Source organism: Eulemur rufifrons, chromosome 19 (assembly GCF_041146395.1).
Source record: "Eulemur rufifrons isolate Redbay chromosome 19, OSU_ERuf_1, whole genome shotgun sequence".
NCBI classification, from domain to species: domain Eukaryota; kingdom Metazoa; phylum Chordata; class Mammalia; order Primates; family Lemuridae; genus Eulemur; species Eulemur rufifrons.
In genome coordinates, this window is record NC_091001.1 from 60,009,767 (window position 1) to 60,081,092 (window position 71,326).

At 47.4% G+C, this 71,326-nt stretch overlaps 1 protein-coding gene and 1 pseudogene across 1 annotated transcript; both read right to left on the reverse strand.

The window, feature by feature from the left end:
- Positions 1 to 255: 255 nt before the first annotated feature.
- VAX2 (ventral anterior homeobox 2) lies at positions 256 to 30,342 on the reverse strand. The gene is made up of 3 exons (XM_069495201.1): positions 30,050 to 30,342; positions 11,462 to 11,649; positions 256 to 930 (listed from the first exon to the last, which is right to left on the reverse strand). The coding sequence occupies exons 1-3, from the start codon at positions 30,294 to 30,296 to the stop codon at positions 493 to 495; spliced, it is 873 nt and encodes a 290-aa protein (XP_069351302.1). The 5' UTR covers positions 30,297 to 30,342; the 3' UTR covers positions 256 to 492.
- Positions 30,343 to 57,794: 27,452 nt separating this feature from the next.
- On the reverse strand, positions 57,795 to 61,035 carry LOC138399471 (elongation factor 1-delta-like; annotated as a pseudogene).
- Positions 61,036 to 71,326: the final 10,291 nt, after the last annotated feature.

Here is a 71,326-nt window from a genome sequence, read left to right on the forward strand (position 1 = left end):
TTAGAAAGAGGAGCTTGCAAAGGGCGACACTTAACCGAAGCATGCATGTTGGTGCTGCGGGCCTTGGGCTGCCTCAGCGGGAAGCGGAAGCGGAAGCCCAGCGCCTGCTGACCCACACCTGTGCATGCCCCAACGTCCAGAACCCGGTTTCTGCCCCCTCCCATTTGAGGTCCCCTGACTCCTGGCCCATTTTCCCTCCCAGTGACAAGAGGGTAGAAGGGATTGAGGGGCCCGTAGAGGTGCTGAGGGACTCTGTTTCCCTTCTTGTCATTGTTTTCCTTTTATTCAGTGAGACGCACACACACACACTGCACTCACACACACTACTGCAGGACCAAGGCCATCTGGTCGCGAGTCTCTGAACTGGGGGCAGTGGGGAGGGCGTGTGGCTGTCCCCGCTCCTCTCCGGGGCCTGCTCAGCGCAGTCCGCTGGGGCACAGGAGGCTGGGAAGGTGCTGTGCTTGGGACTCAGTGTTACGCGGGGCGGGAGTCTTAAGCGTTGGCCTTCTTGCCGCTGCCGGCGCCGCCTACTTTCCGCTCTAGCCAGCCGTAGGGCTCGAAGGCCGAGGAGCCCAGTTCGTAACCGGCAGGCAGGTCCAGGAGCGGGGCTGAGGAAAAGCAGATGGCTGGCAGCGGGGGCGGCAGCGGGGAGGACGTTGAGGCCGAGGGCAGCGGGTGGAGGCGCGGGGAGGAGTCTCTGGGGTCACCCAAGGAGCTGCCCCTGTGGCCAGCAGGTAGGCCCGGCAGGCCGGGGGTCAGCGCCAGCAGGCTGGGGGCCCTGGGCACGGAGAGCAGCCGGCCCTGCTCCAGCAGCCGCAGAATGTTGGAGGTGGCGAAGGCCTCGGAGGCCGAGGAGGACGCCCGCTTCTCCAGGTCTCTGCTCTGGTCTTTCTTCTGCTTGGTGCGGCGGTTCTGGAACCAGACCTTCACCTTGGGGCAGAGGGTGGGGACGGGGTGTCGAGAAGGAAGAGGGGACAGGCAAAGCAAAGTGGGGGCGGGGAGAGGAGGAAAGGAGAGGAAGGGTGTGGCACCGGGCAGGGTGGTGGACGGAGGGGGGGGGGAGTGGGGTGCAGGGTGCAGTGAGAGGGAAAGAAGAGCAGAGAGTCGTTAAGGTCTCCCCACAACCAGCCTGCTCTAGGCGAGCTGATTAGGGACCCTGGTCCCCCAAATTATGGCTGCCCCTCTGCTGCTAACACTGACTCTGGCCTGGGGTGGAGGCATGGATTGAGGGACAGACGATGGAGTTTGGGGCATATTTGAAGTCCCCTCTTGGCCCACACACCGTCTGTTCTCAGCCAAGTTCATGGCGTCAGCTACCACGGGTGTGCTGGAAACTCCCAACTGTACCTTGGCCCAGGGCTCTGGACTGAGATCCAGGCCACATATTCCATGGACGTCTCAAAAACACCCCAAACCCCACATGTACAGACCCAGCTCTACTTCCTTAAACAGGGACCTCTCTTCCATGATGGCCACCTCCATTCACCCACACAGAAACCTGGGGGACCCCCAAGAGCCCCCTGCCCCAGTCCCCAGTGCAGACCCTCCTCTCTTCCCTTGTCCCCTGACTGGGGCCATGGCAGCTGTCTCTACAGCAGTGCCTCTCAACCCTGGTGCCCACAAGAACCACCGGGGGAGCTTTAAACCCCTAACTCACCCCTAACCTCAGGCCAATCAACTCAAAATGGGGTTGACTGGGACTCAGACTCTAGTTTTTAAAGCTCACCAGGTAATTCCAAGGTGAGGAAACCAGTGCTCTAAAGATCTCTCTGCCTCTGGTTCAAACTCTAACATCTGCAGGGCTGGGGCAAGAGGAAAAATGGAAGCCTCCAGCTCACGGCCCACCCTGGCTCTGACTGACACCTGTGTGGCCACCCCAGCCTGCTCATACTCTGCAAATAGCCCCTAATGGCTGCTTCTTGAGCCTAGAGTTCTGGGTAATATCTGTGGTCTGCCCTTGGGAGGACGGACTCGAGAGAGGCCCAGGCAGGTGCTGGAAGTGGGTGCAGGGCCATTTGGTAGGGAATTCTGGAACCCTGGGGAGCCTGAGAGGTGGTCTAGAAGGCTGGCACAGGCTCCTGGCAGGCACAACCCCTTGGCTTTGCAGAGTCCTTATCCCATAAAGAGGAGCATGGCCAGAGGAGGGCCAAAGTGGGCCCCTCCGAAGCATGGGGCCTGTAGGGACCGTCCCTAGGGCAGGGCCAGGTGCCCAGTCATTTAAATAGGTCTCTGGCCTCCGACGCCACCTTGCCCTCCAATCCTGAGGTGGGGGTGAGGGGGAGCAGGAGCCTGAGACAGAGCACACTCCCCTCCAGAGGCTGCCCTGGGAGGTGGTGAAGAGTGGGCAGGGTCTTTCCCCTGCAGGGCCCTCCAGCAGGGAGTCAAGGCTTCTCTGAGCGGGGACGGCAGGGCTGGGCTGGGGAGAAGATGAGATTTAAACTAGATGTGAGTTTGGTGTTTTAAAGGGGATTGGATTGAGTTTTGATAACGAAAAGGGACCAGAGAGTCATGGGATCTACTTGAGGATGATTGCTTCATTCATTCACTCACTCAACAAATATGCATCAAGTGCTTCCTACATGCAGGGTGCTGCTCCAGGCTCGGGGGAATCAGCAGTGAACAAGGCAGAGCAAACCCTCACCCTGTGGGGCAGGCAGAGGGGTGGGGAGGTGGGGCTGGGCAACAAATAAAAACCAATGCGTATGTCTGTCCATTGATAATAAGGGCTTTGAGCAGTGTTTCTCAAATGATTTGAGCACACTTTTTTTTTTTTTTTTTTTTTTTTTTTTTGAGACAGAGTCTCACTCTATTGCCCAAGCTAGAGTGCAGTGGTGTCATCATAGCTCACAGCAACCTCAAACTCCTGGGCTCAAGCAATCCTCCTGCCTCAGCCTCCCGAGTAGCTGGGACTACAGGTGCATGACACCACATCTGGCTAATTTTTTATTTTTTGTAGAGACGGGGTCTCACTCTTGCTCAGGCTGGTCCCAAACTCCTGAGCTCAAGCCATCCTCCCGCCTCGGCCTCCCAGAGTGCCAGGATTACAGGTGTGAGCCATTGCGCCCAGCCTGGGCCCACTTTTAAAGTTTCCAATTTCATCGTGGACCAATACTTTTGTAAAATACAATTAAAATGACTTACTAGAAACATTGCTATATACATTTCTAAGTACCTCTTCTCGATTTCTGTACTTAACTTGTCATGCACTTAACAGTTTGTGGGCTGGAACCTGCCTAAGGACCACACTTTGGGGGGCACTGCTTTAGAGAAAGGCAGCAGGATGGGGGGAGAGGCAGGAGGGGGTGACTATTTGATTAATGGGGTGGCAGATATAGCCTCTCTGAAGAGGGGGCATTTGAAGAAGACACCAGTAAGGGATGGTTAAGGGAGATTCAGCCCAGTCTGGCTGAAGGCGGTGACCGGGAAGAAGAAAACCCTTTCCTGTCTGTCACCCCTGGAACCCTAATGCTCAATGAGGTGGTCCCACCAGCTCCTTGGGGACTGTGGCTCTGCATGCTGCTGCATTCCATTCCCCTGCTGGGAAGCCTCCTGACCTCTCTGCCAGGCTAGCATCTGCCCCTCCTAGGATGACAGGCCAGGGACCACCTCCAGGCACCCCTGAGCCTCAGTTTCTCATCTTTAAAATGGGGACATGGCACACACCTGTAATCCTAGTTTCTAGGGAGGCTGAAGTGGGAGGATCACTGCTTGAACCTAGGAGTTCAAATCCAACCTGGGCAACATAAAAAGACTCCATCTCTAAAACATAAAGAAATAAAATGGGAAAATAAAACCTGGCCATTATGGAGATTAAGAAAATCCATGTACAGGGCTTGGCATCATACCTGGCCCACACGAAATGTGAGTTATTACTATTTATTACTCACTTTCTCTGTGTTTAGCTCTGAACCAGAGGGAGAGGAGACACAGATGTCATGGTTCCTGCCCTCAGGAAGCTGAGGGTCTAGTAGGGAGTGCACTAACCCACTCCCAGAACACAGGGGGCACTTAGGTACACAGGGAGTGGCAGTAACAAGGGGTGTGACTGATGAGGAGTGACAAAGCATTTATGAGGTGTTCTCCCATTCATCCCATTTTCGTGTAGCTCTGGGAGAGGTGGGTGTGGGCTGCCACTGGGTTTGGGAGTACTCTGAGAAGGTGGGCCCTGGAAGAGGGTGGGAGGGGAGGGGAGGAGAAGTCCGAGGCAGACGGAGCAGGGGCTGGGGACTGGGGTGCTGGTTTTCGGCCATGTACGGGCTGGGCCAGGGATTCTCAACCCTGGCTGCACATTGGACTTACTGGGGCTGATGCCCAGGCCCATCCCACACCCATTAAATCAGAATCTCTAGGGGAAGGGCTGAGGCATGAGGATTTTTGTATAGCTCTGTAGGTGATTGCAGAGTGCTGTTAGCGTTGCAAACATCAGGTGGGGAGTAAGGCCTGTCTCTCTGCTTCCCACCATCAGTCCCATGGTCCCTAGGGGGCTGCTTCATAAGGCCCAGCACATGGGACAGCCTGAAGGAGAGACAGGCTCAGAGCCCTCTGAACTTGTTCCTCCTCCTCTAGGAAGCCTCGGTTCCACCTCAGGGTTAAATCCAAAGTGACTGGTCCTTTTCCTCTTTTAGGAAACCATTCCTAGCTGACCTCACCAGGTGGTGGGGCCAGTGCACATCCTGGGGCGGGTCCCTGCCCTTGTCTCCTTGGTGCTCTGTGTGGCCTCCCTGCAGGCTGCCATCTTTACACCCTGGAACTCAGTGGATACTTCACCCCGAGCCCTGTGCTCCAATCTCTTGCTGGGCCACACTGTAGCCCACGGCTGCACACCAGGGCAGGGCATGGTTTCCACAGGGCTGCCAGGCCTAGAAAGGCATCTTAAAGGCTGCTTCCTGTGAGTATAGGCACATACTTAATCTGAGATGAGGGGGACCTGTGTATCTAGGATAGCTCTGGCTTTTGTAACCTGCACTAGGAAGGTACCGTCTATTTTGTTGTTCCAGAAGAAGCCATCTGGGGCAGAGGTGGGCATGAGGCTGAGGACAATTGCTGAATGGTTGGAGTGGCTCTTATCCAAGCTAAGTGTCACCCTGTTAGTACTGGGACATGGCAGTTTGTCCTCAGCTTGAGAACATCTCACAGGCCAGCCACGGAAGCGGATCTCACCTTCCCTTCCTCTGCAGCCACAGCTCTTTCTTATGTCCTGCTCTGTCCCTGGTACTCTAGTCATTCGTTCAGGCAACACACAAATATCAAGCATTTGATACATGCCAGGCATTGCCAGGTGCTGAAAAAACAAAAATAAACAAAACCCCATCTTGCAGCACGTGGCTCTCAGACACCAGCAGTGGGCATGGACCCATTAGCAAGTGTTACGATATGGGAAGTATTTTTAGACGAAGCAAACAAGATCGTGGAGAAAATCTGAGATCAGACAACCCTGGATTTGGTTCTGGTTCCTCTAACTAGCCAGATGACTTTGGGCAAGTTACTTAACTTATCAGTGCCTCAGTTTCCCCATCAGTATAATGGGGATCATACTAATGCCTCCTCCTAGGTTTGTTGTGATGGCTCCGTGGGCTAACAATCATGGACTTAGTAAAGTGCCTGGCCGATACTGAAGTCTTTTAAGCAGCATGGTGATCACATCAGCTGGTCAGATTTGGTCATTTTTCCATAATCCAGCGATTCTCAGACATTGTGGTGCATTAGCATCACCTGGAAGGAAAAATATATAGGTTGTGGGGTCTTCTCTAGAAATCTGACTTGGAAGTTCTGGGTTGTGGGTGGCGCAGGCATCTGTATTGTACCGAGAACCCCAGGGGAGTTCTACGTACAGGCGGTCTACAGACCATACCTTGGGAAACACTGCTTTAACCAAACATCAACCTTTCTTTTTTTTTTTTTAAAAAAAAAAAAAAGCATGGTGGCAAGGTATATTAGGAGAGTTCTAAAACTAAGGCGACCTAAACCAAGTGGAGCTATCCCTGTTCTCCGACATCAAGAGGAGCCTTCAGTGTGTGCCACATGGGGGAATGGGAGCATGTGGAGGATTCTTCTGAGAGTTCCGACAGAGCTCCCTCTGGGCTCCCTCCTGCTCTCGGGGCAGCATGCACAGCCTCCGCTGCACAGCCATGGGTCTGGGCAAGGCCGGGGGGCAGAAGTCCGCTGCACTCTGTCTTGTTCGCTGTTCCTACATCTGGTGGCCCCTTCATCCTGCAGAGCCCTGCCAGTGCTGGGCAGTGGAGGAAAGGGCTTCGCCGTTCTGCCCACCCAGTCCAGTGAGTGGGCTTCTGATTTAAATGTTCAGACAGCTCAACTGAATTGGGCTCATAGAGATTAAGGAAGAAACTAGGAATGAGAACGGGCCCTAAGGAAGCTCCATGTTTTCTCTGCCTGAGTTAGGACCACGCCTTGTTCCTCCTGGTGTCCAGGGAAGAGGGTACAGATATGGGTTGGCAGCAGGAGGAGAGGAGAGGAGAGGAAAGGAGAGGAGAGGAGAGGAGAGGAGAGGAGAGGAGAGGAGAGGAGAGGAGAGGAGAGGGAAGGAGAGGCGAGGCCTTGCAGAGAGAGTAGCAGACACTCAGAGAGCGGTTAGGCCGTGTACTAAGTGGAGCACGGGAGCAAAGGTCTGTGAGCAACTGGTCCAAGGGAGCCAAGGGAGCCCTTGGGTCCAAGGGAGCCTTCAGCTTCCAGTTTCTACCAATCCTGGCTCACCATGGTTCCTGTTATTGAATTTCCACAAGATTGTGGCTCCTTTTTTTAATCTCTTAGGAGTCCATCCATTATCTGAGGGCACCTGATGGAATCTCTTATCCTTTCCCCCAAGAGAGCCCTGACAAGGACCCTGAGATAACTCAAATCAGAGAAAACCCAGTGCCCTCCCCAATATGCTTCCTGACACCTCCACTTGATCTCACACTGATCCAAGACAAAACTCTGGACTATGCATTCTTGTCCCCTGTGAGCTCTTCTCCAGACGGCAGCCAGAGTGACCTCTGTAAAATGCCAGTCGTCTCACATCACTCTCCCTTCAAGGCAGTATCATGCTCTCTAAGCACTCCATGATCTGCCTCCACTGACTTACCCTACTAGCTTATAGTTTCAGCCACACTGGACTTCTGATGCTTCTAGAACATTCTATGTCAGGTCCCCCCTAACCCCCAGGTCTTCACAGTTACCCTCTGCCTTGACTTCTCAACTTCTGGCTCCTCTTCTGCCTGTCTCTTCCCTGTCATTCAGGCCTAAGATCAATGTCATCTCCTCAAAGAGGCCTCTCCTGAATATCCTAATAAAAGAATTCCTCCTGGAATCTATCATACTACTCCATTTCATCTCCTTCTTAACACTTATCACTTTTTTTTTTTTTTTAATGGAGACAAGGTCTTGCTCTGTCACCCAAGCTGGAACTCCTGGGCTCAAGCAATCCTCCCATCTCAGCCTCCTGAGTAGCTGCACTCGACTAATTATTTAAATTTTTTGTGGCGATGAGGTCTCACTATGTAGCCCTGGCTGGTCTTGAACTCCCGTGCTCAAGGGATCCGCCTGTTTTGGCCTCCCAAAGTGCTGGGATTACAGGTGTGAGCCATCACTTATCACTCTTTGAAACACTATTTTATAGACGTGAGCTGCACGAGGGCAGGTGCCTGACCTGGTCTGTCCTATGCTCTATCCCCAGTGACTAGAGCAGTACCTGGTACACAGTAGGCATTCAATAATATTTTTGAGCAAAGGTGTAGGTGAATATACAAGGATTCCACAGAATTCTAGCCATATACTCTTGGGCAAGTTAATTAACCTCTCTGAGGCTCAGTTTACTGAAATGGGGATAACATTACCCATAAAGCCATCTTCTTCCAAAGATTAAACCAGCTAATGAATGTGCCTGCTTTAAAACTTGAGCAAACTATTTGATTTTTCTGTTCCTTGGTTTCCTTTTCTTTAAAGTGGAAATAATAAAGACCTATTGTATAATAGCATAATATAAAATATGTTTGTAATGTGTAAACTAGTTGATAAAAAAATTTTATAGGAAAACAAAAAATATGTTTTGCCTTTGTGGATTTCTGGCACACAGCTCCTAAAACCCTTGGAATGTCCTGAGTGATAAGAGTGTTTTTGGTCACTTATAACAAGGCCTTTTGGATTACACCTGAATTTATGCTAATGAGGTGACTCAGGGTGGATCTCTAGATAGTTTCAGGCAGGGGCTGGTTCCAGAAAGGCCAAACATGTGACTGGATGCTGGAAACGTTCGGCCTCCCCCCAGGGAGAAGAGGGGCGGGGGCTGGAGATTGGATTATAAAAACTCCTGAAGGACGAGACCCAGAGATGTTCTGGCTTGGTGACCGCGTGGGAGTGCTGGGGCAGAGTGGGGCACAGGAGAGGACAGGGCAGCTCCACAGCCTCCCTCTGACCTTGCCGTATCTGCCTCTCTTCCATTTGACTGTTTCTGACTTGACTCCTTTACAATAAACCAGCAAATGTAAGGAAGTGACCAGGCGAGGTGGCTCATGCCTGTAATCCTGGCACTTTGGGAGGCCAAGGCGGGAGGATTGCTTAAGACCAGGAGTTCGAGACCAGCCTGAGCAAGAGCGAGACCCCGTCCGTCCCTATGAAAAAAAAAAAAAAAAAAAATCAGAAAAATTAGCCAGGGTGTGATGGCGCATGCCTGTAGTCCCAGCTACTCTGGAGGCCGAGGCAGAAGGATTGCTTGAGTCCAGGAGTTTGAGGTTGCTGTGAGCTATGATGATGCCACTGCACTCTACCCAGCTGACAGAGCGAGACTCTGTTTCAAAAAAAAAAAAAAGTAAGTGAAGCATTTTCCTGAGTTCTGTGGATCGTTCTAGCGAATTATCAAACCTGACGAGGGTGATGTGGGAACCCCCAAATTTAGGGACATTCATTGAGAAGCACAGGTGGTTCCTGGGACTTGCGACTGGCCTTTGCCATGGCACTGTCCTTTGGGACTAAGCCCTTAACTTTCGGGGTCTGTGCTGACTTTGGGAATTAGTGTCAGAATTGAATTGCTGGACACTCAGTTGATGTCGGCGACTTGGAACATTGGCTGTTGGTGGTGTCGGAGCAAACACAACACACATTTGGTGTCAGAAGGAAAACCTCACACCCATCCCACAAGGCTGTGGCAAGGACTAAACTAGGTGGAATATGTTGAGCCCTTAGAACAGGACCTGGTGCTTAGGAAGCTCTCAGTAAATGTTGGCTGCACGTTACTTATGCAATCTGCACACCCCAGGCTTGAGGACAGAGAAAGGAGGGTGGTGAGCAATAATGAGTGCCCTGAGGACTGGCTGAGGGCTCACTGTGTGCCCAGCTGTGGGCTGGGCTCCCAGGCAGGCCTGAAGAGGAGGCGTGGCCTTCAAACACATTCTTGTCCTTGGGAAGTGCATACTGGTTGGAGCCCACCACAACACACAGATGTGCGCGCGCACACACACACACACACACACACACAGTTTACAGGGCAAGCCATGTGGAAAAGGTCTCTTGGGAAGAGGTCAAGAAGCCTTAGGAAGACTTCCTGGAGGAGGAGGGGCTTGGGCTTGACCTCCAGGGGCAGCTAAATGTAGGGCGTATAGGTGGGGATGGGCTTTACTCAGGGCAAGAGAAAGATGAGGACCCAGAAGGAGCTGCAGGTTTGGGCACCTGAAGTACACAGACAGCATAGTCTCAGGGGAGAGTTTAGGGCAAAACTAGGTGAGGAGAGTGTGGTTAGGACAAAGAGAAGGGGCGGGTATTGACTCGGCCCAGTCCTGGGGCTTGAGGGTGTCTCCCTGACTTCCCCAGGAGCTCTGGCCTGGCCCAGCCACTAGAGCCTCTGCTCCAGTACAGGCCTAGCTTCCCAGCCCCCTGTGGAGCCCAGCTGGAGGGAGGGCAGGGTCGTTAGGGAGCTCTCCAGTGGCAGCTGGAGGAAAACAAGTGCAGGTGGAGATGACCAGCCCGGCAGGACAGCTCAGCAGCTGCTCACCAGCAGGCCTTGCTCCCTGCCTGCCCCTCCTCCTCCTCTTGCCCCTTCTCACCTCTCCCTTGGCCCCAATCTTAATTTCCCCAGAAGGGACCTGCTCAGCCCTCAAGGGGACCGGGACGTCAGGCGCATCTGACTGCCCCCTCCCAAGGGTTGGTCGGCACAGCACTCTGCTGGTGGGACTTGAAGAGCTGGAATTCTGCTGCTGGAAGCAGCAGGGGACAAAGATGCCCAGGGAGGGACAGCAGCGGCACCAGAGGAGGGAAAGCCCTGTCCTCACAGCGTCTGGCTCTCCAGAAGGAGACCGGCACATTGCTGCAGACCGGTGCCTCCTCATTCCCCTCCCTCTCCTCTTCACTCATGAACCCTGTCTGGGCAGTTGCTTGCAGACCATGTATGGACTGACCACCCTCATATGTGAGATTAAGCTACTAGAGCTGCAGCTAAACTGAGGGTCTCTCAGTTTATTCTTTGACAAGCCCAAGGAAAGTCACCCAGTTTATAGGCAGCATAAAGATTCGAGACTGCTTATCCAAAGCCCAGCTCTGGAACTTACTACTTGTATGACCTTGGGCATAACCTCTGCTCATCCGTAAAATGGGATAATACGGGTAGCTACATCATATGGTTGTTGGGAGGGATTAGTTAATTAACATATGTAAAGCACTTAGTGTCTGGCATATGTAAGTACTAAGTATTGTTTTTATTCTTATCTTTGAAATAGGGTCTCACTCTGTTGCCCAGGCAGGAGTGCGGTGGTGTCAGCCTAGCTCACAGCAACCTCAAACTCCTGGCCTCAAGCAATCCTCTTGCCTCAGCCTCCCAAAATGCTGGGATTACAGGTATGAGCCACCTTGCCCAGCCCATTATTATTACTATTTTATAGCTCTAGTACCAGCTGGAAGTGTCTCCATTCACGCAGGGTAGCTGCTTGGTTTATAAAAGTTTTTTTCTTTTGAGTTAAGCATACTATTGTTAAAATGCCTGCCCTTCCCGGGTGAAGCGGGTGTGAGGAAGACCACCCCCCACCCCGCTCCAACAAGAGAGACCGAGGCATACTGAGATGAAGGAAAGGTGATGGAGGGTGGGGAAGGGTCTGGATGGGGAAGTGAGAGGTCCTCAGCCCAATTCTGTTATGTCTGATCTCTCCCCAGCAAGCCAACGCCACATCACTCCATCTTACAAGCCAACGTCCCCTAAGCCACTCCCTGCATCTTGAATATCCTCCCCCAGTTTCTCTGGCCTTTTCTCATTTTCTACCCAAAATACCTGATATATCCAGAAGTGCCCCCATTGGCAGGTACTGACCCTGTCTTGTTAGCACTGTATTTATTTACACAGGTTTACCTGTAGCTTTAACTCTTTCCCTCATGCATGTCTCAACTTCTCCAAAGCTGGGTCTCCTTGTAGGAGACCAGGAAGCCTCTATCCCAAGGAGTCCCCAGGCTGCCAGGATGCAGTGGCCTGGCTCTGGCCTCTTACCTGGGTCTCGGAGAGGTTCAGCTGGCGGGCCAGCTCAGTGCGCTCTCGGCCCACCACGTACTGGCAGCGCTGGAACTCCATCTCCAGGCGGTACAGCTGCTCGGCAGTGAATGACGTGCGGGTCCGCTTGGGCCGGTCCAGGTCCAGGCCCTTGGGCAGGACAATTTCCCGAATGGTCCCCTTAGCGTCTGCAGGGGCCATGAAAGGAGCCAGGTTAGTTCGTTAGCTAAGGAGTTAGGTTACCAACTAGCATCTTAATAGGAGGCAGTGTGATCTAACAGGGAGCTCCTCTGGCGTGGGCCTGGCTGTGTGACCTCTGATGAGTTGCTTACACTCTCTGGGCCCAGATTTCTCAACCTCACTCAATGCAGGATATTGTGTCTAATGATATATGTATGTGAATGGGCCTCAGCCACGATTCTGTTCCCCCAGCAGAGTAAGGAACAAATGGAAAAAAATATGCAGAGGCCTCAAGTACAGAGGGAAAGATGGGTTAGAATTGGGTGTGATCAATCAAGTAAGGCTCACTGGAGGAGATGACCTGAACCAGGTCCCAAGCTGTGTGTGTGTGTGTATGTGCATGGGTGAGCACTCTGCTGGGGTCCATGAGAAGGCTATCGGGAGCAGGGTCCCCAGGAAGAGCCCTACTGCCAGCGCATCAGGCTGTTAGGGAGCCTCCTGGTGGGGACTGGGCCACTCCCCATGTGCCTAGTCTTGAACAGCAGGGCCATCTCCTGGGCTCTGGACCAATGCCCTGTATGCACAGGGTCTCCAATACTTTGGAGCCCCCATAAGAGAGGTTGAAAACCCTGCAGCCCGTGTTTACCACACATTCCCACTTAAAGAACTTAGTAACAACACAAAGTGTTCAGCAAAAGTCAAATATTTGAGGGTAGTAGTGACTATAATATACATCAGCTTTAACTATGGGGTAGGGGTGATCCATGTTTGAACCACACACACGGCTGGCTTGAAATCTTGTTATTAGAACATTTTATGTTAAAAATTAAATTCTGGAAATATGTAGCATCATATCCTGTAGGATTATGAAGCCACGCCCAACAAATGATGTTGATAATAATGAAGCTAAACTAACAGTAATTTCCCACTGTGTGGGAAGCGCCTTGGCAATGGGAAGCTTACTAACTCCAGGCAGCTGGAGGAAGCAGAAGTCAGAAAGCACCTTCCGCAGTTGCAGTGATTCCCGCCCCCTCCAGGGGGTGCCCACAGCTGGAGTTTGCAATGCAGCGGGAAGCTCAGTGGCAGTGGCTGCTCACATTCTAGCCATAGTAACAGTTGACACTTCCACAATACTTGCTCTGTGCCACGCACTGTAGATTTTTTTCTTGCTTTTTTGTTTTATAAAAATTTTTAAAGACAGGGTCTGGCACTGTCATCAGTGGTGTGATTATAGCTCACTACAGCCTTGAATTCCTGGGCTCAAGTGATCCTCCTGCCTCAGCCTCCTCAGTGGCTGGAACTACAGATGTCTGCCACTGAGCCCAGCTAATTTAAAAAAATTTTTTTAGAGATGGGATCTGACTGTGTTGCCCAGGCTGGTCTCAAACTCCTGGCCTCAAGCGATTCTCCCTCCTCATCTCCCTAAGTGCTGGGATTACAGGCGTGAGTCACCAGCACCCAGCCAGGCATCATTTGAAGCACTTTAACCTTTTCAGTGTCCCCATGAATTTGGAACTATCATTTTCCGCATTTTACAGATGAGGAAATGGAGGAACGAATTTTAAGTAATTTATTCAAGGTAATACTGACAGTGATAAATTCTTGAAACATTCTCATTTTACCTTAGGAATACTCTGTTGGCAATAATTAACAATTCAATTGATAGATTATAATGAAGAGGACTTTGGTTATGAGTAAACAAATGGAATCTTCTGGATGGGTTCATCATTCCTCCAGAGAACACAATGAAAGGAGCTGCATTTGGGACGTGCTGTCTGCCTGGAGGTTCCTCGCGATAGGCAGGGACTGTCAGTCTTCATTGGATCCTTGGAGAATCCCGGAGCTAGAGGGTTAGCTTGAGCCCCTCCCTCCAAAGCCCCACCCCAGGAGACTGACTCGTCCTGACCCCTGCCAGTGCCAGTTCACATTCCCCCTCCAGGGAATGCTCTGGCTCCTCTTGGGTTCCCGGCTTGGCGTCCTAGCCCTGGTCTCAGAGGTTCCCAAGCATGTTCATGTTCACAGTCAACCTCAGGGAGAAGGTGGATCTAAATGAGAGCTGCAGTCACTGCTCAGAGGTGGCCCTCCTTCCCATCCCAGGCCAGGTCCTGCCAGGGCACTGGGCAGAGCACATGGGACAGATATGGGCCCTGCTCTTGAAGTGTTGTAGGAACACAGGCCTCCTGGGACATCTCCAGCTCTCAGCTCCAATTCTTTCCCCATTCCAAAAAGGTAGGGTAATATTTGTGACCCCTCTTGACTGGGTCAGTCCTCTTTGCTTGGCCTCCACCATTTCCAAATGTGAGATCACAATACCCCAGATGAACCCACCTCCAAAGGCTTTGGTTTTATTAAACATGTCTTAGGGGGTATGGCTAGGAGGAAGGGTGCTGTCACATCTGGGGCTGGAAGCTTCATACCCTCTCCCTGAGTCAGCCTTCAGGAGCCCACCCTGAGCTCCTGAGCCTGAGCCCCTGACTGTGAGGTCACACCATACACAGGCCCACCCTTTCTTCTTTGCATAAGCGCTCAAATGAGCATTGGCACCTCAGGGAGCAGCCAAGGTCAGCCGTCTCTCTCAGGGTCAGGGGAGGCAAGAACTATACGAGAAAGGCAACCTCAGACTTGCCACCCCAGAGCAAAACATGCCATACAAACAAGCACCAGAAAAGATGTTCAACAACACTGCCCACTAGGGAAAGGCAAATTAGAGCCGCAATGAGAAACACCTATTAGAATAACTAAACTAAAAAGTACCGAGAGCACCAAAGTTTGGTGAGGATGCAGAGAAACTGGATCTCTCATACATTGATAGTGGGAATGGAAAATGGTACAGCCACTGTGAGAACCAGCCTGGAGATGTCTTGAACAGTTAGATAGATACTTACCATACAACCCAGTGACTGAACTCCTGGGCACTCATGCTAGAGAAATGAATCTTACGTTTACACAAAAACCTGTACACAAATGTTCGTAGCAGGTTTATTTGTAAAGGCCCCCAAATGGAAACAAATCAGATGTCCTTCAATAGAAGAATGGTTAAACAAACTGTGGTACAACCATACCCTGGACTACAACTCAGCAACAAAAAGGAATAACTATTGATACACATAATAATTGTCTTAGGGAATTATGCTGAGTGGAAAAAAGCCAGTCCCCAAAAGGTATGTATTATATGATTCCTTGTATATACCATCAACATGATAAAACTACAGAGGTGGAGAAACAGATCAGTTGTTGCCATGGTTTGGGGACGGAGGAAGGACCTGACTACAAAGGGGTAGCATGAGGAAATTCCTTTGTCGTGACACAATTCTGTATCTTGATTATGGTGGTGGTTGAATGGATCTATGTATGTGATTAAATGTCATACTGCAGGCCGGGCGCTGTGGCTCACGCCTGTAATCCTAGCACTTTGGGAGGCCGAGGCGGGTGGATCGCTCCAGGTCAGGAGTTTGAGGCCAGCCTGAGCAAGAGCGAGACCCCCGTCTCTACTAAAAATAGAAAGAAATTATCTGGCCAACTAAAATATATATATAGAAAAAATTAGCCGGGCATGGTGGCACATGCCTGTAGTCCCAGCTACTCGGGAGGGTGAGGCAGTAGGATCGCTTGAGCCCAGGAGTTTGAGGTTGCTGTGAGCTAGGCTGATGCCACGACACTCACTCTAGCCTGGGCAACAAAGCGAGACTCTGTCTCAAAAAAAAAAAAAAAAAATGTCACAGTGCTATATACAGAGACCAAAAAATGAGTGCAAGAAAAAATGGGTGTTGGATTTCCATAATAGCTGTAACATGAAAAAAAAAAAAAAAAGAAAAGAAAAAAATGGGTGAAATATGAATAAGATCCGTAGTCAAGTTAATTATATTGTGTCAATGTCAATTTCCTGGTTTTGGCCAGGCACAGTGGCTCACGCCTGTAATCCTAGCACTCTGGGAGGCTGAGGCAGGAGGATTGCTTGAGGTAGGGAGTTCAAGACCAGCCTGAGCAAAAGCAAGACCCCTGTCTCTACAAAAAAATAGAAAAATTAGGCGGGCATGGCGGCACGTGCCTGTAATCCCAGCTACTCAGGAGGCTGAGGCAGGAGAATCGCTTGAGCCCAGGAATTTGAGATTGCTGTGAGCCATGCTGATGCCACAGCACTTTAGCCCAGATGACAAAGCGAGACTCCATCTCAAAAAAAAAAAAAAAAAATTCTGGTTTTGAGAATGTGCTATAGATAGGTAAGATGCCACCACTGGAAGAAGCTAGGTGATGGATACATGGGAACTCTGTGCTATTTTTATAACTTCTTGTGAGTCTATAAATGTTTCAAAATAAAAAGTTGACAACAACAAGGAAAACATACCATAAGTTGGAGTAATGTGTTGTCACAGAAATTGACAAATCCATTAGTCGAAAAAAATACAATAGTGTTTCCCCAAAGTGCTCCTGAATTCCACTTGTAGTTTATAAGATGATTTTAAATGGTACATAAATAAACATTTGTCATTTCAAAAGTTATGTACTTATTTTAATGTTTACTAGAAAAAAATTTAAACCCATGATTTTACATGCTTAGGATGAGGCTAAAGTGGGTATTTAATTTTAAAATGCATTATGCTAAAATATTTTTTTATTTTTATTTATTTTTTTTTTGAGACAGAGTCTCACTCTGTTGCCCAGGCTAGAGTGGAGTGCCGTGGCGTTAGCCTAGCTCACAGCAACCTCAAACTCCTGGGCTCAAACGATCCTACTGCCTCAGCCTCCCCAGTAGCTGGGATTACAGGCATGTGCCACCATGCCCGGCTAATTTTTTCTATATATATTTAGCTGTCTATATAATTTCTTTCTATTTTTAGTAGAGATGGGGTCTCGCTCTTGCTCAGGCTGGTCTCGAACTCCTGAGCTCAAACGATTCGCCCACCTCGGCCTCCCAGAGTGCTAGGATTACAGGCGTGAGCCACTGCGCCCGGCCCCATTATGCTAAAATATTAAGTAAAATGAAATATAATATAACAGAAATGAAGATGGTATGCAAATGACTGAATATTGAGACACAATGGAATGAGGAGTACACTACTAGACACATGTATGTATAGTGATAGGGCTTATGATAAAGGGGCATTCTAGATTGGAAAAGATTGGTCTAGGTAAGGAGATTAGTGACCATAAATTATCTGTTTGGAATAAAGTTAAATTTCTTTCTCACACCATAAATAACTTTCAAATGGATTAAAGAGCAAATCCTAGATGGTAAAAGGAGAAAGGCATTACAAGAAAACATAGAAGAATATTTTTAGAATCCTAGGCTTGGGGGGAACTTTCTAAGCAAGATACTAAATTGGAGGCTGTGAAAGAAACACAAAGGATGTATTTGACTATATTAAAGCTAAAAACGTGTATGTCAAAGGCACCAAAATCAAGGTAAAGTACAAGAAAGGTTTGAAGAAAATACTTTTAAAGGAGGCAAAGGATAATATTCAGAATATATAAAATGTAATTATAAGTAAATAATTTTTTAAAAAGGGAAATAGCCTAATAAAAAATGGTGAAGTATTTGATCTGGGTCATTCACAGAAAAAGACATCCAAATGGCCAATAAACATATAAAAAGATGAGCACAGCTTCACAGTAATCAGGATAAGGCAAGTTCAAGAAACAGTGGAAAGCCCATTATCTCCCATAAGATTGGAAAGGCATTATTAGGTGATTGGAAAGCAATGACACAGATGGGGAAATCCATACTTCCATACATTGATAGTAGAACCATAAATGAATACAACCTTTTAGATCTGCTTACAGATGCACATAACTTTTGCTCCAGTGATATTATTTTAGTAAGTATTTGTGATAGAGAAACACAGACTCACGTGCTCCAAAGTATATATAACAACAATGTTTGTTGCAGCACTGCTCAAAGTATTGAAAATTTGAAAGCATCTTCAATGTTCCCCACAAAACAAATGGCTGAAGAAATTATGGTACATTTATACTATAAAATGCCATGTAGCAATTAAAAAGAAATGAGGCAATATCTATATGAACTGACATTAAGTTCATGAAAGTAAGTTATAGAATAACAGGTGTAGTATTATCCCATTTATGTAAGTAAAAGCAATCACGTATATTCAACCATCCAACATATGTTTAATATGAACCTATGTGCCAAATACTATTCTAGGGTCTAGAAATACAGAAATGAGCAAAATAGAAAAGGTGCTGTTCCTATAGACCTTGTACTGGGGAGGGAGATAAATAACTTAAAAAGATGTAAGGTAATGATGAGTGCTGGGAAGACCATAAAACAAGAAGAGGTGATATTACTGTCCCTCCCCTAAATAAACAAAACCCAATAACCACTGTGTGCATGTGTGTGTGTTGCTACACCCCTTTCTCTCTGCTGTGATGATCCTGGACATAGGACTTCAGGGATGTGTTGGGAGAGGCATGTCACTTGGTTTCTGATCTAGCACCAGATAGTCCCTCTGCACAACAATCTGTTAAGGTACAGACTTTTAAGTGTGCAAAATCCTTCCTGCCCCAATCTACAAATATAATGTGATTACTATAAAATTTCCTTATGAAAAATTTGTTCCCCAGTTAATTGGAAGAATTGAAAATGAAAGAATAGCTAAGAAAAAATGTTAAAGAATGAGGAGTGAATACTTGTATTACAGACAGGTTATTAAAGACATGGCTTTTGGCCGGGCGCGGTGGCTCACGCCTGTAATCCTAGCACTCTGGGAGGCCGAGGTGGGTGGATCGTTTGAGCTCAGGAGTTCGAGACCAGCCTGAGCAAGAGCGAGACCCCACCTCTACTAAAAATAGAAAGAAATTATATGGACAGCTAAAAATATATATAGAAAAAATTAGCTGGGCATGGTGGAGCATGCCTGTAGTTCCAGCTACTCGGGAGGCTGAGACAGGAGGATCGCTTGAGCTTAGGAGTTTGAGGTTGCTGTGAGCTAGGCTGATGCCACGGCACTCACTCTAGCCTGGGCAACAGAGTGAGACTCTGTCTCAAAAAAAAAAAAAAATAAAATAAATAAAAAAAAATAAAATAAAAAAAATAAAGACATGGCTTTTGGACAATTAGTTCATTATTTGGAATAAAGTAATTTATCTCACATTGCATGCAAAAATAAACAGAAGATAGATTAAAAATTTTAATGTAAAAAAGAAAGCTCTAAAAATTGAAGAAAAACAGAATAATTTTTTAAAATAAAATAAATGAGAGATTTGAGTACCTAAAAATCAAAGCTTCTGCAGGGTGAAAGAAGTCAGTTAAAAGACAAATGAAAGACTGGGAGAAAATATTCATAATGTGTAATAGCATCCTACTCTCTGGTGTACACATAGCCTCTGTAGACCAGTGAGTAAAGCAGTCCAGTGGGAAACTGAACAAATTATTCAGACAAGAAGAAATACAAGTGGCTAATAAACTGAAGCTCAGAGGGAATCAGGGAAATGAAAGTTAGAATAGCAATGAGATAACTTTTTGGGGGGAGATGCCATATTTTATCTGTCTATCTATCAAAATTGTGCTGGCAAAATTGTGCTGGCAAAGGTGAGTGGAGTTAGAGTCTCTCAAGCTGTGTTATTAAGAATATAAACTGATACAATATAAATTTTTTGCAGGGCAATTTCATAATGCCTAGCTAAATTAAAAATACACAGTACCTTTGCCCCAGAATTTTTATGGAGATTTCTATCCCAGAGAAATATTGGCACACTTGATATAGAGAGACCCACTGTTTATAGGATAGTCTTTAAAGGGTGGGGGGGCGGGGAGAAGAGGCTGGATGTTTAACAGGAAAATGGTTGATGAAATCACAGTATAGTCATGCCTTTTGGCTACTATGTAGACTAACAAAAATGAGGTTCCATCTCCATGTACCAACCTAGATGAATGTTCATTATATACTGATAAGTGAAAACAGCAAGTGTGTATAAACCCATTTTTATAAAAAACCAAAAAGTAACACTAAACTCTGGGTGTGTGTGTGTTTGTACCCATATTAGGAACAAGTCTGGCAGGATAAGCACCTCATTCTCCTGTTGCCTCTGGGAGTAGAAACTGTGAAGAAAGATTTCTCCCATCTTTGTGCACTTCTTTATTATTTGTTTTGCTGTAAAGATGAAGTAATAAATTTTTTTTCATAACAAAAATGTTTAATACATACATACATATATATATATAACATTTCAAACATTGGATGGAGATTTCTCTAATCAGGTGCTAAAATCTAGAAGCCCAAAAGAAAACAACCATTAGATGTAATTACAGTTTAAATTTCAGTTCAGAAAACAAAAATCTCACAAGCAAAATTTAAAGAAAAGAAAACAAACTGAGGGAAGTTTGCAACACATGTCACAGAAAAAGGGCTCATTTCCTTAGTATATAAATAGCACTTACAACTGTAAGAAAACAATAAGCCATCCAATAGAGAAATTGCTAAATATATGAATAAGTAATTCACAGAGGAGAAAATTAAAATGAAGAATAAATATATGAAAACATGCTTAATCTCACCAGCAATTAAAAATGCTAATAAAAGTAAGTTTTTCTCAATTGAAAAAATTTTGCTCTAAAATATTGAATATATCCTTGTTTGGGAGGTTGTGGAGAAATTGCACATTTATGTATGATTTCTGGGAGTATTAATTAGTATAACATTTTGGCATAAAATTTGGAAATACTAATCATAACTTTAAGTGTATCTACTTGGATTTTAAAAGTTCACTTCTAAGGAGTTCAAGACCAGCCTGAGCAAAAGCGAGAGCCTGTCTCTACTAAAAATAGAAAGAAGTTATCTGGCCAACTAAAATATATATAGAAAAAAAATTAGCCGGGCATGGTGGCACATGCCTGTAGTCCCAGCTACTCGGGAGGCTGAGGCAGTAGGATTGCTTGAGCCCAGGAGTTTGAGATTGCTGTGAGCTAGGCTGATGCCACGGCACTCACTCTAGCCCGGGCAACAAAGTAAGATCCTGTCTCAAAAAAATAAATAAATAAATAAAATAAATAAATAAAAGTTCACTTCTAGGAATTTATCCTGTAACTGTACTTATACCATGTACATGTAAAATAATCCTTATTTTAAACATATACAAAATTAGAGAGAATAATATAATGAGCTAGATATAACTATCCCTCAACTTCAACTATCATTAACTCAGGAACAATCTTATTTCTTCTATGCTGCCATAATTTTTAGCAAATCTGAGACACCATATTATTTTACCCATAAGTATTTCAATATGTAGCTCTAAAAAAAAAGACACTCCTTTAAAAAACTTACCAACTATTAATACTATTATCACAACAAAAAATTGGCAATGATTCCTGAATATAATAAAATACCTCACCTGTTTTTCCATTTTTCAAATTCTCAAAAAAATGATTTTTTTTCTTTTTTTAGACATAGGGTCTTGCTCTGTCAGCAAGGCTGGAGTGCAGTGCCAGGATCATAGCTCACTGCAGCCGCAAACTCCTGTGCTCAAGTGATCCTCCTGCCTCAGCCTCCTGAGTAGCTGGGACAGCAGGTGTGTGCCACCACACTTGGCTAATTTTTCTTATCTTTTGTAGAGACATTGTCTCACTATGTTGGCCAGACTGTTCTCAAACTGCTGGCCTCAAGTGATCCTCCCACCTCAGCCTCCCAAAGTGCTGGGATTATGGGAGTGAACCACCATGCCCAGGCCATAAATAAGATTTTAAAAAATCATTTGTTCAAATTAGGATACATAGAGCTTCACTACAGCATTGTTTGTAAAAGTGAAAAAGTTGAATCAACCTATTCGCATAATGGAATCCTATGCAGTGGTTAAAAAGAATCAGGCAGTTCTAGAAAGATTTTCACAAATGTTTAAGTGAAAAAAGCAGTTGCAAAGAAAAATTCTACTTTTGTAATATATAACTTACATATTTATGTTTTCCAGTTAGTAGGTGAATTTTGGGAGGTAAATCTTGGGAGTGGAAGTGTATTAGGTAGGAGAAATGGGGATCTTTTTACTTTTACATAACATAGCAAAACAGCATGAATTGCTTTTATAATTAGAAAGATATTTTGGCCAGGCCTGATGGTTCATGCCTGTAATCCCAGCACTTCCAGAGGCCGAGGCAGGAGGATCACTTGAGGCCAGGAATTTTAGACCAACCTGAACAACATAGCAAACCCTGGTCTCTACAAAAAATAACAAAATTAGCTGGGCCTGGTGTCGTGCACCTGTAGTCCCAGCTACTTGGTAGGCTGAGACTAGAGGATCCCTTGAGCCCAGGAGTTTGAGGTTGCTGTGAGTTATGATGCCACCATTGCACTCTAGCCTGGGCAACAGAGCAAGACCTTGTCTTAAATAAACAAACAAACAAACAAACAAACTTTTTACTCCAGAAAACAAAAAACATCCTAAGCAAAATTAAAAGAGAAATTATAAACTAGAAAATTTGCAACATATATTGAAAGCTATGAGCTATTATTATCTGTAATACATAGAGTTTCTACAAAACAATAAGGGGATATTTGAAACTTAAACTGTTCAAAGGAAATGAATCAGTACATAGAAGAAATACAACTGATCAATAAACATTAAAAAAATGATCAACTTCACTAACCATCAAAGAAGTAGAAATTAAAATGCCAATGAGGCACTTTTATCACTGACAGATGTGAAAAGATACATAATGGCCAGTGTGGGGAGAGAGCAAAGGTGGGGATATAAATTACTAAACTTTTTCCGTTGAATCATTTGACAATATCTATCCACACGTGAAGTGTGAACTGTGCTGGCAAGATTTGGAGAAATAAGTACTTTCAGGCTTTGCTGATGGGAGTATAAATTGCTACCATCTCAGGGAGGGCAATTTGGCATTATCTTCCAAATTTCAAACACAGATACCATTTGACCCAGTAACCCACTTTTAGAAACTTCTCTGACAGATGTACCTACATATGTGGAAATGACTAAGGAACAAATTTATTACTGCACCATTATATATAGTAGCAACAGATAAGAAAAAACTAAATGTCCACCAAGGGGGCACCAGTTATGTAACATTCATTAAGGTCCATCTAGTTAATATAAATGAAATACTATGCATTTATGAAAAACAAAAAGTTCTTTACGTTCCAAGATATATTGGAAGAAAAAAATAATTAATAGAGCTGCACTGACTTGCATAAGCATAAACATTATCTGGCAGGACATATTAGAAAGTGATTAAAGGCTGCCTGTGAATCAGGTGGAAAGTGGGAGAGGTTTTTCATTGTATACTTTTAAAAAAGAGCGGTGGCCTGTGCCTGTAATCCCAGCTATGCAGGAGTTAGAGTCCAGTCTGGGCAACAGAGAGAGATGCCATCTGTTGATGTCTGGGGGAAAAAAAGACATTCTGATGAATTAATTCCCTATTTTACAATTAAGTGAAAAAAAGTTACAATTGTGTGTGTAAATCTTTTGAAGCAGCAATTACACTGCTAGAAATTTATCCCACAGAAATACTCAAAGACCCTTGCCTTGGGAGTTTACTTCACGGTATTTATATTAAGGAAAAACAACCCCAACCTACCTCCAGAGGCAAGGGGAAGGAGGCTTTCCCCAACCAAAGGAATACTTACTCTACAGTTAAGGGACAGTATGTATTGGTTCAGCTGAAAAGACGATCACTGCAAATTAAATTTTTTAAAAAGATAAATTGCAAAACAGCGTATGTAATGTGAGTATGCTTTTATTTTTATGTTTGTATAGGAGCTTGGAAAAATCGCCTGGAAGGACATACCGGAACTGGTAACCGGGACTGTTTCTGAGAGCCTTCCCCCGCTCCCAGGGTATGTGCGCGCATTTTCCTTCTGTTTTCTTTTTTAACGAGTGCGTATTACTTTTTTGAATTAAATCCTCTGCCTGTTTACATTGTAAATATGGCCCTTTGGGGTCCTCTGCCCAGCCCTGGCTCCCCGCAACTCCAGGGATGGGACCGCCGGAGGGAGCGGGGAGCGTCCGAAAGTCAATGCTTTCAGTAAAATACTGAAGAAACCGTGCCTTCAATTGCCCCCCTCCCCCGTTATTTTTAGCTCCAGCCGCAGGCTGCAGGCGTGTGAGTTGGGAGGGGCAGGGGTGCAGATTTATCGAGTTATTTCTGTCTACCCGCTGGCTGGCTTTGCGGTGGAACCTCGCGCCCAGCAGCCTCAGAAAGCCGGGAGACTTACTCTTGACCTTGTGAGCGGCCCTGCGCTTCCTGCGACCTCCTGTCTCAGCCCGGGCCTCTAAGCGGCCTTCCCTGCCCTGGCTAGCCAGCTACCAGTAAAAAACAACAAAAAGAAATTGAGGTTTTTCAGGTTTTGTATTTCAGCGATTCCCAAAATTGCGGATTGCACAAACGAAATTCCAAAAATATGATGTTTTCAACTGTATATTTTAATAACGATTCTATGTTCTGCCATCATCACCGCTTCATATAAGAAGGACATTGTAACGTCAAAAAATGAGTTAAACTCAGAACATATGTTCCTCCCGGAGAAGGGCGTTGCTCGCCTCATATCTACCGAAGAACGCGATGTTAACGATTTTTGTCTCATTTCTTTTATTCGAGTGCCTACTATGTGCTAAGAACGTATCTGTGGATATCGTGTGGATTTACCTGGCGGCGGTCACTTCCTAGGTGGTCCCCGCGTGGCAATGAGCGGACCAGGCCTCCGGGCACTCGCCTCGCTTGATCCCAGCTCCCAAGTCTCTCCCCCGCCGCCCTTGTTCCCGCTTCGGGTCCGGGTCAGGGTCCGCGGTTGTTCCTGGGAAGCTGCGTGCGGGCAGCCTCAGCCATAATCAGTGTGGAACACAGTAGGTGTGCATTGATGTTTGTGGAATGAATCGAAGTGCAAGAAAAGCCAAGGCCATGCGAGAGACGGTTCAAGGGGGAGCCGTAGCTTTTGCAGGCCCTCACTAGGACCTTACAGCGCACCTCTCCCGCCGCAGGCAGGCCCGGCTTTCCTGGGGCCGCCCATTCCTCAGCTGTGAAGGCCAGAACCAGGCCTGGCACCGGCCACTTCTGTCCACAGTGCTGGATGCCACCCGGGAGCATACCCGGCATCCGCCCGCAGCGACAGAACAGAGCCCTGGAGGCCCGAAACCCCAACCGCCCTCCCAGATGAAAGTGTGGGGAAGAACCAGGCACCTAGACCACCCTGGGTCCCCGGGATTCGTGGTCAGTCTCGCTCGGCCTCCGTGTCATCTATCAGAGCATCTCAAAGTGCTGTACCGAACCTGGGAGACGCACAGCCAGGTAACTGGCCACTGGCTTTCCAAGGAGAGTCAGACCAATCGTTATTTTATAGTAAACAAAGAGGAAATAAGCAAAATTCATAAGCTCCTCCTCTCCTGCGTTAAAATAGAAATCAAAGAAATTTAGGGAACAAGGAGGGAGCTTGGGGCCAGAGAGGTCACTGGGGAAATAGCGTCCGGCCAACCTGACTCAAAGACGCGCTCTCTCCCTACAGGTGGTGCGCAAAGACTTGAGTCCGCTGTGGTGACTGGCCCCAGGGTGCACGCCGTTGCCATCTCCTCCCTTTCCCGCAGCCCCAGGTACCCACTCACTGTCAGGGCTTCCGAAGAATTTGGTCTTCTTGCCCCGTGGAGTCACCCCGGGGCTACGTGGGAGTCCATCCCTGAGGATGTGTGTGTATGAGGGGGATGAGGTGGCAGTTCACGGGCTCCTGGGTCCACGTGGCCACACTGCGGACAGAAACAGCCTGAGAAGGGAAGGGGAGCCGTCTAACCCTCCCGCACGGCTCCCTGATAATGAAAACTGGGCGTATAAGACACAATAAGACAACACGGGGTTGCTGGTCTGCTTCTGTGAGCGGGGTGCGTGGTGGTGGGGATGGGTATATAAACGGAAAAGACAAAAGACCCAAATGAGAGGGCCCCAGATACACTGGCGATGGGAATGTGTGTCTCCTGCCCAAAACAAAGGAAAAGGAAAAATACAACATGAAATACCAAGCAAACCCAAGGAAATAAAAAAAGAAACCTAATATCTTCCACAGACCCTAAAACTAAAAAATAATAAAAACAAATATCAAAATCCCAAAGTGTGGTTTCCTGCCTGAGCCATTTAAACCTTTCCGCCTCTGCCTGGAGGTGCTGGGCTATACGTTCTATTAACAGGGTCAGATATTGAGACTAAGGCCCCGCTGTCCTTGTTAAACGCCTGCCCGGCAGGGCTAGGCCTGCGGCCTGGACCGAGTCTCCCAGAGGCTGCTGGAAATCCAAGTAGAAAGCGAGGGAACGCCGGCGGCGATGAACCCAGATTCGGCTGCTGGAGGGGACGTCTGTCGCCGCAGTAAGCTCCCAGCCAGAGCCCCGGAAGCCGCGGCCCCTAGTGTGGCTTCTCCAGACGCCTCTCGCCTCTCGGGGAGCGAGGCCACGCCAGGTGCACGCCATTGTGCTTGTGTACGTGTTCGGACGTGAGTGTTTCTGGATCGCGGGTCTTAGCTGCCCGCGATTCTCCGAGAGCCCAGACCCCACGCAGGTCCAGCCCCACGCCCACGGCGGGAATTGCCCAGACGGAGCCAGATTCCGGCCCTTCTCTTCTCGCGTCCCCTCGCGGCCCCCAGCCATCAGCGCATCCGGCAAGCTCCCAGGTGAAAGCGTTTTCGCTGGTGAGGGGAGGTGGGTGCAGGGAGACACTCCTGCAAGCGCTCCCGCAGTTCTACTGGCCTCCAGCTTCCAAGCACGGGGTGGGGAGGGTGCATCTCGAATGGGGTTTCGAGACTCGCACGGACGCCTCCCAGCCCCGAGAGGCCTCTTCGGGTGGCAGGGAAGGAAGCCGCGCATTGTCTGTAAAAGTTGCTGGATCGGGTGACTCTGACGGACAGACATTCCAGGCTCTATCAATATTGTTGAATTCGCGTCCCGATTAATTTGGGAAACACGTAGTCACGTCTATGTGGAGGTGCAAGCGTGGATTTCGTAGAGAGTTTTGGGTTCGGTTTGTCCACCTCTTTTGTCTGCCGTGATCCCGGCTCCACCGAAAAGGCCATTGCATGGCCACTGCACTGCATTTAGAGGCGGCCTGTTCTTCGGTTGCCTCCAGCCCGTGGTTGGCGCGCCCTTTCCAAGCATAAAACAAAAGAGTCCCCCTATCCCCACCCCTCACTGGGCAAGGGCCTGTGCTCGAGGAAGTGTGGGGCGGCCTTCTCCGAGTTATGGTTGGGTGGAAGCCTTGCTGTATCCGCGACTAGGTGTGCCGGGTGCCTCTTGTGGGATTGTGGGTCCACGCCTGTCATCTCTGTAGCTGTTTGTGCCGGTATGTGAAGTGAAGTAGCCTTCATTTTGAGGGTATGCAGCATGTTGGCCTCCCTGGCTCCCTACCCTGTATTCACAGAGGCAGCCAGAAGCCTGAGCCCTTGGCTGGGGAAGGGTCCCACCAAGGAGATTGGGGAGGGCCACACTGTGTGGTCTGCACAGTGGTGCCAGTTTTCTTTTTCCATCAGTGGGTGTTCACCTTCCAACGCAGCCCAGCCCCTAGGCCCAGAGCCAGGAGGAAGGGGGAAAGAGTGAGTTGGGAGAGGCATCTGCCAACCAAGGTCCACTGCTCCTCCTGCCAAAAGTGGTTTGTGAGTCACCTCAGAGATACCCACTTCCTTTCTTCCTTCAACAAATATTTATGGAGATCCTGTTGGGTTGTTTGCAATTTTACAGACATCATCTCTGATCCTTAGCAAGCCCTTCAGGTAAGGCCTATGGGCCCCTTAGTACAGACAAGGAAACAGAGACAAAGAAACTGGTTCAGGTTTAAAAGGCATAGGGCTATTATAGGGCTAAACCAACTTTGCTTAACTCTGGAGCCCAAGCTCTCCCCCCAATCCCCTATGTCAAAGGACTCCCTCAACAGATCTGCTCCCCTGGGGTAGGCCCTCTGTTGGGCAGTAGAAAATGAAAAGGAGGCAGGACACAGGAGTGGGGCAGTTTCTCAGAAAGGCCTCACCCCAACATCAACACAGGGCTGTAAGGGGAAATGCCTCCGTTCCATGTTTTAGTGACTTCCTTCCAAGGTACTTTGGGAGGATGTGTTCTCAGAGGTCAAGGGCAAAATGTACTAAGGGCCTCTGGGAGGAGGAACATTCATTCTGGGCCCAAGGCACACTTCACAGGACTTTCCTTCACCAGTGCCAACTTGTTTCATTGATCAGAGCCTCTGCCCTGAGCCATGGTGGGGCTGCAAGTGACGCAGGTGACCTAGCTAGGAGAGATTAGTGGTAAATGATGTCCTGAGCATTTCAGACCTGTAATAACCTCTTCATCATTAAATAGGGAAGGGCAGAGGGATTTGCAAGGGTGCCCCATTTGCCTTTTATTTCTGTTAGGCACATAAATATATCCCCTATGCTCTATATCTAATATTTCTATTATGTTTTTACAAATGTAATGGCATTGGGGTGTGTGTGTATACATTTATAAAAGTACACCCCTTAAAGATGCACACAGGCTGCCCCAGAAAGAGTGGGGGTCCATCTCTGCCTGGCTGTGGATTGCTCCCAGCTTGGGTGGCCCCACCTCACAGGGTGGCTCCTGCTTTCTATGCGTTTACACCAGGGGGCCATTTAATTGACGTCTGTACACAAAATTTATTTGTTCTACATACAAGGTTAGTGGAGTGGAGGGGATGGTAGGTGAGCACGGAACTCACAATTGCCCTGGCAGAAGGAAATGCCCACCTACAGGTGGAGTGTGAGATGATGAGTGTCACAGGCAGGGACTTTGGAGGTCTTACCCTGGGAGTGTGTGGGCACAGGGGACTGATTTCACTGTCTCTGAAAACCTTACATGTTTCCTTAAGGAAACCAAGCTGGCTGCTTACCCTTCGCACCTAGGACAACCCACAGTCTAAAGAATGAAATCTAATTTAATCCCAGGTGCCCAACAGGTCCACACACCTGCTGGAATTCCTGTAGTGTAGGCCTTAGCAGCCAACTACGGGTGGCAGTAAACCCCTACACTCTCAGTGACCACATCTGGTGCCAGAAGTGTTTCCCAAAGCTAGGGTCCCTGTGTCTGTGTTCAAGACAGTCATCGCTTTCATACTGGGCTGCCTCCATGGTCTGCTCTAGCCATGTCCCCATACTCAGAGCCACCCACATCCAGCCGCTGCAGGGAGGTTGTGCCCAAGCCGCCCGAGGTGTCCCAGTCGGCTGGTGGGTAGCCGAGTCAGATCAGACAGATTCGGGATCCCAGCGCTGGAGCGACCAAGAGCTGGTTCCCTTTCCCCAGGCGCAGGCTGAAGAAATCAGCTCTGGCCCGCCGCGTCCAGAGGCCCCGCGGCTCTCCGGACAGGCGCTCGTGAAGAAGAGACTGGGAAGAGGCAGCGAAAGGAAGACAGGGGAGGGAGCGGAAGAAGGAGCTGGGGCGAGCCGTTACCGCCAGTAGCTTCTTCTGGCTCTGGGTCTCCGGGTGCGGGGGCTTCGGGATGGCGGGGGCAACGGACTTCGGGCCCTGGCCTGGGGTTGACCTGAGGGCAAGACCTCCGAGTCCCCTTTCTCCTCCCAAATTGCCGGACGAGGCCCGGATCAAGTGAAAGCTGAGCCCTCGGCTTGGCTTGAGGCTGATGTTGGGGGCCTGGGGAGCCTCGGCCTCGCGGCAAGGAGGCCAGACAGAGCTGGGTAGTCCGGCGCAGTCCAGATCGAGGGGACTTGCAGGGAGAGGGTGCTGGGAAGGTGCGTTTGGCGGAGAAAGATGGCCGGGAGAGGAGGGCGAGGGGCAAGGGAGAAAGGGGAGAACGCGAAAGGCCAGGCCGCGGGAAGGCGGCGCCGAGAGCCGACTGGGCCCTGGCGCCGCGAGGAAGTGGACACCGAGAGAGTGAAGCACAAGCGGGTGAGTGCCGCACACGCCACCCTCCGCGTCCCTTGCCCTCTTCCGGGAGCAACCCGTACGAGTCCGGATTATTGGCGATGGGAAACAAGGCTGGGCAGGAGGCGGGGAAGCACCCTGGTGGCCAAGCAGAGCCCGGCCCTTTTCCTCACTCAGTTGCCGACGCTGGTCCCTTCACGTCCTGTCCCCGAGGAGCGCGCGTGACGTTCTCCGAACTTGCCCTGAGGGTCGCGGGGCGACGACCCGGCTCTCAGCATCCCACACCCCCTAGTTCTGCTCCCCCCACAGTAGGCGGCCAGGGTGGGCCTAGGGTGAGGGGACGAGCCCGAGAGGCTGAGAAATGCAAGGCGGAGAAACCGGGACCTCTTCGGTCCCATTCGCCGCTTTGTCCCCTGCACTCAGCTCAATGTCCAGCACACAATAGACGCTCAAAATAATATTTGCTGAATGAATGAAAGATGAATGAATGAATATATGAATTGGGAGGATGGAGGATGCAAGAAGGTCGGAGGCCTCCCGTATGAATAGGGTGGGGGTCCAGTGGATCAGGGCCACGGGCTGTCGCCTTACCTCGCACCAGGATGCGGCGGCAGTGGTCCGCCTCGCCCGGCCCGGGCTGCCCGTCGCTGTCCGCGCCGCTCTCCCTGGAGCCCGCGGGGCTGGAGGCCAAGGTCCGGGTAACCTCCGTTGGGCTGCGGCCACCCCCCTCAACTCGAAAGTCCTCCGCTCCGCCGCGGTCCCCGCCGCGCCCACCGCCGCCACCAGACTCCGCCCGGCGCGCGGGGCCGCGGTCGCGCTCGGCGCCCCCATCGCCCATGCCTACCGCCACTGCCGCTTTCCCTACCGCCCAGCCAGCCCAGGCTGGCCAAGCGCGCGGCTCCCCGCCCCTCGGGGACCCCGCCGGACTCCTCCTCCTCCGGCCCCGCCCCCGCCCCCGCTCGGCTGCTCCTCCCCTCCCTGCTGATTGGGCGGGAGCCAGAGTTCCAGTACTCCGGGCCGCGCGGGGGCTCTGCGCCAGGGGGAGAGTGGAGGAGAAGGGGGAGCGGTGGCCCCACTCCATCCCTAGTCTAGCTCTGCTCTGAGCCTGGCCAAGGGAGACTAGGGCGGCTCTGGGCCACTGAGGAACGCCTACGCCCTCTCCTAAAGTTTATTAACCTCTCCTCCTCACCACCATTTTCCTAGCCTACTCATTCATCTCCCCACTCCCTTCGTCCCCAGGGAAGCGCAGCCTCCAGCAGGATCAATAATCAAAAGTACGCAAGGAAGGCGATCACGGCGAGATCTAGCAGAGAACAAGGTTGGCCTTGCTCTCGGGCGCTTGGTGGGGCGGGGTGGGGTGGCTGGAAGCTGGGGCGCAGTGAGCCAACCCCTAGATTCATGCCGATACCCAAACTCATGAACACAGACCGGAGGCCCCTCCCGGCCCTCGTGGGAGAGCAAAGCCGGGTGTGGGTAAATGAGCCTAGGAGAGTGAGGCACGGAGACTGACTCACCCGCATTCCCGGGTGGCGGAGGGGAGGGGGAGAAAAACAGACGGACAGAGTGCGAGTCCGGGAGCCGAGACGGTCGAGAATGAGGCTGAGACCTCAGTAGGCAGCAAACTGCTGTGTCCCCAGCAGCTCTGACGCTGGCACAGGGAACTGCGTCACGAAACAGGTATAGAAGGTAATAGGGATTCTCTTGTGTTTCCCTCAGCTGAGCTTCTCCCGCGCTTGTCCCTCCTCTCCAGGTCTGTCTTCTCTAGACTGAGGACAAAGGGAGGAGGTGAGCGCGGATGGAAGTGAAGCGGGATCAGCCTGTGAGGAGCTGAGCAGGTGGGGTCCCTGGGCATAGCGCTGGGCCCTCCGGCGTCTGGGATGTCCAGCATTTTCTGGAGAGGCCAGCCCTTGCCCGAGTCTGGTGTCTCTGGACAGCTCCAGGAGGGGCCAGGCCCAGATTTCCCTTCTTTGACGGAGAAAGAGGCTTGGAAGAAAGATTGAAAATGTATGTGCAAATGTGTGTGGCAGAGGGCCCACGACTCCTCCCCTAAAGCCCTAAAACTACAGACTTTTCTCCTTTCTGACCTACTGGGGGTGAGCCAGGTGCTAGATGCTAGAATAGGGAAGGTGCTTTGTTCTGTCCCAGGATCTGGTTAAGGGTGTCTGTGAGAGGACCCAAGGATATGCCAGTGTAAGTGGCTGTGGAATGGCCAGGTGTGTCCCTGGTGCAGTCTCTATGACTTCTGTGAGTAGGCAAGCAAGTATATGACTGTGTGTGTGCCAGTGTCATAGCGTGTGTCCAGTGTGCCTGTGAATGGTTGGGCGTGTGTATGTGTCCAATGACAGATGTCCCCAGCTGAAGGCAAGGTGGGTGGAGGCACACCAACTATTTAATTGGGTGACTACTCTGCTCAGGGTTTGGGACCTGGGGAAAAAGGGGAGGGTAAAGATAACAGAGGAAGGAAGGAAAGGTAGCCACACAGTGAGTGGGTGATGGGAGAGGCGGGATTGCACCCAGGGTGTGGGTCAGGGTGTGCAGAGGGCGAGCAGTGTGGACTAACTGTAGGTGCTGAGAGTTCGCTGGCACCTGGGGCATGGGGCTGTGTGAGTGTGGGTATGCAGGAGGAAAGGGTGTGAAAGGTTTATAGAGTTTCAGGAGGGCCCTGGGGAAAGTGTGACCCAGCAGGGATAGAGCTAGGCTTGAAGGAGTCCCTGATGCCTGTGTGGGTAAGCCCTGTACTCTGTCCCTCCTGGCCTGGCCCCTGGAGAGGCAGTTGAACTTATTAGTGACTGCCCCCTCCCCAGGCCAGTGGGGGTGGGCTCCAAGCCGCCGCCTCCACTCTGCACCTCAGTTTTTCTCCTCTCGGGCTCTCTCAAGTTTATTTTTACTATTCAAGTAAGATGCATCTAGTATACACAAATTGTTGGAAAGCCTTCCACCTGCTACACACGAGGCCCAGGTTTCTGTGCAAACAAAAATGGAAAAACAGCATCTGCTGGACCCTGAGAGGCTTTGTTTGTTTTCATCATTTTAATTTTTCATTTCACAAATGGCATCTTTCCGTTCCAGTAACTCGGGTCTCCCTCCCAGCGTCCTATTCTGAGGTCCACGGATGGGCTTCCAGGCGTGCGCACACTCTTGGTGAGCTGGGTGTTCTCCTGCCCGCGGAGGCCTCGGGTAGAGTCCTGCGGAGCCAGGACCCTCGAGGTTCCCGCAGTTCCCTTCCCTGGCTGCTGGGCACAGCGTGGCTCCAGGCCGGGGGAGAGGGTGTTGACTCTTGGGAGTTCCAGTCTTCTGCTTTTCTCCTGCGCCCTTCATTCTTCCTTTGTCACCTTCTGTCTCCGCGGTATGGGATTCAGCATCTGGCAGAAGTCTGAGCTCCTTTTCTCCCCAGGCCTGGAGAGTGGGGCCCCAGTCTCAGTGCATGTGCGCAGGGATCGAATGAGGAAGTCAGAGCTTCTGCCCTCCGAGGAAGCCAGTGAGTGTATGGGGTGGAGTGGGGAGGAGAACTGGGTCTCCTTGCCAATCCGCGCCCGGATCCAGCCAGACCCTTTCCATGCGGAACTGGGAGTCTCCTGGCATGCTACCTGGGCAGTGTAGTTCCCCCCAAGGAGGTGGGTTGTGCAGGGCCTCTGGGCTCCCACCCACTTCTTTCCCTTCTGAGAGATGGCATCCTGCCCTGATACCTCCCGCAGGTCCCGCTTAGGAAGGCTGGGCGCATCTGTGCCTGGGTACGGCCACGTGGCGTGGGAGTGTGTGGGGGGCCTTCTGAGTGTGTACCTGTGTGAAGGGGGAAAGCATGCGCATGTTGGGGCACTGTATGGCTCTGAGGGGCCCTCCTGCCTAGTGTAAGAGAGACACAGAGCTGGAGGCGCAGTGAGTCCCCCTGGCGCGAATTCACTGGGATAGGGAGTCTGGAGGGCTAGCGTCCTGTGCCTGCTGCTTTCACCTTCACCGCCAGTCTCCAACTGCGGCCTCGCTGTCACCCCAACCGACCAAGACCCCGGGGACCCAGAGAATTTCCTCTGACTCTCTACTCTCCCTTTTCCTAAAGCGATTGAAGAAACGGAACGTGGGGGAGCTAGAAGGAGCTTCCCAGCCGGTAGGGTGCAGGGCAGTGGTGGTGCAGGTCCTCCGTTGTCAGTGGGAGGAATGGGGAGAGGGTCAGCAGGAAGCGCCCTCGCTTCCAGCTCCCCTCAGAGACTTTTAGAACTGGTTTCTTGGGTGTTTCTCCAAAGATCAGCCTTGAGATGGAAAGAGGCTATACTCTCTGGACTTGCCTTGCTCAAGGCCATCCGCCACCCTCCAATTCCTGTAGCCTTTATGCCGGTGTGGGCCTGTTCCAGTCATTCTCAAGGGACCGTCCAGTCCCGCCCCACCCACCTTCTCCTCGCCTTCTGGCCGCTCAGCAGGTGGGATGGACTTCACAGGTGGGATGGACTTCACCAGCCGAGCCTCAAAGGTGCTAGGAGCCGGATCCTGGTTGCCCACAGATAAAAAGCACCCCCCTCCCACGAACTGCAGCCGTCCCCTTTTAGGGTCAGCAGTGTGAGGCCTGTCCTGGGTGCCAGGTGAGCCAAAGTGTGTAAGTGGATGGGTGGAAGTCGCAGCCTGCGTCCACCCAGGCACGTGCAGTACCTCTCTGCGGAGCCTGTCCATCCGCCCGCAGTCCTTCACTGCCAGCGCTCCCGCTCGCGCAGCTCTGGTGGAGACTTAAGCATCCTGGCCAGGCGCTCAGAAACTGTCTAGCCCTTCTTTCTTCGATTCCCTGGGGATGCTCTGGCAGGCGCACCAGGTGGGCTTTCCAGGGCTAGACCCCTGGATTCAAGCTCAGCCTAGCTCCTTCTGGGGCCACTTCTCTCTCTCTGAGGCTGGGGCCTGGCCCCTCTCCCACGGGTGCTCCCAGGCATGGGTCCAGCTTGCAGCTGTGTGGGGTGCTTTCACGGGGTCCTCTTGCTTCTTTCCTGTCCTCCCCTTTGGCCTCTCTGTCTCTACCACCCAGCTACCCTCTCTCAGCTGCGCATCTCCCCAGTCATTTCCCCAGCATGGAGGCTCAGGGACTGGGCTCTCTGCCTGGCTCCACACACTTTCTGCCTGGGTATCCTGCCTTTCTCCTCTCTGGTTTTGGGGCCCACCCAAAGGTCCCTGGGAAATTCTGGGTGGTACTTGCCCTGTTTCTAGAGAATAGAGTCCCCAGGCTTGCAATTCTGCTTAGCTGGGATGGGGGTTCTCCTGCAGCTGGGAACTTGGAGTGAGCAGGGAGGAAGAATCCTCCAAGACAAAGATCTGCACCCCACTTCTTTCTCCAATCTGGATCCTGTGCCCCACTTCTAGTGCCCAGGATCCTAACTTCTGCATTAGGCTATTTTGAGAGGCACCCATTGTCGCATTTGCTGGTAGAGAGGAATTGACATTTTAAAATCAGATGGAATGCTACTGGAATTTTTTTTATAATGAGTGATTATTTTATGAAACAATAAAAATGTATTTCTGAAGAGTAGCAGTTGTAGAACTGGAGGCAGTTCCTTGGCATGTTGGGAGAGGTACTGACAGCATGACAAGGCTCCTCAAATTCTGGCGTTTGGGTCCCTACTGGATCACTGCCTGCCTGCAGGCTCAGTCACTGACTCATTTCAGGCAACACAAGATGATTGAGGCATGTCTGTGCTAGATGCCCATGTTGCATTCTGAGAAGTCTGCAGGAAGAGGGACCCTAGGGCTATAGGGGCACCCACCATGAGGGGAGGCTGAGAGGTTACTTCTGAGGGGGGAGCAGGGAACCCAACTTGACTGTGCTGGGGCTGCCTGGTCTAGGGTGAGATGCCAAAAACTCCAGCCACTGCACCATCTCTAGACCCACTGCATCCTACAACTTGGCATTTACCTTCACTGGCCTAAGGCCACTGGGTCTTCGGTTGGCCTTGTGTGCTCTGGGCTGCAGGACAGGTAACCTCAGCTGCACCCAAATCCTGTTCTCTGGTTCCTCAGTTCAGGGTGCAGGAGGGTGTGGACCTGGACACCCCCTAGTGGCCTCCAGGGCACAGCTTGAACACCCCCCTCTCCTGAAGGCAGCACTTCCCTTCTTTGCTACACTTTGCTCTCTCTCCTCAGCTCTAGCAGGGATCCTAGCCAAGCTATTAGGGCTCTAGAGTCAGTCAAGATCTGTTGCCTGGGCCTATCCAGGAGGGCTCCCTGGGGGAAGTTATAGGTCTAGGCTGGTCTGTAAAGAAGGCAATATCGGAGTGACAATTGCTGACATGCCAGGGCCTGACAGGGTCTTTCAGGTACCGAACCAGGCAGGTATACAGCAAGCAGCATCCACCTTTACTCTGGCCTTGACCCAGGGCCAGAAAAGCTTAAGGAAGGAGGCAAACTGGAGTTCTCAACACCCAACACATATTAAATCACCTGGAGAACTTAGAAAAGAATGACTGGTGCTCAGCTGCAGACCAAATGGCTTCCTAGTGAGCATCCGTATATTTAAAAGGCTTCTGGGCAAAGCCTGGTTAGGGACCACTTAGATGGGACAAGAGTGGGGAAAGCAGACACTTTGCAAAGGCCAAGGTGATCAGCATGTGGTAATTCAGGAAATGAGAAATGGTCACATTGGCCAGGGCTTTGGGTGGTTTAGGGGAGAAGGCATGTAGGGGTGGTGGGGCCTGGGAGGTGGGGAAGCTTAGGGGATGAGGTTCCTTTGCGGAGGGTGAACAGGGCTGGGCAGGACACAACTCCTCCAGGTGTTCTACATAATCTAATAAGCTCCCTCCATCTAAGGTAGGGGGGAAAGTCCCAGGCAGCAGCCAATGGGGACTGGTGTCCCCAGGTTCTAGAAAGGGGACTCTGGGACTCAATTTGGTGATCTCTTCTCCAGATAGATTCCAGACTAGTTGGCTTCTTACTTCTTCCTGGGTAGTTCCCCTCTCAACTGCCCATTTGGCCGCCTCCTTCTACCTCTTCCTCCTTTTCTTCTGTTCTCTGGCTTGCCTTCCTCCTCTCAAAAATCTTTTGCCTGGGCAGTTCTCTCTTCCATGTCTCTTGAGCCTCCGTAGCAGTTAGAGGGACACTGTGTCCCGCCCCCCCCCACCCAATTATTCTCTACTTCTTCCTCCTACCCAAGCATACTCCCTCTCCCTGCTGGGGCGGAGTGCCCTCTTCACTTGTGCATTTTGGGGAAATTACAGTCCCACCAGGTATGGAGTTGAAAGGAACAAAGAGATGCAGGAGACTTGGGAGAATCTTCCACAATTCTTCCTTCTTTCTTAAAAAACAAAATCCCTTCACTCCCACCACATTCTGACTTTATCTGGATCATCCCCCAAATCTGGTCGACCTTTCTTCTTTTTGGTCCCCAAAGTTGTGCTAAACTCATAATTTCATAAAATAGTCACATGATCATTTAGGGTGGGGACTCAGCTGTCCCATTTTGCAGAGGAGGATACTGAGATCAAGGTCACACAGCTGGTTTGTATTTATTCAAACCCTGACTTGGGACTCCAGGGCCCTACCAAGCGGAAAATCTCTTCCCCTCCCTCCAACTTCACTCTGAGAAGGGACTCCCTCCCAGTCCAGGCTCTGTCCTCTCGCTGGGTCAAGGCTTCCGGGCACAGCCCAGGAGTGGGTTTTTTGAATTGAGGGACAGTGTCTTGGGTGGGGAGCTGTAGCCTTTGCAGAGACCAAAGGAAATCTGGACTGTGAGGACGAGGATGCAGAGCTGTGTTCGCCTTGGCTGGATGGTGGCCTCATGCTCTAGAACAGCGGTCCCCAACCTTTTTGGCACCAGGGACTGTTTTAATGGCTGACAATTTTTCCACAGATGGGTGGGGTGGGTATGGTTTTGGGATGATTCAAGTGCATTACATTTATTGTGTACTTTATTTTTATTATTACATTGTAATATATAATGAAATAGTTATACAACTCAGCATAGGTTGGGGACTGCTGCCCTAGAACTATGTGTGTCTGTTATTTTGTTTTTGTTTTTTGGTTACAGCTTTATTGAGATATAATTCATGTGTCATACAAGTCACCCATTTAAAATGTACAATTCAATGATTTTTAGTATATTTACAGATATGTGCAACCATCACCACCATCAGTTTTAGAACATTTTCATCACCTAAAAAAGAAACCTGTACCCCCAACCTCCCATTCAGCTCTAAGCAACCACTAATCTTTCTATCTTTATAGATTGTCTATTCTGGATATTTCATATAAATGGAATCATATAATATGTGGCCTTTGTCCCTGGCCTCTTTCACTTAGCATGTTTCAAGTTTCATTCATGTTGTAGCATGTATCAGTACTTCATTCCTTTTTGTGAATATTATTTCATTGCATGGTTATACCACATTTTGTTTATCCATTCATTAATGATGGACATTTGGATTATTTCCATCTTTTGTGTGAAAGTGTTTGTGCCTCCCACACTTGGGGTGTTCAGCCAGCAGCTTGGCCAGAAGAAGGGGAAAGTTTTCTGGGAGAAGCTGGAGGACCTGACAAGGCTCAGGGAGGTGCTGTCTATCGCTGCATTGTCTCTGGTCACCTTCTAGAAGTGTCCTTTCTGATTCTGTCCAATGGAGAGGAGCCATCTGGACTGCCAGGCCTATAGGAATTGCAGGCTCTGGAATAATGATTCAGTCGTGGCTCTTGGCTAGGTCAGGTTAAAATCCTGCCTCTACCACTAACTCGTTGCTAATACATTGCTTAACCTCTCTGTGCTTTAGTGTCCTCATCCATGAAATGGTAATATTAGTATCAACCTCTAGAGCTGTTATGAGGAATAAATTACTCTGTGTAGAGCCCTTACCCAGAACCTGGTGGGTGCTGGAGGAAAGAAAATATAAGGCCTAAAGCCAAGAGCATGATAGCACTAGGCGGTCCCTCTCCTCCTTCCACCAGGGCGAGAACAAGTGAGGAGTTTATCCCCTGGTTAGCCATGTCCAAGGAAACCTGGGGGAAGCTGTCCAGCCTAGGGGTTGTGAACTCAGATTCTGGGCCCTCCATGTCGGCTGTCTTGGTGCCTGTCCCAGGTGGGAATGCAGGAGAAACAAGACTGGATGCCCAGGTTGAGGGATAGCACATCTCCTGCTGGTCCGGTTCAAGTTTCTGTTTCCCCAAAGTGGACACTGAGCTCAGAGAGGACAGTGAGCTGTGAGGCCCAGACTGGAACCCTGCCTTCTGTCACCGGGCCCTGCGCAGATACTGCTGAGCATTCCCGCTTCGTAGTTCCACTCCCACCTCAGCCTGAAAGCCAGAGTCTGCCTTTTTCCTAGCTCGAGACCCTAAGCCCATGGCCCCCAGCCTGCTGGCAGCCTTTCCAGAGACTCAGGGAAGAACTCAGGGATGTGGCCAGGAAGGAACAGCAACTGGAGCCCCAGAAGGATCCCAGTCCTCTGGCCAGGAGGCAGGAGGGGATCGCAGCGTGCTGCGTCCCCCGGCCCCCATGCTTTCCCTGGCATTTCCCAAGAGGCACTCCTGGGAGATAGCAGGGCTTGCACAGGATGGGGATGGCTTGGAACGCTGGACTGCTCCCGGGGTTGCCTTTGGGGAGTGGCCTTTATATGCTTTGATACCTTTTGAATTTGCCGGGTGTTAAAATTCAAAAGAATCCAGTAAAACTAAATTTTAAATGTCATTGTTAGAATGTGTTTGAAGAGGAGTTTTGTTTTGTTGCATCCGTCAGAGCAGCTGCTCACCGTTCCTTCCTTCCTCTATCTCAGAGACCTCGCCTATGGTGATTTACCATGTAGATGTGGGTCATTTGTGTCTTTGCCCATCAGCCTTAGGCGGGCTACAAGCTGAGCATAGAAGTAGGAGACTCTGACAATCCTTTAGTCACCTTGACTCTGGGATCTCTCCCTCATTTCGTCAGCCAGACATCTTACTCTCTGGCTCAGGTGGGTCCCAACACAAGCACCTAAGGCCTCTCTGCTGCGTGTCCTGGTGCCCACGGTAAAAGGGAGAGGGCTCCCCAGGGACTGGGTCTCATGGAGCCACCATCCTAGGTGGGGCGAGACTGGACGAGGAATTCTCCATCTCTTGACCCTGGGAAAGGACTTTCAAAATGGAAAGGTGAGGAGCCTCTGTGGAATACTGGCCACTAGGCAAGGCCTCCTTGAGTTCGCAGCCCAGGGAGGCTGTCCACTTACTCTAAGATGGCACCAGGAATTTATATCTACAGGGAGCAATTCTCCAGGCACTGTGTGCATTCTTTGAAATATTCTTCATCTAACAAACATTTATTGAACTCCTACTATATGCCAAGCACAGTGCCAGGCACTGGGAGACAGGTGTGAACCAAATAGACCCAAGTCCCCAGTAGTGGAGCCCACATCACTGGAGATGGTCAAGCTTCCCCTGGACAGTCAGAGGGATGTAGAGTCAAGATGGGGTATCTCACAGACTGATCTTTTGGGGCCACTCCACCTGGTGGATCATACATTGCACATGCCAGGAGGTGAGTCTAAGCGTTGATTTGTCTACCTGGCTGGAAAACAGCCTCTGAAAATCAACTCCTCTTAAAGAAGCACTTTAACGAAGTGTGGGTAGCCCTGTAATAATCACGTGCCAAGAAAGGAGTACATGGCCTTGCCTTGGGTTCAGTGGGTTTACAGAACAAAACAAAACAGATAACCCCAAACAAACATGTGGACCTACTCCTTGAGGTGTGTGTGTGTGTGTGTGTGTGTGTGTGACCTGTGTTGGTAAGTGCACCTGTCGTGAACTAATTTCAACTTTAAAAATGATCAGTTTTACTTTTTTAAAAAAGGAAAACATGCATCTGAGAAAAAAATCTAAAAGAACAAAGGATTATGAAATGACAAGTAGGTGTCTCTCCAGACCCTCATCCCCACCCCTAGAAGCCCCGACTTCTTGCCCGATCGCCTTCCAGCTTAGAAAATAAGGGTGGAGTCCCTCTGTGCGCTGTTCCTCCTGCGGTTCCGCCCGCGCTTCGGCGCTGGCTCCTGGCAGCCCGCCTGCTGCTTACCTTTCCTGCGCCCTCACTGCCTGCCAGCCAGGTGTGAAAGTGCTGACTTCCCCTCAGCGTCACCAGCTTAGTGTGATTTTGGTGTTTGTGGGTCTGATGGGTTTATTAAAGACACAAATGAATTGAACTAGGGAAACAAGAGAAAGCAAGAGAACAGAATGTTTGAAACAAGAGACCGTTCCCTCCGGTGCTGCGGCGTGCGAGCGTGGGTTGGGGCGATGTGGGGCAGTGCCGGACTGCGCACCAGATCACACCAGCACTCGGAGGCCGGAAGCCCTTGTCGCCCTTCCAAGCCACGGGAGCGGAGAGGGGTGGCGGGGTCAGCGGGAATTAGCGCGCAAGGGCCGGAGCGAGGGATTGCCTCGGGGCGAGAGTTCGGGACCGGATTAGTGGGTTCAAAAGCAGGTCATGGAGAGCTAAGCGAGGCGACGAGGTCCGCGAGAGGTCAAGGTCCTCCGGAGAGGCCGGTTCGAGGCCAGGCCGGGCACGGGAAAGACGGCGGGGCACTGCGATCGCGGGGAGGATGCACCGGGAAGCCTGAGTTTCCGTTCCTGGAGAGTGGAGGGCTCGGCCGCTCTCGAGCGGAGGCCGTGTCCTCTGACCGCCGCGGGGCAGGGACACCGCTGACCCTGGGCCTTGGCCGCCAGCAATGAGCCGGCTGCGAGGTGAACCTGGATACGAGTCCACGACAATTTCCATGATTGTATACGAGCTTCCCAGGAGTGCGCGCGCGTATCTGAGGAATGGAGTTTATCTACTTTCCTTTTATTTTGATAACACTTTTTTTTCCTGGCAAGGTGTATAACATCTCTTAGGCAAACAGTCAAACAAATCGCACTGAACAGCGCAAAGAAATTTTCTTGCCAAGAGCAATTCTCTCTCCTTTCCCCTGGCATCTGTGGCCTTCCTGCGGAACAAATTGCAGGGTGTGATACCACTTGTGTAAAAATAATCGCAACCCACACTCCACCCTTCGGTGCGTCCTGTGCGTGGGTCGAGCGAAAGCTGGAAGGACAGCCGAGCGAGACACGCTCTTCCCCGAAAGAAATGTCGTGTGTGTGTGCGTGAGAGACAGAGAGAGAGAGACAGAGAGAGAGAGGAGACTGTCTGAGCCCTTGACTTGAAGTGTTTTAGGAGAATGTGTTCATACATTACTTGAGTTCTCTCTCTCTTCAAGAGCTCCTGAATATTTGTGGAGAGCAAACTTGGAAATACTGTAGGATGCCAAGTAGGCTCTCCACTCTGAAACCCCAGCCTTGGTGGATGATCTGAGAAACACCCCAAAACCAGACGACTGATAGATGAGCGCTCTCGGGGTCTCTGGGTGGAGGTGGCACCGCCCCAGTCGCCATCTCCAGCGTCCCCACGCTTGTCATACTACCTCCTACCCCCAAGGGAACTGCTTCTTCCTTCCCCAGCCTCGGCCTTTCGCTTTCCCTTCCCCAAGTTGCGGCCTGGAGAAGTGAAGCCCAGATGCTCAGGCGTACGTCGTGGTCTCCCCGAAACCCGGCATCTCCGGATTGGGTCCGGCTGATGTTCCACGGAGAACCGCAGAGTCTGTCCCGCAGGGGCGAAGTTTGCACATCCTTGGGGGAGATGGTGACGCGTGGCGGGAGCGTATGTGAGAATGGCAGGAAGGAAAGGAGAGGGGGAGAAGGAGCCGGGAGAGACTCGGGGAAGACGCGGAGCTGGGTGCGGGGGAACGCGGGGAGAGCCCGGGTGGAGGACCCGGGCGGGAGCAAGTGAGAGGCGGGGCCGGAAACCCGGAGGCGGCGCCACCGAAACAAAGCGCAGCCGAGTCTCCGCTGAGGGCGAGCCGCTTTCCCCCGAATTTCTCCCGAATCCTTCCATTTGGTCAGCAAGCTGGCTAGTCCAGGTGGGAGCGTGCAGGTTGTCAATGGGGAAGCCAGTCCAAAGGGACCGATCGCTGGAGAAACCTCACTCATTCAACCAACAGCCACTCGACTCCGCCCAACAGGACGGGTAGCCGGAGCAGAGCGGGTGGGTCAAGGGCAGGGGCCCCGATCCTGCCCTTTTGTCCAGGTGGACTCAGCGGCTGTGCTTCTGTTCTGAGAGACCCTGGGGATGCCATTGCTGGCCCCCTGCTCCCACTGGTAGGCCAAGGTGCTGGCAGTCCCTCCATTAAAAATGCATTCCCCCGACTGAAAATACCTTCTTTCTCGCAGTTTTTTAATCTTATAAACAAGGTTGAGACTCCTCTTAACGCCGCTTCCAACCTTTGCACACTATTCATATGGCCAGAACAGTAACAGCACTGAAAGCAGGAAAAAAGTCTCAGTGCTCCCCCAAAAACCTCTTTCTGTCTTTTTTTACTACATTCTCATTTTGCATAATTTTAGTCGTGGTGAACGTATAGTTTTGTATTCACACCTAAATATTTGCTATGTGCTACGATCCTCATAAGTATACTTTTAAATGGCCGAGTAATACTCTACTACGTTACTTTGTAATTAACCATGCGATTTCTAGATATTCTAATGTGTCCAGTTTTTCAGCATTAAAATAACGCTCAAACCAAAATCTTCATGTATATATAGTTTTCTCCTTCGGGGAGAATCATTTCTTCAGGATCCTTACTTGTTCAACAGGATGGGGACGTTTTCATTGCTCTTAATATATTGCCAAGCCGCTTTCTAAAGAGATTTGCACAGGCATTCATTTTGGGAATCATTATGGGTGTGGTGCTGGCGATCAGGTACGTGTGGACCAAATAATCAGTCTCGCCTTAAAGCGCTTTCCCCGCATCCCAAGTCTTGGCGGAGACAGGCCCCGGGAGCAAGAAATACCGCGCAAAGTAGGGAGCCCTCTGGGGAGAGGGAAGACGAGGCAATGGGAGCACGGGAGAAGGTGAAGGAGTGCGGGGGTTCCTTCCCCAGCCTCAAGAAGTTAGGTAAGGCTTCACAGTGGAGGAGGTGCCCCAGGACTGCCCCAGGCAGTGGGCTGCTCAGTAGAAACGGAGGGACAGACTTAGGAACCTAAGACTCTTAGGAACCTAAGACTGCGAGATCTGTTGAGTTTGGAGAGGTACTTATATTTTGGGGAAGTTTAAGTGTGGGCGGGAAAGTCCCAGAGCACTAGTGAGCCGCTCACCATCCGGTCCAAGGGAATTGGAAACCGGCAGTCTCATCATTGGGCATTTGCATTATTTTAAACCGTTGCTATATTAATAGAGGCATAATTACATAATTATTGTAAATTGTGTTTTGCTGAAAGGTAGCTTACATTTCCTTATTTAAAAATACTAATATCCTTTAAGAAACAATTTCTTCTCTAAACCACAGTAATATGTATTTTAAATCATAAAAGCAATACATATATCATTTGAATTTTTCCATAACGAGAAAATATTCATGTACTATAAGGTTAATTTAAAAATTATAAGTTAACACAAACCCATTGTAAAATAATGAGACCAAAGTATATAAAGTCTTTTTCCTTAATCCTCCTTCCAGAAGTAGCATGGCTTATAGTTAAAATGTTGCATATGCCAATTATTCATATATATATTTGCAACAATAATTCATACTATCTCTGCTACTCTGCAAATTGCCTTTAAAAAAAAAAAAAAACTTAACAATAGGCCATGGTTTTCTTACATGCCAGTGGGATGATGTAGCTGTATCTCATTTTTAACAGCTATCTTGATAATATTATATGGATGTTCTACCATTTTTCTCTGTATTTGCATATATAATATGTGAATATATTTTATATAATAAAAATTCAAACAATGCCAAAAGATAAAGATAAAACATGAGACCCCTCTTCATGCTTGACTTACTCCTATCCCACCTCACTCCTCAGAAATGTGAGGTGAGAAATTTAGGGGATGTTTCTCCAACCACCCTCCCTAGTCTTACAAAAAAATTGTGTGTTATTCTCTTTAACCTGAGCACTACCATCTCCTCCTCCCCCATGTTTCACACCCCTCTCTCCTGAACCATTGGGCTGTGTTTCCTGTGTTTGTTTTTGTTATATGTTCTCACAAAAGAAGCATTGTTTTTTGTGTGTGCGTTTTTAATTCATGTGCATGGTATTGGGTTTTCCATTTTATTTTGTCTTTAATATTATTAAAAACATTTTTAAACAATTTCAAATTCATGGACAAATTGCAAGAATAGTAGAAAGAACTCCAGTATGCCTGTCTTTTAGCTGTGTTTGCTTTATTGTTCTCTTTTTCTACGTATTTATAAAATTGCTTTGATTAAAGCATTTGAGAATAAGTTACAGACACTATGCCCCTTTACTTTTAAATACTTTTACATACAAAACCAAGAAATTTAACATAGATACAATGCTTTATATAATCTTAAAATCTTATTTAAAATTTGCCAATTGTTCCAATAATGTCTTTTATGTTATTTTTTTTTCTGATCTAGGATTTAATTCAGGATTATTCATTGCATTTAGTTTTCAAGTTCTTGTTAGTCTCCTTTAGCTGGAAACGGTTTATCAACTTTATTTTTGTCTTTTTAACAGGCATTTTTAAAGAATATGGGCCAATTATTTTGTATACATTATGGTTTCTTGTTTCATTTTAAACAATCTGAAATTTACAGAAAAGATGTCAAGAACAGTACGAAGAACTCCTCCCCAACTGACCTATTTGAGCATAAGTTGCTGACATAATATTTGATTTGTATTTCCAAAAAGCAAGGTCATTCTCCCTCTAAATCACAATGCAATAATCAAAATTAGAAAATTAATATTATCACCACTGACTCCTCAGACTTTATAAAGTCTTGCCAGTGGTTCTGAAAATGTCCCTAATTATAAAAAGGATCCAGTTGATATTATGTGTTGCATTTAGATGTCATGTCTCTTTAGTCTCCTTCAATCGGTGACAATTAGTTCCAGTCTTTACTTGACTTTCGTGGCCAGTTGTTAATGTAGAATGTCTCTCAGTGTAGGTTTGTCTGATGTTTCCTCATAATTCAATTCAGATTATGCATCTTTGGCAGAAATATCACAGAAGCGATGTTGAATTCATCTTATTGTAACACATAGGGCATGATTTTGATTTATCCCATTACTGGTGTTGTTAACTTTGATCATTTGGGTAAAGTGGTGCATGCCAAGTTTCTCTCTGTAAATTTATTATTTTTCCCTTTGTATTTAATAAGTATTTAGCAGGAGAACTTTTAGACTATGTATATATCCTGCTCCTCATCAAACTCTGCATTTATGCATTGTTTAAATGAGTATCAACAAATGGATTCCTATTGTATTCACTGGGTTATAACTTACTATTTAATAGTATAGTTACAACTTGTTATTTATTTAATTTGCAAATTGTCTCAAATATGGGAGTCCCTTCAAGTTGGTTTCTTTGCCTTTTTTTTTTGGTAACAGATTTATTAAGATATAATTTACATACAGTATAGTTCACCTATGTAAAATGCACTATTTAATGTTTTTAGTACACACAGAATTGTGCAATCATCCCTATGATCAATTTTAGAACATTATCACCCCATAAAGAAACCCCATTCCCTTTAGCTATCATTTCCCAACCTTCCCATGCCCCCTAGCCCCAGGCGACTATCTACATTCTCTTTCTACAGATTTGTCTATCCTGAACATTTCATATAAATGCAATTGTACAACATGTGGTCTTTTGTGACTGGCTTCTTTCACCTAGCATAATGTTTTCAAGGTTCATTTATATTGTAGCATGTAATAGTACTTCGTTCTTTTTTTTTTTATGGCTGAATAATTCCATTGTATGGACATACCACATTTTGTTTATTCATTCATCAAATTGATGGACATTTGGGTTGTTTCTACTCTGGTTATTATGAATAACACTGTTGTGAATGTTCTTGTAAAAGTTTTTGTGTGGCCATATGTTTTCATTTCTTTTGGGTATATACCTATGAGTGAAATTGCTGGTTCAAACTGTTAATTCTAAGTTTAACTATTTGAGGAACTGCTACACCGTTTTCCAAAGTGGCTGTACCATTTTACATTTCCCCCAGCAATAAATGAGGGTTGTAATTTCTCCACATCTTCACCTACACTTGTCATTATCTGTTGTTTTTTTTTTAATAGCCATCCCAATGGGTATGAAGTGGTATTTCATTGTGATTCTAATTTCCATTTCCCTAATGACTAATGATGCTGACCATCTTTTTATGTGCTTATTGATCATTTGCATACCCTCTGTGAAAAAATGTCTATTTATATCCTTTGCCCATTTTTATATTTGGCTATTTGTTTTTATATTATGGAGTTTTAAGAGTTGTTTGTATATTCTAAATACATGTTCCTTATCAAATATATGATTGACAAATATTTTCTCCTGTTCTGTGGCCTTTTCACTTTCTTGATAGTGTCCTCTGAAGCACAACACTGTTCACTTTTGAAAAAGTCCAAGTTTTATGTTTTTTCTTTTGTTTCTTGTACTTTTGATATTATATCTATGAAGCCATCGCCAAATTCAAAGTCATGAAAATTTAGACATATATTTTCTTCTAAGAGGCTTATAGTTTTAGCTCTTACATTTAGGTCTTTGATTAATTTTGAGTTAATTTTTATATATGGTGTGAGGTAAGGGTCCAACATCATTATTTTGCATGTGAATAGTTATTCCAGCACCACTTTTTGGAAAGTATTCTTTCCTCATTGAATTGTCTTGGCACCCTTGTCAAAAATTTCTGTTTTCTTTTGACATGTCTTTATCATTCTTTGAGTATATCCTTCCTTTTTGGCACAAGATATGTCAATTTCCCTTTATACTTTTCCATGCTCTAGCTTTTGAATCAGCCATTTCCCCCAAGGAATCTTGGTTATTTTAGTTGATAATATTATTTGGAAGCCAAGATCTGGGTCCTAATGATGGTCATTGCTATCGGGGCCTGCAGCTACAAGACCATCTCTGTGGACAGAGCCAGGGAATGTATGTACCTAAATACACAGTTACATTTACATTTATTTATATCCATAAGTTCACACTAATAACTCTAGTTCTAATCCAACCACAGGGCCCTTTCTAGTTTTCTTTTTTCTGTATTTAAAACTCCCTTTTCTGATGGTGGGAAATTTGGCTTCCATTGTCCTCATTCCCCTGGTGTGTAACCAGTTTCCTGTTGCTGCCTTGCCTCTCTGCCCTCCACCCTCACTGTGGAGGCCCTTCTCATCCCACTGGGGCTTGGACGTCTAGAGCTGACACTGTGTGGATGTCTCCCTGCTTGGATTTCAACATCCCGGTGCTGGTTTACCATGGCACACACCCTCCCTTGTGGGGGTGCTTGCCTCACTTGGCTCTCCCTAATGGCTTTTGGATGAAATTTTCAGGAAGAGAAGAGCAGTGTTATGTTTTAAAGATCCTTCCCTGTTACTTCAGAGTGCTATATAACTCTCCATGGTGTGTGACCACTTCATTTTACTTGGTTGCTCTTCCAAGGAAAGATGTCCAGTGGCTCCAACAATTCCCCTGTCACCTCAACTAATGCCACAACAAACATCCTCATACAGGTTTCCTTAAGCACCCATAAGGAGATCTGTTGGGATATACACCAGGAGTGGAATTTCTGGGTCACACAGTATAAAAATTTCTAACTTGCCTGATCATTGCCAGCTTGCTGTCCAGAATGGCTGCTCTAGTACACACTCACTAACATACATGTAGTCTTCTGTGTTCACACTTCCCCTTCACCTTCAACTTGGTTTTTCGCACTCTCAAGATTTTGCCGGTCAAGTAAGCATCAAAGGATATTTTGTTCTTTTAATTTCCACATCTCTGATTCCCAATGATCTTCAGCATCTCCCCAAGAGCTTACTGACCCTTGGCTTTTCCAGGTCTATGCATTTAGCTACATGTAGTCCTCTATTTTCTTAAAACCTGTATGGGATCTGACTTTTTGTATTGTTCTCCAAATACTGCCCCCCCCCCCCTTAAATGTCGTGAAAAGCTTTTTATCAACTGCATGGAAGTGCACAGCTTGAGTGGCCCATAGGGTATTAAGCCATTTCCTTATTAATAGACATCTGGGCTCTTTAAAGGTTTTTTGCTATCACAAACAAATGCTCCCATAACCATCCTTGAACATACATCTTTGCATTTGTGCCACAATTTCTTTCGATAAATTTCTAGTGTTTTTAGTTTAGGATGCACATTTAGAAGACACTGTATTTAGCCACATATAACAGTGTCCTCAAGTCTGTAGTGGAAACTGGGAAATGACTCAGGAACCAGAGTTTGGAAGGAAAGCAGGCATCACTGAGAAGTGCTCCTGACTTCAGAGCTAGGAAGAGGCATTGAAGCTGGAGTTAGGTAGTGAGGACTTTGCCAGGACACAGAGCTGAGCACAGATGGGCAGTCAACCATCTTGGCCAGGATGTGCCAGGCAGTGGGGAAGGAGGCCACAAGCTTCCCGAAACTGTTCTGTAGACTCCTTCAGGTCCAGAGGCAGATGCTCTGGAAGGAGCCACTGAGAATTGTGGGTCTACTGACAGAGTAAAAAGTGCTTTTTTTTCTCACAGCAACACCGACCACCACCTTCCCCCAGTGGCCCCAGGGTACAGAGGTGGATAAGGGGACATTTGCCTGATCACAGGCTTATTCACAGTTTGGTATCTTACTTCCCATGGAAGTGGCAGGATGCAGGTTTCTGTCATATACAGTTGGGCAAGTTGTGCATTGCACAAGGTCAGCTGGCCCAGAAGGTAAATGGGAACTGAAAAAATTAGCCTGAGCTAACTCTCACAGGGGTGCTGCATGGGTTAGATGTGGTCCTGCCTCTAGGCCATGAGGGAGAAGACAGTGCCAAGCCACAGGCCAGCCACACAAAACCGTCCAGGGGAGGGTCTCCAGGCTCTCTTCCCAGCCATCTCCTACTAAGGAGGACATATTTTCCTTCCCAGCAGTCCCTCAGGGAGGCAGCCCAGCCTCACTGGGGAGATCCTGTCCTCTACCCTGTTGGCGTGGGCCTGAGTGGGGCTGTGCTGTGAGCAGCAGAGTAGGATTTTCGGGCGGTGCAGATTGGGACAACTGGGCTGGGCTTCCAACTTGCTTTCTTTGGGGCAGAGTTGAGGAGGACTAATTATCTATACCAACTCCTGGCAGTTAAAGAAGAACCTAGAAAGAGGAATCCTCTTTTGGAATCCTCAACTCAGTGACAAAAACAAGACGGAGACAGAGACCCACAAGTGGAGGGAGAACCAGGGCCAGGCCAAGCACTCTCAGGTGGCCCAAACACCTGAGGTGCGGTGCCCTAGGACCACAGTGGTGGGGCGGGGTAGAGAATGGCTCTTCCACAGCGAGGGGGTGGGCCTGCCCCGGGGCTCCACCAGGCTGGAGTCTGAGGGCATCCAGACAGGGTCCGAGTGGCTGACTGGTCTGAGGTCTGAGCCGGGGCACTGTAGGGCCCAGTGTGGACCCGTGACAACCTCATCCCCAGTCGGCACCTCAGCTTGCCAACAGCTCCCTGCGCGTTTACTAGGATCAGGCTTGGGGCTGGGCAATGCCGAGATGACTGACCCACGCACGTTTTCCACCTAGCGGAGCTCAGGCATCCTGGGGACTTTTCCTACCATATGACCTAGAAATTCCACTCCTGGATGTAGTAGATTCCATAGATATTTTCCCATGGGTGCTTGAGAAAACCTGTACAAGGAGAGAAATGCACAGACGGTCGTAACAGTGTAATAGGAAAAGTACTGATAAAGGTTAACATTTGTGAAGCACGCACTTGTGTGCTTACGAGCGCCATAACGACCCGGCGAGGCGGGTCCTATTCCTCCATTTAACAGACGGGGAAGCCGAGGCTCAGCCAGGTCAGACAACCTGCCCAAAGTCACACAGTAAATTGGTGGGACGGAAGCTCCCTTGCTGTCTCCGGGCAAGGCCTGTTCGCGCCGTCTCTGCACCGCGCGGCCCACGCTGCGCCGCACGGCTGGAGGCAGCTGCAGGCGGCAGCGACCGCGCGCAGCCGCTCGGTGAGTTCGCGCTGAGCCCGGGCCCGCGTCTCTCCAACTCCTCGCCGCCCCAGTCCGGCACCGCTGCCGCCGTCCTGCTGCCGCCTCCAGGGGAGCGGCCTCGTGCTGCCCCCTGCTGGCCGCCGACTCGCAGCGCCGTGGGGGCATTGCTCAGCGCCGACATAGCTGAACAGGCGCTCGGGGTCGGGGACCCCAGCCCTCTTCGTTCCCCATCTCCCGCCCCCCAGGGTCCAGAGGAGGGGTGGAGGTGGGGGAATGTCTAACTGAGTCCAGGCAGGCAGTTTCTCATGGGTGGCATGTCTCGTTTCTCCGGGTACATCCGTGTGTGCCCAGGTGCAGCAGGCCCTCTCCCTAATCCTGGTCCCTCCGGAGGGGACTGGGAAGGGGGCGGGACCGAGGGCTCCCTTCGTACCTGGAGCCCTAGAGACGTCCTTTATTCGTTCTGGAAATACTTGCTGAGTACTGGGGGTACAAGGATGCTGAAAATATCCACTTTGCTGTAGTGAACAATGGCAGCTCCCACCCCAGGACACCCCTGTAGCCTGATGGCTCTGTCCTTCTTCTCCTCTTAGTGATCAGAGGCCATTTTGAGTGATTGCAGGGGAGACACACATAGGGACAAATGAGACCAGAAGGTGACGCATGCAAGAATAGCTGTGGGTATAAGGCACAAGCCTGGTACCAGGAGGACCAGGACTCATGGAGAGTTTGTACCTGAGCAAGGCTTCGTAGACTGTACAGGAGCAGGATCTTCCCTAGCAGAGGCTCCGGAAGAGAGAAGTTGGAGGACAGCTCAGCTCTGGACATCTGAGTCCGCTCTGTTCAGGGCTGTACCCCTCTCTTTCCGCAGACTCCAGCCTCATATCTGGGCAGGCAGACCATTCAAAACTTGAAGTAGAATATTTCTTTACTGTGTTTGCTAACTTAAGAGGACAATAATTACCTTTAGCTGAACATGACAACAGGAATACCAAATATGTCATGGAATGTGGGGCCCCTAATGCTCAGGGGGACGACAGGCCTTTCCCAACCCCTCTTCTGTCCCAGGGGAAGGGCATCCCCTGGCAGAGGACTGTTCTCGAGGAGAATAGTCACACAGAGGAAGTCAGAGGATGCTGCTCTCATCCTGGTATGACCTGAATGTTTGTGTTGCCCCCCAACTCATGTGTTGAAACCTAATCACCAATGTGATGATATTAGGGGGTGGGACTTTTGGGAGATTATTAGGTCATGAGGACGGAGCCCTCATGAATGGGATTAGTGCCCTTATCAAAGGGATGACAAGGCACTCCCTTCCACTTCTGCTGTGTGAGGACACAGTGAGAAGATGGCCATCTGTGAACAAGGGAGCAGGACCTCAGCAGACACTAAATCTACTCGTGCCTTGATCTGGGACTTCCCAGACTCCAAAACTGTGAGCAACCATTTTCTGTGGTTTATAAGCTACTCAGTCTAAGGTATTTTGTTATAGTAGCCTGAGCAGACTAACACTCATCCCTAAATCTGGCCACTTTGGACTGTTGGTTTCTGTGACTTAGTTCTGTTGTATGTGCAAAACTGGAGGACGTGGCCCTTGACCATTAATTCATTGATCTATCTGAATGTGGGATTCTGATCCTCCTCAGGTGGATGTGATGGTCCCTGAGCAGGACAGTGGCTACCAGGGGACATTATATGGACAAGTGTGTGGTTTGTGTGCTTGAGAATCATCTGAAGTGGGCCTGCAAGACACCACTGGGAGTTTGTGGAGTTTGGGATGCTGGGCCCATTTCGGCACACAGAGCATCCCTCAGGGCCAAATGAATGACTGAGCAGGGGAGATAGGGCAGATGTGCCAATAACCAAGTTATGTGGTTGAAAGCCATCAGAACCTTAAAATAGTTGCCCCCAAAGTGGCTTGAGAATTCAGAAGAGAGAAATGACCTTCTTGCAGTGGTATTTGGAGAAGGCTTAATAAAGGAAGTGGCATTTCAATGGGTTTTGAAAAATGGGGAGGGTTTCAAAGGCCGAGATGTTATGGTCAGTGCTGTACCCAGCAAGACATTAGTAGGGTCACAGGCTAGGAGAGATCCCTGGGACATGAAGGTCAAACACTGTATATGTATGTGTATGTGTTTGAGCTATTTACTTACTGTAAAAAAGTCATATGGATTAAAAATCAAAAGTTACCCCAAAAGTGTAACAGCTTCAATTCCCTGCTCAGTCCCTAGTCAGCCAGGTACCCGCTTTAAAGGCACCCAATAGTGTTAGTTTTCTTGTGTAACCTTCCAGGGGTGCCTTGTCTATGTACAAGCAAATGCACACCACCCCCCACGTGTGCCACTGTCTTTACACAAACAGCAGCATACTGCACTGTTCTGCATCCTGTTTGTTTTCTTAAGTTATTTTGGAGATAGTTCCATATGAGTAAGTGAAGAACTTCCTGGAGGAGTACTGGAGGAGTACTGGAAGCTTTTCCACTGAAGCCAAGAATAGGATCCTGTGATTTTTGAAACATACTGGAACTATCCCTGCAATAACTTCATCATTAAAAAGCTGCAAAGAGCTTGAGCCCAGGAATTTGAGGTTGCTGTGAGCTAGGCTGACACCATGGCACTCTAGTCTGGGCAACAGAGTGAGACTTTGTCAAAAAAAAAAAAAAAAAAAAAAAAAAAAAAAAAAAAGGAGCTGCAAAGAGGTGGAGGTGGCAGTTTAACTTTGGACAGACTATTATTTTAATTTTGGCTTGCCCTGCCCCCACCCTATTGCTTTGGGATAACCACTGTGTGCACCCTCAGTCTATGAAAATGGCTGAGAAGTTTTGGGCAGGTATCCATGGGGTAGCATTTTTTTTTTTTTTTTTTTTGGCAGAGTCTTGCTTTGTTGTCCAGGCTAGAGTGAGTGCCGTGGCATCAGCCTAGCTCACAGCAACCTCAAACTCCCGGGCTCAAGTGATCCTCCTGCCTCAGCCTCCCGAGTAGCTGGGACTACAGGCATGTGCCACCATGCCCAGCTAATATTTTCTATATATATTTTTAGTTGGCCAGCTAATGTCTTTCTATTTTTAGTAGAGACGGGGTCTCACTCTTGCTCAGGCTGGTCTCGAACTCCTGAGCTCAAGCGATCCTCCCTCCTCGGCCTCCCAGAGTGCTAGGATTATAGGCGTGAGCCACTGCGCCCAGCCACAGTTCTAAACATGTATGCACGTAACATAGTTTCTAGTGATAAAGCAAAAACTTATGGGATTGCAAGGAGAAATGTACACATTCACCATCCTAGTAGGGGATTTCAGTATACTTCTAGATTATTGATAGGCCAAAAAGACAAAAAATGTTATCTCTGTGGCAGATCTGAAATCACAATCAGATCCCAAGCTTTTTGCATCTGGAAATGTAGTTTCCATTCTTCCATCCCCTGTGATATAGGGGAAAACATAACAGGATTGGAAATGGATGCTACAAACCAATAAATGTTAATAACATTTGGTACATCAGTATTCCATATTTATATTATTATGCATACGCAAACATTATTCACAAAGTATATTTTCCTTTCCTGCACTAATTTCTTTGAATTGATAATTGTTTCTTCTTTCTCATTTGTTTAGTTTTCTATGTACTTCAAAGTCACAGAATTTAATAACTCAACTTCAAACTCTGCCAACTCTCTAAAACTCCTCTTAATACCTTCAGAAAAATGTATCAATTTCATCATCTTGAAGATCTTTCTCCTGGGCTGGTTAGATTCCCCAGAGAAGTCTCTTCCGGTCTCCTGCTTGGAGGGAAAGGTCAGGTGTCCAAGGGGGGAGATGGACTTGGAGGTCTCAACATTTGGTAAACAAACCCAACGCTCCTTGCATCCTCTAACAGTATCTGAAGGAAGTTGAAATTTTCATAAAAGAATTTTACCAAAGAGTAAAGAAGAACCGTAGCAAAAAAAAAGACCAAAACAAGCAAACAAAACCCAAAAAAACCCAGCCATCATCTGTTTCTCTATACAAAGAATCCAGCAACATTGTACACTTGCTGAAGTCTCAGGGGTCCTGGGCTAGGGAGTGAGAGATGGCGATGAAGATTACTAGTATTACTAGCTACATTTATTGAGGGGGTCTGGGATCCCTGGAAAGCCAGGATTCCATTATAACTATCATCCAGTGCTCCAAATATCCCAGGAGGGCCAGATTCACACACAGTGTAAACCTGACTCCAAGCGACAGGCATCCTTCTGTGCCAAATGGCGCCATCTATGGGTCACTGCAGGAGAGAGCACAAATGCAATTGTATTCTAGAAACACAGGGAGGGAGCCATGGCAGGGGCCTCAGGAATTGGGCCGCCTACTCTTCCTGTCATTTAATGAGAAGTGACCTCTGGAGGGTTCGCCACAAGATCTTTTATTTTATTTTATTTAATTAATTAATTAATTTTTTTTTTGAGACAGAGTCTCGCTTTGTTGCCCAGGCTAGAGTGAGTGCCGTGGCGTCAGCCTAGCTCACAGCAACCTCAGACTCCTGGGCTTAAGCGATCCTACTGCCTCAGCCTCCCGAGCAGCTGGGACTACAGGCAAGCGCCACCATGCCCAGCTAATTTTTTCTATATATTTTTAGTTGCCCAGCTAATTTCTTTCTATTTTTTAGTAGAGATGGGGTCTCGCTCTTGTTCAGGCTGGTCTCGAACTCCTGACCTCGAGCAATCCACCCACCTCAGCCTCCCAGAGTGCTAGGATTACAGGCATGAGCCACTGCGCCCGGCCAAGATCTTTGTTTAATGACCAGATGTTTAAAACCAGCCCATATGTGAGCCTGGGTGTGAATTGGTGGTGGCGGTCGTGGTGGGAGATCAAGCCTGTGCATGCCGTGTCCTATAAAAGCAATGCTAAAGAGAACTTAATTTAAGGATTCTCTCCCAAAATATGACCAACGGGGTGATGGGAGTGGGGTGTATGCTTGTATTAGGAGAGGCAGTGGATCACAGCTTGGGGACAGGTTTAGGGCTAGATGTAGACACACTGCAGCTTGGGAAGTCAAGTCCGTGTACCTCAAGTATTTAATAATACCCTACATTCGCTTACCAAGTGCCAGGCATTCTCACAAGCACTGTAACACATTTATTAATTCACTAACCCTCACAACAACCCTGTGAGGTAGACCTTTTTTTAGCCTCCATTTTATATGTAAGGGAACTTGAGGCACAGGGACGTTGGGTAAGTTGCCCAAGGCCACACAGCATGGAGAAGCCAAGAGTCCAACTCAGGTGGTTTGGCTCCAGAGCCCAGGTCTTAGCCACTGCACTTTCCTGCTTCTCTGACATCTGCCACCAACATCTGCTCCATGTTCTTCCAAAATGTATTACATATTTCCTGCCTTTTAATATGGAGTATGAGGAACATAAAATAAGCATTTATTGATGGTTTTGCTTAAAGTGTTGATCACCCATGATGGTGTTAAAACAGGGCGTGGCTCAGGGGCTGCTGAGAGGTGGCCCTCGGCTGCCAGGTCATTCTGGGGTTCTTGAGTCTACTTCACTCCATGAAGGAGAGAAAGCTAGAGAAGCATTTTAAGCAGGGGAGTGACATGGTCTGATTTATGTTTTAGAAGCCGAATTAGGTCTTCTCCAAGGGTAAAGGACATAGAGACCTGGCAATGACTGTGAATCCAGAGCCCCTGCATGTGTGGTCTCCTGGCCTGGCCTCTGGGACTGGTTTAGGGGAGGGACCGTGAGTGTGGAGGTGAGTGGGGGCCAGGTATTCTTTCTCCTGCTCTCCATGCACAGTATCCTTTGCGGTGACTGTGACCTGCCACAGTGCCTCACAAGATGGTGTCTCCTGTCTTGCCTGGTCACTGGCCTGTGCCCCTGCTCCATCCTGCTTCACTGGAGAAGGACTGGGTGTGAGGTGGGTGGGGTTGGGGACTCTATAGCATCCTGCCCCATGGAGGTGCCTCAAGCCACCTGTGGCATCTCCCTGCAGGGGCTCCTGCTGGGATGGGCTGTGCCTTGCCCATAGGCAGAGGGCTGGATGAGATGACCCACGGGTTCTTTCTGGAGTGTTCATCTTCCTTCTCCTTTGCCATTGAGTTGTGAGCAGCACCAAGCAGGAACAGTGAGGCCTTTGAAGGGGGGTGGTGTCTTGATTTTGCAGAAAGATTTGATCTGTGGCTAGCAGGGAGTGTGGGCAAGGAGAGAGAGGCTGGGAGGACTTAAGGCATGAGGGAGGAGAGGAAGTACAGCTGTGTCCTAAAAGGAAAAGTCACCAGGACTGGGTGAGGCCCAGGAGGGGCAGTGGAGGGCCAAGGGGAGCAAGATGAACAGCTTGGTGAGAAGCTCCAACGACCTCCCTGTGGGAGTTTCTGCAAGAACCCTTTTGCCTACTTCCTGTCCCTAACCTCCAGCCTTTGCTAGACCATGAAAATGCACCTCCCAGACCTCCCACTGCAGGGAGTAGGATGGATGAGGTCCCCAGCTGCTGTGCTGAGGCCATGCTTCCCAGCCAATGGGTGACTTTTCCTTTTAGGACACAGCTGTCACAATATTAATTCTTCCAGTCCATGAGCACGGGATTTTTTCCCTATTTTTTTTGTGTCCTCCTCAATTTCTTTCATCAGTGTGTCATAGTTTTCTTTGGTTAGTTTCTTTTACTTTTTGGTTAAATTTATTCCTAGGTTTTTTTTTTTTTTGGTAGCTATTGTAAGTAAGATTGATTTCTTGATTTTTTTTTCAGATTTGTGCTATTGGCATAAATAAATGCCAATATTTCATATTTATGCTATTGGCATAAATAAATGCCACTGATTTTTGTATGTTGATTTTGTATCCAGCAACTTTATTCAATTTGTTTATCAGTCCTGGCACTTTTTTGTTGGAAGTTTAAGGTTTTTCTGAATATAACATCATGTCATCTGTAAACAAGGCTAATTTGACCTCTTCCTTTCCGATTTAGATGCCCTTTATTTCTTCCTCTTGCCTAATTGCTCTGGCCAGGCGTTCCAGTACTATGTTGAACAAAAGTGGTGAAAGTGGGCATCCTTGTGTTGCTCCAGATCTTAGAGGAAAGGCTTTCAATTTTTCCCCATTCAGTATGATGTTAGCTGTGGGTTTGTCATATATGGCACTTTTTATTTTGAAGTATATCCTTTATATGCCCAGTTCGTTGTTTATCCTGAAGAGATGTTGAATTCTGTTGAATGCTTTTCCAGCATCTATTGAAATGACATATGGTTTTCGTCCTTGATTCTGTTAATGTGATGTGTCACATTTGTTGATTTACATATGTTGAACAATCCTTGCATCCCTGGGATGAATCCTACTTTATCATGGTGAATTATCTTTTTTCATTTATTTATTTATTTATTTGCTGTAGTCTCAGTCTGTAATCGGGCAGGGCGTAATGCACACACACACGCTCACACTCAGACTTCAGATCTTATTGAAAGCTGCAATGTTGACACTGTACATGTGCTCTTCAAACGTGGTGATCTCCTCTTCCAGCAAGTCGGTCCTCACCTTGTCATCCTCCACCACACACTGGATCTGCAGCTTACAGACGCTGCAGCCCATGGGCACCAGCTTGGAACCCCGTCAGACCAGCCCGTCCAGCTGGATGGAGCACACACAGGCCTCCAGCTGGGCTATACCTGTTTTATCATCCGAAGGCTTGACGTCTAGGAGGATGGAGGACTTGGCCACCAGTGCAGGCTTCTTGGCCTTCTCTGCATACTGCCACAGGCTCTCCCCCTGCAGCCAGGCGGCCTCCTTGTTTTCCTCTTTGTTGTCTCCGCCAGTCAGGACAATGTCATCATCCTCAGCATGTGTGGCCACCTTCTTGGTTGGGGGCTCCACTTGGTGCATGAGAGAGACAAGCTGGGTCTATGGAGCTGTGGCCTGGTGGATGGGAGGGCTTTGCTCTGGAACGCTCAGCCCAGCCTCTAGCTTGAAGATCACCTGCTGCAGATCCTGGACATCTGGCAGGTTCTGATTCTCTACTTCCAGGCTGGCAAGCTTGCTGTCATCTCCACTAGGCCTGCTGGAGGCCCTGGGGCCAAGCTTCTGCCCAGGGTTTTCAGTATGTCCTCTCTGGCTCCCACGATGTCTTGGAGGATCACAGTGGCGCCATTCTCCTGGTGGGAACAGCCAACCACAGGCCGGTTCATCAGCTCATAGAATTTCCTTTCTGCATCATCATATTTGAACTTGTTGAACCAGATCTTCTCATGGACCAGAAAGTTTGTAGCTGCTTTTCTGAGGCCAGCCAAGGATGTGGTGACCAAAGTAGGGGGACTGGGTTGATGCAAGGGTGTGAATGATCTTTTAAACTTGGTTTGCTAGTATTTGGTTGCGGATTTTTGCCTCTACGTTCATCAGGGATATTGGCCTATAGTTTCCTTTTTTGAAGTGTCCTTGTCTGGTTTGGGTATTGGTAATACTTACCTTGTAGAACGAGTTTGGAAGTAGTCCACCCTCTTCAGTTTTTTGGAATAGTGTGAATAAAAATGATATTAGTTGTTTTTTAAATATTTGGTAGAGTTCAGCAGTGAGTGAAACCATCAGGTCCTGGGCTTTTCTTTGATGGGAGACTGGTTATTATGGCTTCGATCTCATTACTCCTTATTGGGTTGTTAAGATTTTCTATTTCTTCACAGTTCAATCTTGGCAGGTTGTATGTATTTGTGAATTATCCATTTCTTCTAGGTTTTCCATTTGTTGGCAGATGGTTGTTCATAATAATCTCTGATGATCCTTTGTATTTCTGTGATATCAGTTGTAATGTCTCTTTTTCATTTCTGATTTTATTTAATTGCTACTTCTCTCTTTTTTTTTTCTTAGTATAGCTAAAGGTTTGTTGGTTTTGTTTATCTTTTCAAAAATTCAACTTTTTGTTTCCTTGATTTTTTTTTTGTTTTTTTAAGTCTCAATTTTGTTTGTTTCTGCTTTGATTTTTATTATTTCTTTCTATCCCTTGCTTTTTCTCAAATCCCTCTTGAAGGCCAGTAGCTACTGTATTTGCTGTTTTGAGGATATTCTCTAGATTTTTTTTTTTTTTTTTTTTTTTGAGTCTCACTCTCTTGACTGGGCTAGAGTGCTGTGGCATCTGCCTAGCTCACAGGAACTTCAAACTCCTGGGCTCAAGTGATCCTCCTGCTTCAGCCTCCTGGGTAGGTGGGACTACAGGCATGTGCCACCATGCCCGGCTAATTTTTTCTATTTTTAGTTGTTTGGCTAATTTCTTTCTATTTTTAGTAGAGATGAGGTCTCGCTCTTGCTCAGGCTGGTCTCAAACTCCTGAGCTCAAGCAATCCTCCCGTCTTGGCCTCCCAGAGTGCTGGGATTACAGGCGTGAGCCACTATGCCCGGCCTATTCTCTAGATTTTGTAAGTGTTCCTCATTTCTTTTCATTCTTTAAAATTTTTTCTCCTCCTACTGTGTCTTTTCAAATAGCCTATTTTCAAGTTCACTTATTCTTTCTTCTGCTTGATCAATTCTGCTGTTGAGACCCTTTGTTGTATTTTTTGGTTCAATGTATTTCTCAGTTCCAGGATTTCTGTTTGATTTTTAAAATTATTATGTCAATCTCTTTGTTAAGTTTCTCTGATAAATTTCTGAATTGCTTTTCTGGATTATCTTGGAGTTTACTGAGTTTCTTCCAAACTGCTATTTTGAATTCTTGACCTGAGAGCTCACAAATTTTTGTCTTGCTAGGGTTGGTAACTGGCTCCTTGTTTTGTCCATTTGGGGAGGTCATGGTTCCCTGTTCGCTGTTGTTTCTTATGGATGTACATCTACATGTTAGCATCGAAAGATATTTATTTCCGTCTTCTCTGTCTGGCTTGGTTTGGTCTTTCTAGAGTATGCCTGCTTAGAGGTTCTGTGCAGTTTGTCTGTTGAGTTCCCTTAGCCCTAGATCACTGCCCTCTTTTGGACACTAGATGGAGCCCTTAGCCCAGGTTTGCCGCAGTTCCACTAAAGTTTAAAGTGCCTCCGGTGGTGGCTGGCTTCTGTAATTCCAGCTACTTGGCAGGCTGAGAAGGGAAGATGGCTTGAAGCTAAGAGTTTGAGATCAGTGTGGGCAACACGGCTAGAACCCATCTCTAAAAAAAATTAACCAGGTGGGTGGTGACCTGAACCTGTAGTCCCAGCTCCTCAGGAGGCTGAGGTGAGAGGACTGGTTGAGCCCAGGAGTTTGAGGCTGCAGTGAGCTATGATCACACCGTTGCATTCCAGCCTGAGCAACACATTGAGATCCTGTCTCTAAAAAAACCAAAAAGTTCGAAGCACTGCCCATCCTGGCTGTGTGTGGGAAGGCTGGCTAGGGGTTTGTGACCAGAGGATCTGTGGAGCATGCTTCCTACAGTACGGTGCTGCTGAACTGCCTCCCTGACTTGGCATCTGCTTTGGCTGATATGAAGAGCAGCCCATGAGTTTTGTGCACTGGGGTTGCTAGCCCCACCTGCACGGACTGTTTCCAGCTGCCCTCAGGGTTTTTCCTCTCTCTAGGCATTCATGGTGCTTCCCATGGGTTGAGGCAGAAACAGCTTTCTTCCAAGGGAACCCAAGATGGTAGAGAAGCTGGATGTCCCCCTCAATCTCATTTTTTCCAGTGGAAACCCTCTGTCCAGGGGGACTTTTCCACGTAGTGCCTGGCAGCTTGAGGGAGGGCCATCGCGGGTAGAGAAGTCTGTTTCTTTTACCATCTATCTGCTTGCAATTTTTCACTTCTCTGTAGCACCGGGGATCATCACAGCTTTAGTTTTGAGTTCTGGAACATTGCTGGTGATAACCTTGGCACTGGATAGCTCTTTTTGGTTTTCTGTGTAGGAGAGTGAAGCCAGATTGCTTTTACTCTGCCATCGTGGTGATGTCATTCTGACCTGCTTTCTATTTCTTAAATTCTTTTATCTCTCTGTGTTTCATTTGAGATAATTTCTCTCACTCTCTCTCTTTTTTTTTTTTTTTGAGACAGAGTCTCACTGTTGCCCAGGCTAGAGTGCCATGGCGTCAGCCTAGCTCACAGCAGCCTCAAACTCCTGGGCTCAAGCAATCCTTCTGCCTCAGCCTCCCGAGTAGCTGGGACTACAGGCATGTGCCACCATGCCCAGCTAATTTTTTTCTCTATATATTTTTAGCTGTCCAGATAATTTCTTTCTATTTTTAGTGGAGACGGGGTCTCGCTCTTGCTCAGGCTGGTCTCGAACTCCTGACCTCGAGCGATCCTTCTGCCTTGGCCTCCCAGAGTGCTAGGATTATAGGCATGAGCCACCGTGCCTGGCCTTTGAGATTGTTTCTATTGCTATGCCTTCAAGTTTGTGAGTCTTCTGTGATGTATAATCTGTTGTTAATCCCATTCAATGTGTGTTATGTGTGTATGTTTTAAATCTGAGATATTGTAGTTTCATTTCTGGAAGTTTGATTTGAGTCTTTTAAAAAAATATCCTCCATGCCTCTACTTAATTTTCTGAACATATGGAATACAGTTATAATGCCTGTTTTAATGTCCTTCTCTGGTAATTCTAATGTCTTTATCATTTTGGGTTAATTTCAATGGATTGATTATTCTCCTCATTATGGGTCTTGTTTTCTTGCCTCTTTGAATACCTGATAATCTTTGATTAAATGCCAGACATTATGAATTTTTCCTTTTGGACACTGGGTATTTTTGTATATGTATAATCTTTGCTTTATTCTGACCTGTAGTTAAGTTACTTGGTAACAGATTCTTTTGGGTCTAGCGTTTGTGATGTGTCAGGCAGGTGCGGGAACTGTCTAGGGCTGAGCGTCCTCCACCGCTGAGACCACACCCTCTGAGCACTCTACCCAGTGCTCTGTCCATTTAAGTTTTCCAGTCGGGCTCCATTGGGGCCAGACACCGTTCTAGGCTTTATGTGAGCACCAGCCACTGTTCCTCCTAATCCTTTCGAATAGTTAGTTCTTTCTCCAGCCTTGGGTTTTTCTCACACACATGCACTGGTCAGTACTCAGCTGGATACATGTGGGAGAGTCTCTGCAGGTCCCTGGAGTCCTGTATCTGCACAGCTCTCTTCTCTCTGACTCTCTGTCCTGTGTACTCTGGCTGCTTTGTCTCCCTAGAATCCCAGCTCTGTCTCCTCAACTCAGGGAACCCACCTGGCTCTGCCTGTTTTCCTTTCTGTGCTGGAAGTCCCAAAGTAGTAAGCTGGGCAATCACAGGGCTTACCTCATTTATTTTCTTTGTCTCAGGGTTCACTGTCCTTCATTGCCTGATGTCCAGTGTCTTAAAAGCCATTGTTTCCTGTATGTTGTCTGTTTTTTCCCCCCCAGGTGGGAGAGTAAACATGGTTTCCATTACTCCATCTTGGCCAGAAGCATAAATCTTCATTTGACCACTTCAGTTTTGAACTAGGCCAAGCCAAATTCCTGGATGGTTTAGAAGATGCTACTAGAGGAGTCCCAGGGCCTCCGTGTAGATTTGCAACTAGCGCCTGTTGTCATGATTCATGTAGTAAACGCTTCATTCTTCTCCACACAAGCTGGGTGTGGACGGTATTATAGGTGAAGGTGACATGTCTGGTTCTGTGGTCCCAAGGTGGAGTCCTAAAGGATATGCACCCAGTGGGTGGCACTGGCAGTGAAAAGTCTCTCTGCCTAGTGGGGTAGGTCAGGGTTTTGGTCGAGGCCCCTGGGATAGGGACCTCTGGATAAATTTCCTTCCTAGTTTCTATGTCTTCCATCAAAACATGTTTGTTCCAGGGGTTCAAGCATCATTATCAGGAAGCAACAAACACTTGGTCCCAGGAGCTCTGGAGCACTTGCTAGCCCAGAAAATTCCTCATGGTTGTTCCAGATGGGGAGAGCTTAGGAGATGAGCAGCATCAGGGCTATGGAGCCCAGAGGATACCTGGAGGCCAGGCTGGGCAATGGTTGCTGCACATCTCCTGGGCTCCCAGCTCCATCCCCACTCAGCACCCCCTATGAGGGGCTGTCAAGCTGTATTAACAGTTTATTTTAAAAGAAAACCATAACTTGAGTTTAATCATGCAAAAGCAATCATATAAATCCAGAATTGAGGACATTGTATAAGCAACTGGTATGAGCTCTCTAATATATCAATGTCTTGAAAGATAAAAAGAGAGGGGGGTGTGTGTGTGTGTGTGCACGCGTGTGAGAGAGAGAGAGATGATGGTAGTGAGCCTGTTCTAGCATAGAGGACACTAAAGAGCCATGAAAATTAAATGTCGTATATGAACTTTAATTGGGCGCTGGAATCAGGAAATAAACCCAGCTATAAGGGTTTAAAAACTTTTTTATCTAGTTTTGATATTATATCCACATTAAATTCCTTGGGTGTAGTAATGGTATTATTATTATGGAGGAGAATGTCCTTGTTTTTAGGCTGAAATATCAAATAATGCTGAAATGCTACCATTTACTTTCAAATGGTTCAGCAAGGAAAAAATATGTTATATATGTATATAAATGCACACATATATACATATACATATGCACATCGGCAAGTGCAAAGGCCCTGAGGAAGAAACAGGCTGCCATATTTTCAAATATAAAGAAAGACAGTGAGGAGGAGAGTGGTAAGCAATGGGAATGTGGATATAGACAGGGGCCAGGTCCCAAAGGGTTTTGTTAGATGATAAAGATATTTTATTTTAAAGGTAGTGAGAACCCTTTGGAGCAGGGACTCACAGAATCAGATTTATGTTTTACTATCCCATTGTTCATCTCACTTCTCCCCACATACCCAGGAAGTGTGTTCTCTCAGGTCCCTGGAGTTGCCACAGTCATGGAAAGGGTTTTGTACCTTATAGTCATGTAGCTGTCCCCTCTCCACCCCATCTCTCTGGTGGCCAAACATGGGGTCTTTGTGGTCCTGGTGGTTCTTGCTCCCTGGAACCAAGGGGTTTCCCTGTCAAGTCACCCACTCCCAAGAAGGTAACCATAGGCCACACTCACGAAAAGCAGCCATGCCTCACATCAGGGAGGTGTGGCTGTGGGGAGCAGCCAGGCCTCTTGTGGCCGGGGAAGAGGAAGATCTGTAGACAGAACTTAAAACAAGCAACAGCCTGTTGTTGGAAATTGGCAACAAATAATTCTTAGAGTGGAGAATTCTCAAGAGGGCTGGGGGCTCATTGCTTTCATTTTATACTGGGATCTATGTGTCTTTTCCTTATTCTAGGCTTCCTGGATACCATTTAACAGTGTCATACTCCTAGCTTGCCTGTCCTTCCATCCCAAACCTGTAATCAAATCCCCTTATTCTCCCTTCTGGAGAGCAAGGCTGGAGAAAAACCACAGCTGGGTAGATTGGGGCCATAGGAGGAAAACAGTTGTGTGCTAGCCTTGGCCCTGTGGGCTCTCAGGAGCCTACTGTGTGCCTCCCTTCTCAAATCTGCATTTCCTAACATAGTGTCAACTTGAAATTGGCCATCCTGGAAATATTTACACAGTGGTAATTGGCAAATACTACAAGTCAGGGTTTCCTGTCTAGATAGAACCAGAGGGCCAGTTGTTAAATATCCGTGAACCATTGTGTTAACTGAAGAAATAATAAGTTTCATGATTTGCAAGGGAGAGCTTTATTTCTCATAAAGGGTTGCAGCCCGTGGATGGCCGTTCTGGCAGGCAGGAAAGCAGGGCCACTGGCCACAAGCCAGTAACACGTGCTTCAAGGCAGGGACAATGGTAACAGAAATTTATACTGAGCGGGATGGCTACATATACTTATGTAACAAGCTATAGGAGGAGTCATGAATATTTATGAAAAGAGAAACATGTGCCTGCACAATGGAGTTTTCTGCCCTTTTATGAGATTCATGTTGGAAATGGCCACCCTCTCTGTCAAAAAGGTAAAAGAAGGATACTCAGTAGACTGGTTAAACCAGTATGATTCGTGGTCTCTTACCAGGAAAGAATGCTGATCTAGGGAGGAGGGTCCATTCAGTTGGGTAGGGGCTTAGGATTTTATTTTTAATTTACAGTTGCATATTTCATTTGTTTAAAATTCTCTTTCTCCCGAAGTTAATCTTGAGAATAGGCTTAATGCTGACAATGGTGCTCATAAAAAAGATCTTAGGGATCTAAGGAGAAGTATTCCCTCCCACAAAACTATAGAAGCAGATCTGTTTAAAGTTCTGATAAAGAGATGTATTGAGAATATTCACAAAAGGCATCAGTTTTACTCCCCAGTGGGGAGACTTGCTGACAGTATATAATCTTATTTTATTTTCATGTAAAAAAGAAGTCTTTTAAGATGTCTGGACTTCAGAGATTGCTGTATTGTACTATAAGTGTAACCCTTAAACCTAAAAGGCTATAATTTTGATTGGGTGTTTCTTGATAATTTAATGCCCTGATAACAATATTTACATTGACTTTTTTCCCTGAGAGTATAACTTGCAAGATTTTAAGTTAGTCCAGAAAAGGAGCTTTGGTATTTCCCGTGCCCACCTCTGTGTATGCTGGATCCGTTACTTTTTTTTGCCCAGGCTAGAGTGAGTGCCGTAGCGTCAGCCTAGCTCACAGCAACCTCAAACTCCTGGGCTCAAGCGATCCTACTGCCTCAGCCTCCCAAGTAGCTGGGACTACAGGCATGCACCACCATGCCCGGCTAATTTTTCATATATATATATATATATATATATATATATATATATATTTTAGTTGGCCAGATAATTTCTTTCTATTTTTAGTAGAGACGGGGTCTCGCTCTTGCTCAGGCTGGTCTTGAACTCCTGACCTTGAGCAATCCACCCGCCTTGGCCTCCCAGAGTGCTAGGATTACAGGTGTGAGCCACTGTGCCCGGCCTGGATCCGTTACTTAAAGAGCCTGGGAGCCTGTGACATTTGCAGAGCCACTGTGACTATGTGATCTCAGAGCTGCCGGTCGTTTCCTTGTCTTCAGTGAGCTTCCTCTTCCATTCTCCTTTACGACTCTAAATCGTCACTCTTCCCTTCAGTTCCCCTATGCAACTCCAGCAGGTGATCTTTCCTCATAATTTATCAAAACAACCAGAAAAGAGTGAGGGGAAATAGCTGAAGGGAACCCCACAGGCAGATTTCTGGGGATGATGGTGGGGTAGGAGCTGACTGACTAACCACACCCACTTCCACCCCATCAAAATGAAAAGAACAAAGTAGCAAAGACCACACCAGCAGTGCTCAAACCGGGAATGTCAAGAACCTCCAGAAGTGTCATCTAGAGGCAGAAATTGGGACTCTAGAATTGAAATGAGATTGTATGACCCAACACGGTGTTTCCCCTGCAGAGTACGGCAAAAGGAGGCCACACAAAATTCTGAAACATTTCGCTGATACTCCCAGCCCAACATCCTCCACACCTAACTCACTACCAAGTCTTGTTAATTCTGTTCCTAAATATATCTGAAGCCCCCCAGTTTCTCTGCCTACTCACATTTTCTTTCTTTCTTTTCTTTTTTTTTTTTGAGACAGAGTCTCACTCTGTTGCCCAGGCTAGAGTGCCCTGGCATCAGCCTAGCTCACAGCAACCTCAAACTCCTGGGCTCAAGCAATCCTCCTGCCTCAGCCTCCCGAGTACCTGGGACTACAGGCATGAGCCACCATGCCCAGCTAATTTTTTTTCTATATATATTTTTAGATGTCCAGATAATTTCTTTCTATTTTTAGTGGAGACGGGGTCTCACTCTTGCTCAGGCTGGTCTCGAACTCCTGAGCTCAAACGATCCGCCCGCCTCAGCCTCCCAGAGTGCTAGGATTACAGGCATGAGCCACTGCACGGCCGTACCCACATTTTCTAATGAACTATTTTTGTTATGTAGGAAATTTATTCATGTGGATTATTTTTGTCCATATAATTATTGAACTCTCTTATCGATTTAAATAACTCTTCCAGATTTTACTTTTAGATTTCATAGGTTAAAAATCATATCATCTTTGTTTTGGTTTTTTTTTTAGAGACTGAGTCTCGCTCTGTCACCTGGGCTAGAGTGCAGTGGCATGATCATAGCTCACTGCAACCTTAAACTGGGCTCAAGCGATCTTCCTGCCTTAGCACCCCCAGGAGCTGGGACTACAGGTGCAAGTGATCACCCCTGGCTAAAATCATATCATTTATAAATAATAATAACTTTGTGTTCTTTCTTTCAAAAAAAGGTTGGTACTTAGAAAACAAAATATATTGACTGACAGATATAAAAGAAACAGAGACATCATGTGCTTCTGGATACAAAGGATATCAAATCTCCCTAAATTATTTTACAGCTTTACTAAAATTTCACTTAAACTCTCAATAGGACTTGCCAAAAGATAATTTGAAAGAACAAGTTAAAAATGGCTAAGAAAATTTTAATTAAAAACAGGTTAAAAATGATACATCAAATTTTAAGATATTTTATAAAACAACTATTAGTTTGGTAATATTGAGAGAATTTGAAGAACAAAGGGACAGAATAGAGAGGCCCTAAACAGAGCCTAGAATACACCACTTTCTAAATGCCTAAGGAAGCATCTGAAATGAGTGGGGAAGGTAGACACCAACCAATAAGCTGGGGTGGTGCTCTGCGGGTAGCGTGGCCTCCTTTGGAGGGGACGATGATTCTTTGCATGATTCATCTGGGGAAGTGGCAAGATGTTATAGAGCAAACTGGAACTTGGAAATCAGGGAACTGCAATCTCTCTCTGAATCTTCCTTTCTTGAAGTCAGGCTGGTGTTTCTCAGAGTGAGAAGTGTCATCCACTAAGAGAGTGTAAAAGAAAAATGATGGTGGAAATCCTGGTAAAAAAGTGTTAAACAAATTTAACACAGGCCCTTTCAGGAACTTTAATATGAATCATCAAGAAAGGTGTACAGCATGAAATATTTCACAAACTTGTTTAACCTTGGAACACTTTTTTGGGAAGAGCATACTGGACTAGTGTTCCATGCAACACACTTTGGTAAGGCTGGGTCAGTCTTAAAAGGAGAGGGGATATTTTGGCAGGTGTATTACAAGTATTCTTGATTGGAAACCACACACCCATGTCTGCATAATTTAAGCATAACAGGAATTTATTGGGAGGGTGACCATTTGCTCTCAGACTCCAAGGGAAGGCTTGAAATGGGGGTAGGACCAAAGAAGGATGGGATCAGAGAAGACCCTCAAGATGTCCCTTGAAGAATCCCAGACATCTCTGAAACAGTGCATTCCTGTCTCACGTCACACTGATTGCCTGATCCTGGGAAATATGCCTGAGCTCCAGCTGCCTGGCCATGAGGAAGAAGAAATACCTGATTCTCTTTGTCTTCTGACTAGGAGTTGGGGTCCTGTCTACCACAAATTTCGAGATTTGTCTTTATTAGTGAGGGTATTCTGGACAGCCCAAAAGGACAGCAATCTCTACAGCCTAACACCCATATGTCACCTGATCCAGTGCAGCTATATCTTATCCAACTGAAAACACATCCTCTTCCCAAGAGCAGGTAACTCACTGTCTTTTAAATGATTGCACCCAGCTTTAAGTCCAGGATCGCTGAGCAACTGACTTTCCTCCTCTGGTTCTGTCATGATCCCATCTGGATATTCTGAACAGCTATATCCAATGGTAAGCCAAGCAGTGTGGGTGGCCTTAGAAGCTGGAGAAGGCAAGGGAGTGGATTTTCCTTTGGAGCCTCCAGAAAGGAATGTGGTCCTGCCAATACCATGATTTTAGCCCAGCAAGACCCATTTTTGACTTTTGACATCCAGAAATGTAAAATAACAAATCTGTGTTTTTTTTAAGCCACTAAGTTTGTGGTAATTTGTTATAGCAGCAGTAGGAAACTAATATAGGAAGCAAAACGTCCTCTTCTTTATGGGGAGATGGGTGAGAGGTACACAGGAAATGCAGAACTACTTCATTTTGGAAGTCTTCATTTGAAATGCTGAAAGCTTTTCCTTTGAGATCAGGAATGAGACTTGGATGTTCCAAATCACCACTTCTATTCAACAAGTGGAGGTCCTTGCCAGGACAATAAGGCGAGAAAACTAAAAACTAGAATTGGAAAGAAAGAATAAAAATGACATTATTCACAGATGATATGACTGCATACATCGAAAAACTCAAAGTATCGCAGATAAATTGTTAGAATTAGTAAGTTTTGTAAGATTGCTATATACAAGACCAATATCCAAAAATCAATTGGGAGGGGGAAGAATTAAGATCTACCTCCTGGAGGGAGGAGTATATGTTTATTATTTGAGATTTTCCTATAGGAAGATTAGTGTCTTCTGCCTTATTTATTTGTTTTTTTGTTAGATCATTTATTTATGTTAGTATGGACTTACATACATTTATTTTATATTTTGTTTTATAAACATTTAATTTGTTGCCTAAACTGCTCCAGCTTTGACCATTGGGAGCTCTTTCAGGTTGGTGCCTATGTTCTTTTGACATGCTGCTATTCTTTTGTTTTTTGAGCACTTAGTTACTTTTTGATACTACAAGATACTCCAGGCTCATCTGTGTTTTCCCCTCCCCAGCCCTAGAATCAGCCATTTCTCCAGGGATTCCTGGTTTCTGCTATCGAAGCATGGTATTTAGAAACCAAGATCTGGGTGTTGTGTGTGCTTGTTGCTACTAGAGCGTCATTCTTTCTAGGCTCTTTCAGCCAACAAAGCTAGGTAACAGATATATGTATACTAACCCATACATACACACATCTCTACATTTCTGTAATTATACATACATACATACAGATATAATATATATATATGTATATATATATATAAAGGTAAATATGAGTTCATACTGATGTCTCCAACTCTAGCCCAGTATTACAGGGTACATTTTAGTCTGTCTTTCTTATCTGTTAATTTCTTTCTTCAACAGTGAGAAATGGGACTCCTACTGTTCACTGTCCATTACTTATTTGTTCAGCCCCAGTATACATATAAAGCAGCTTCAGAATTGTTAACCCATACCCCTGTGAGAAGTACATTTACCAATTAGAGTACAGTGTTTATGTACAGTTCCCTTTGTTTTTTTTTTTTTTTTTTTTTTTTGAGACAGAGTCTCACTTTGTTGCCCAGGCTAGAGTGAGTGCCGTGGCGTCAGCCTAGCTCACAGCAACCTCAAACTCCTGAGCTCAAGCGATCCTCCTGTCTCAGCCTCCCGAGTAGCTGGGACTACAGGCATGAGCCACCATGCCCGGCTAATTTTTTTCTATATATATTTTTAGCTGTCCATATAATTTCTTTCTATTTTTAGTAGAGATGGGGTCTCGTTCTTGCTCAGGCTGGTCTCGAACTCCTGAGCTCAAACGATCCGCCCACCTCGGCCTCCCAGAGTGCTAGGATTACAGGCGTGAGCCACCGCGCCCGGCCTCCTTTGTCTTAGTATTATAGTTTTTAGTCAAAATACTGATTTACAACGTTTTTTTGGTCATTTTGTTTTTCACTCATCCCTTTTAATGCAGTTATATCAAACATTTGTAATGCAGTTGGGTTCATTTGTCACAGTCTGCATTCCATCTGGGATTCCCAACATCTTTGTTGATTTTTTTTTTTTTTGGATTTTCATATATCAACTTCACTCTTTTTGATGTATAGTTCTATGGGTTTTGACAAATGCGTAGAGTGATATGCCCACCAACGCAAAACCACATGGAGCAATTTCATCACCCTTAAAATTCCCCCATACCTCTACTTTTTAATCAACCACTTCTCTTTTTGCCAACCCTTGGCAACCCACTAATCCGTTTCCATCCTTATAGTTTTCCTTTTTCAGATGTCATATGAATGGAATTATGTAATATGTGGCCTTTTGGGTCTGGCTTATTTCATTTTGTAAAATGCATTCATCCATATTATTGTGTGAATCAATAGCTCCTAAATTTGGAAAAATTTTGACTACTATTTCTTTGAATATATTTCTACCCTTGCCCACCCCCTTTGGAGACTCCAGTTACATGAGTATTAAACAGAAGTTCATCCAACTAAATTCAAATGAAAATTAGAGTGTTTTGTTTTTGT

What these genes read in the sequence shown, in the direction of transcription:
- VAX2 (XM_069495201.1), bottom strand. Translation starts at nt 30,296, where the DNA reads ATGGGCGATGGGGGCGCCGAGCGCGACCGCGGCCCCGCGCGCCGGGCG. An exon ending in CCGCCGCATCCTGGTGCGAG is followed by an intron (nt 11,650 to 30,049) that starts GTAAGGCGACAG and finishes TGGCCCCTGCAG; the next exon opens with ACGCTAAGGGGACCATTCGG. An exon ending in TGAACCTCTCCGAGACCCAG is followed by an intron (nt 931 to 11,461) that starts GTAAGAGGCCAG and finishes CTCTGCCCCAAG; the next exon opens with GTGAAGGTCTGGTTCCAGAA.